This window comes from Haematobia irritans, chromosome 3 (assembly GCF_050003625.1).
Source record: "Haematobia irritans isolate KBUSLIRL chromosome 3, ASM5000362v1, whole genome shotgun sequence".
NCBI lineage: Eukaryota > Metazoa > Arthropoda > Insecta > Diptera > Muscidae > Haematobia > Haematobia irritans.
Window position 1 is genome coordinate 146,724,695 of NC_134399.1, and position 72,089 is coordinate 146,796,783.

General features: G+C 36.4%; 2 protein-coding genes across 2 annotated transcripts; both read right to left on the minus strand.

Annotated features, from left to right (window-relative positions):
- Positions 1 to 27,594: 27,594 nt before the first annotated feature.
- On the minus strand, positions 27,595 to 41,578 carry LOC142231237 (uncharacterized). Its single transcript, XM_075301855.1, has 2 exons — positions 41,408 to 41,578; positions 27,595 to 28,998 (listed from the first exon to the last, which is right to left on the minus strand). Exons 1-2 carry the CDS (start codon positions 41,576 to 41,578, stop codon positions 27,595 to 27,597), a joined length of 1,575 nt encoding a protein of 524 aa, XP_075157970.1.
- A 2,350-nt stretch (positions 41,579 to 43,928) lies between these two features.
- Positions 43,929 to 45,747, minus strand: LOC142229449 (uncharacterized). Its single transcript, XM_075300008.1, has 2 exons — positions 44,162 to 45,747; positions 43,929 to 44,106 (listed from the first exon to the last, which is right to left on the minus strand). Exons 1-2 carry the CDS (start codon positions 45,647 to 45,649, stop codon positions 44,095 to 44,097), a joined length of 1,500 nt encoding a protein of 499 aa, XP_075156123.1. The 5' UTR covers positions 45,650 to 45,747; the 3' UTR covers positions 43,929 to 44,094.
- Between the last annotated feature and the right edge of the window lie 26,342 nt (positions 45,748 to 72,089).

Below are 72,089 nucleotides of genomic sequence, written 5' to 3' on the forward strand. Positions count from 1 at the left end.
TACCTCTTAGTGGGAGAGTGAGATTTTGCAAAATCTATTAAAACATCAAGAATTGAAACAGCAAAAAAATCTACCATCTTTGGTAGAATTCTGCCAACTGTGGCAACCGTGATTGCGGTGCTTCTTTGCTGGGCATATTTTATCCAATCAGGTTAGTTGGTACGTGATTTCAATATATGACCACTAACCACCACGCAAGAAGTGGCCCATATCAGTCCGTAATTATATATATTCATATAGCTCCATACAAACTGATCCCCAGATTTGGATTGCCAAGTCTCTTTGATGCACGCAGAGAAGGAATATGATCACCTCAAACATGTTTCAATATTATTTTTGTATGGTGACCATGTAACATGTTTGTCACTAAGATGTTATTTTCTCGTCAAATATAACCTGCTTGCCGAAATCAGATACATGATTTCCGAGAAAATAACATGGTTGCGAAAACCATGTTACATGTTCACCACCCAAAAATAACATTTTGCTCTTAAAACATGTTTGAGGTGATCATATTCCTTCTCTGGGTGTGGTTAAAGCATTTATTTTATAACTTATATTTGTCCAGCGTCAACTTAAAGTTTATAGCCAATGTGGACCTTTCCTCACCTCAAACATTTTCTTGTGAATAAAGTATCATTGCAAATTAAAACATTATTAATAACATGTTCCTGTATATATTTAACATTCTTCTTCAGACGTTCGTAATATCAACTCAGACGGCTTTGATTCAGTTCCATTTAATTTACACAAATTATTACAAAACCTCACAAGGGAATCTCCAATACCTATCAACGTAATGGGATCAAAATATACGTACATAAAAAAACCACAAACCTATTTGGCCCACCACGAAACAGAAATGAACAACTTCCCAGAATTACAAGATATTAAAAAGAATCGCATAAAGAAATAACAATATTGTACAAATATAAAGTTTCGCTAAAATGTTAAATAACCTATGAAACATTTGCGAGATTAAAATACAAGATTATATATATGTACATAGAAATAAGAGATGAATATCAAGACGATATAGTTGTGTCCAACTGTTTTTATATTTTTCCAATATTCCGATAAAAAGGTATCATTCTGAAAAAGATCGATCGAGTTAGAATCACCTCAGAACCGATCTAAGCCTTGGTGTTCTTCCATTGCTCAATTGATCAGCCATCTACATTTATGAAAATTTAGTAATGGATATTTTTTTGAGCAGAACTTATACACATGGTATTAGGGATGAAATGTAGCAAGATCAAAAGACCATATGCTTGCTATAAATTAATGGTTCTTCGATTCGCATCTAATTGCTACTTCGGTCATATTGAAATATTTGTATAACCACCACTATAACATAGAATGGGGATTTGGCGTATAATAAGTTTGCAATAATGTTTGTAACAAATCTAAATATCCATTTCCGACTATATACATTATACATATTTACGTGAAATTTGAAATCTAAATGTAGTTTAGGTCCATAAATAATTGTGCCAAATATTGTGTATTTCGGTCAATGTTTCAGCATAGCCCCTATACAGACCGATCTGCTGATTTGATGTCATTGGCTTCTGGGCACCGCAATTTGTATCCGATATTTCTGAAATGTTGAAGTATCACAAATCGTTGTGCCAAATTTGGTTATAGGTCCATGTTTTGTATTTGCTATAATGGTATAATTTTCCTTTCTGAAGAACGGAACTTTAGACAGACGAAGTTTTCTTTTGACGCGAGAAAAATTTTTTGAAAACATATAAACAAGATTAGAGTCAATCGATGCATCAATTGTTACAAATTCGAGTTTGTTTGCTTTTACAGAAAACAACTTTATTAAAACAAATGAGTAAAGTAGAAAGTCGGGCGGGCCGACTATATCATAGCCTAAACCACCCTTACTGAATTAGTAATCATAAGCATTTGTGGGGTAACATTGATATAGGTCTGGGAGATAAGCCGCGGTTGCATATTTTGCATATAAAATTATGGGGTACATGTTTATGTGTGCTTTGTCTTAATCTGACTATAGCTCATAGTCAATGTTGCCAGGGAAAATGTTCGGTTTACCCTACAAGGATAAAAAAAGTTCCCTATTTAAATTTAAACAAATTTTACAAAACAAAATGATTCTAAGTATTTTATTATCTTAAAACATGAAAATGCAATGTATATAACCTAGAAAATAAATTTATATTACCACGACAGTTGCCACAGTTGGTAGAATTCTACCAAAAATAGTATTTTGTTGTTTTTTTTTTGTTAAATCACTATAGAAATAAAATTTTGGAAAAAGTTTCTATAAACAAATTTTTTTGAGAAATTTTTCTATAGAAATAAAATTTTGATAATAAATTCTATAGAAATAAAATTTTGAGAAAAAAATTCCATAAAAATAACATTTTGAAAAAATTTTTTATAGAAATAATATTTTGAAAAAAATTTCTATAGAAATACAATTTTGACAAAATTTTCTATAGAAATAAAATGTTGACAAAATTTTCTACAGGAATAAAGTTTTGAAAAAAATTTCTATAGAAATATTTGTTTGGTAGATTTGTGATAATTTGTGGTAATCTACAAATTTTGTTAATTTTTTTTTAGCACGAGTGGTAACTGTTTTTATCACACATTGTTAAAGATCAATCCTTGCCGGCTTCTAATTTCCTCCTCTAGAGCCACCAAAATGTAAAAATTATTACAAAATGTCCCTACATTGTGGCCCGTCCCTATAAAACGCTAAATATTAGAAAAACCATACATATAGGGAATTTCCCCTACTTCTAGCAACACTGGCTGTGTTGATATTGCACCTACGGAGTTAGTATGCCACTAATATTGAGCCCATTATTAAAAAAGAGAAAATCGTTAAATTAGTGTGGGTTATAAATACAAATTTGTAAAAATCGAGCAATATTCTTATGTAAGAGCTACAAGTACGTATAAGTCCGATCGGCTAGTACATCAAATTTTGAAATTTGAGTAACATTGGTTAATAAATAAGAGTACTATGGCCAAATTTGGGAAAATCGAGCGATGCATATATATGGAAGCTATATCTAAATCTGAACCAATTTGCATAAAATTTTGCGGGTTTGATTAATACCACAAAAGGTTACCTTGTGCAAGATTTGAGTAAGATCAGTCACGAAATGAGGCCTGTATGGTCAAACATAAGGTTATTAGGGGCGAATTTTCGGGTGATACATCTGAACCGATTTCGAAGAAATTTTGCACATATAGTTAGTACTATAGAGGACTGGATCTAGCCAACTTTGAGTAAGATCGAATAATAAATAAGGGTTCTATGGCTAAATTTGGGAAAATCGGGCTATACATATATATGGAAACTATATCTAAATTTGAACCGATTTCGACAATTTTTTGCACATATAGTAAGTGCTATAGAAGATTAAATTTAGCCAACTTTGAGTAAGATCGGTTGATAAATAAGGGTTTTATGGCCAAATTTAGAAAAATCGGGCGGTACATATATATGGGAGCTATAGATAAATCTGAAAAGATTTCGATGATTTTTTGCCCATATAGTAAGTGCTAGAATATTACATTTAGACAACTTTGAGTAAGATCGGTTGATAAATAAGTTGTTTGTGGCCAAATTTGGGAAAATCGGGCGATACATATATATGAGAGCTATATGTAAATCTGAACCGATTTAGATGAAATTTTGCAGATTTAAAGGTTGATGCCGAAGATTATTTTGAGCTAAATTTGACGACGATCGGTTAGTAAAAACGTGCAACGTGACCCCATTTGTCGAAATCGGGCGATACATATATATGTGAGCTATATATAAATTTGATCCGATTTCTTCCAAATTCAATAGCGTTCGTCCTTGTGCCCAAAAAAATCCCTGTGAACAACAAATACATGGACAGACGGACGGACGGACACCAAGCGCTAGATCGACTCAGGAGGTGATTCTGAGTCGATCGGTATATATTTTATGGGGTCTGAAGTCAATATTACAGGTAGGCATATTTTTTGCCAGATCAAACTTATTATACCCTGACCACTATGTGGTTTAAAGGGTGATACGGTCAAAATTTGGTCAATATAAACTTGACGTATTTCTTTCAATTTTGCATTTAAAAAACCTGAACCCCTCATTTTGAAGGTGTGTGTGTGCAGAATGTTGCTCCTATTTTGATTTTAGAATTCACTCTTCAGTTGTCACAATGCCGTCCAAGCAAGAAGAGCAGCGTATCAAAATTTTGCTCGCGCATCGCGAAAATCCGAGCTACTCGCACGCAAAGCTGGCAAAATCGCTAAACGTTGCCAAATCAACCGTTACAAATGTAACTAAAGTGTTTGGGGAACGTTTGTCGACAGCCAGGAAGTCTGGATCGGGGGGAAATCGAAAACCGGAAGCCGCTGAGACGACAAAGAGAGTTGCCGGTAATTTCAAGCGAAACCCTAACCTCTCTCTCCGAGATGCCTAAAATAAGCTGGGTGTATCGTCTACAACCGTGGATCGAGCCAAAAACGAGCCGGACTATCGACTTACAAGAAGGTAGTGACTCTAAATCGCAATGATAAACAAAATACGACGGCCAAAGCGCGATCCCGGAGGCTGTACACGACAATGCTGACGAAGTTTGACTGCGTGGTAATGGACGACGAAACCTACGTCAAAGCCGACTACAAGCAGCTTCCGGGACAGGAGTTTTATACGGCAAAAGGAAGGGTAAAGGTAGCAGACATTTTCAGGCACATAAAACTGTCAAAGTTCGCAAATAAATATCTGGTTTGGCAAGCCATATGTACCTGTGGCTTGAAAAGCAGCGTTTTCATAGCTTCCGGGACTGTCAACCAAGAAATTTACGTGAAAGAGCGTTTGAATAAACGTCTGCTGCCTTTCCTGAAGAAACACGGTTGTTCTGTACTGTTTTGGCCGGATTTGGCATCTTGCCATTACGGTGAAAAGGCCTTGGAGTGGTACGCCGTCAACAACGTGCAGGTGGTTCCCAAGGACAAGAACCCTCCCAACACGCCAGAGCTCCGCCCAATTGAGAAATACTGGGCTATTGTCAAGCGGAACCTAAAGAAGACCAAAAAACTGCTAAGGACGAGCAGCAGTTCAAGGCAAACTGGCTTTCTGCGGCGAAGAAGGTGGACAAGGTGGCTGTACAAAATCTGATGGCAGGTGTCAAGCGTGAGGCCCGGCAATTCGGATTTGGAAAAGCGAAAGCCTAACTGAATATTTTTCCTGAATTTTATACTAATTGAACTTGAAAAATAAATTTAATTTGATTTTTTAAATAAACTATTTCACCGATTTACACGCGTTTTTCCTTGACCAAATTTTGACCGTATCACCCTTTAGGGTATAAAAAGGGGAATTTCATTTGTCTAATAACCTAATTAAAGAGGTCTCGAATTGAGAAGTGACTTGAAGAAAAAGATTTCGTGATGTCATCTTTACTGTTTCTTGAAGAGGGACATTACAATTCATCTTTCTTCCCAAAAATACCGTTATCGCACATGTCTGCATGCACAAAACTAATTATTTCTTCCCAAATACAATTTTAGACAAAGATTTATCGTTTACCATTTACATTTCGCTGTAACGGAGTTTGTTTGGAAGAATACTATAGACTTTTTGTGATAAACGGTGACTCTATTATGGGCTATAAAAGAAAGTTAATAAAGACTAACTCAATTTTGTTTTTTAGTTTTTTTGGTTCATTGCATCATTCTTAATATATTTCCCAATTCCCTGTGGTTTATATACTCTCAGCATTTATTCTGTAATACAAATAATATAGAAGGAGGGAAGAATCGAACCACGTACCATAAAATTTGTAAAAATTACTGTCGTCAACAGACGATTATTGGTTTGGCACAAGCAACTCACAATGTTGGGCACACACAAGCCGTTGTAAAGGAACTTTGTTTATGGCAAACAAACCAATTTTCCTTTTTACAAATAATGTACCAAATACAACATTTGGAAATGGAAATATTGTAATTTTACATATGTTCCAAATTGTTTTGAAGATTTAGGAAGATCTTAAATAAGATACATTTAGAGTTTTAGTAATAAAAATAAGGTTCAAAATGCCGAATAAGGTACAATAAAGGGTGATACGGTCAAAATTTGGTCAAGGGAAAACGCGTGTAAATCGGTGAAATCGTTTATTTAAAAAATCAAATTAAATTTATTTTTCAAGTTCAATTAGTATAAAATTCAGGAAAAATATTCAGTTAGGCTTTCGCTTTTCCAAATCCGAATTGCCGGGCCTCACGCTTGACACCTGCCATCAGATTTTGTACAGCCACCTTGTCCACCTTCTTCGCCGCAGAAAGCCAGTTTGCCTTGAACTGCTGCTCGTCCTTAGCAGTTTTTTTGGTCTTCTTTAGGTTCCGCTTGACAATAGCCCAGTATTTCTCAATTGGGCGGAGCTCTGGCGTGTTGGGAGGGTTCTTGTCCTTGGGAACCACCTGCACGTTGTTGGCGGCGTTCCACTCCATGGCCTTTTTACCGTAATGGCAAGATGCCAAATCCGGCCAAAACAGTACGGAACAACCGTGTTTCTTCAGGAAAGGCAGGAGACGTTTACTCAAACACTCTTTCACGTAAATTTCTTGGTTGACAGTACCGGAAGCTATAAAAATGCTGCTTTTCAAGCCACAGGTACAGATGGCTTGCCAAACCAGATATTTCTTTGCGAACTTTGACAGTTTTATGTGCTTGAAAATATCTGCTACCTTTCCCCTTCCTTTTGCCAAATAAAACTCCTGTCCCGGAAGCTGCTTGTAGTCGGCTTTGACGTAGGTTTCGTCGTCCATTACCACGCAGTCAAACTTCGTCAGCATCGTCGTGTACAGCCTCCGGGATCGCGATTTGGCCGTCGTATTTTGTTTATCATCGCGATTTGGAGTCCCTACCTTCTTGTAAGTCGATAGTCCGGCTCGTTTTTTGGCTCGATGCACGGTTGTAGACGATACACCCAGCTTATTTGCGGCATCTCGGAGAGAGAGGTTAGGGTTTCGCTTGAAACTACCGGCAACTCTCTTTGTCGTCTCAGCGGCTTCCGATTTTCGATTTCCCCCCGATTCAGACTTCCTGGCTGTCGACAAACGTTCCCCACACACTTTAATTACATTTGTAACGGTTGATTTGGCAACTTTTAGCGATTTTGCCAGCTTTGCGTGCGAGTAACTCGGATTTTCGCGATGCGCGAGCAAAATTTTGATACGCTGCTCTTCTTGCTTGGACGGCATTTTGACAACTGAAGAGTGAATTCCAAAATCAAAATAGGAGCAACATTCTACACACACACAGCTTCAAAATGAGGGGTGTTCAGGTTTTTTAAATGCAAAATTGAAAGAAATACGTCAAGTTTATATTGACCAAATTTTGACCGTATCGCCATTTATTAAATTTTTACTCAAAATGTGTCTCATTTAAGACATAAAGGCAGAATAGAACGGTGTTTGATATAAACGATATGGAAAGTGATTTTGGTTGCAACAATAAAAATTTTATGACAAAAATTGTTTTTGTACATTTCGAAGAAATTTTGAAAAATCTGTTTTTCTTTGCATGTACGACACACCTTTCATATGAAGAGGATTAGGTCGAAAACCTTAGTTGGTAGTGCCTTCATTTTTTGTATTTATTTTCATAATTTATTATGATTTTAAATAAACTAATAATAATAATTTTACAGAATATTTACCGATTCTGTCATAAATTAAACTTTTGATATCAGATTCTGATTATCTCGACATCGAAATATCGATCTGTTTTTAATTACCAACAGTTCTCCTTTCAGCGTATTGTGGGTCTTAACAATTATCAAACTTTGCTCTTATTCCATATTGCATTTAACCTGCAAGTCAACATTTTTACGACAAGTCGCAACGCTCCTTTTTTTACCAGATATAGTCAAGGGGAAACCCCAATAAAAAATTACGTTAAAAAGTGACAGGCTTCCCTGGAGTCATGTTCCAATTGAACTGAAGTCTTTTTCTTAAGACATAACGCATCGATGCGAATTGCTGCCAAAGAAAATAACCACCCAAAAAGATGTCGCATACTTCACATCGAAATATGTTAAGCAACAGCCACAGCAACGTATTGTCAATAACAAACGACACTTGCTCAAAGACTTTTTTCTTGTACGGACAAAATTTACATATGCATGTATGTGCACTCCATTCACTTATGTTAATATTTGGGTGTATGTGTGTGTGTGCGAGTGCGCGTACACAAGGATGAGTATGAGAGACTTTGTTCATGCTGATGCTACTGCTTCTGTTGGATGTCATCAGAGTTTTGTGCACTGAAATTGAGGAAATTCCCCACGCTTAATTTGCATGTCATGTAAGGCATACGATACAGGATGAGAAACTCTCAAGGAACGTCTGCTGCCACTCATTGGTAATGTACGTGAACCATTCTTGCATTGCATTGGCTATGTGTTCATTTGAATTTGATCTGCCGGATATTAAGAGGATTCTCCAATTGCATAGGGCAATGTGGGTAAAACAGGGCTTGGATGCAATGACAATTTACACAATATTTGGTAATGAATTTTATCTAGAATTGGTTGATACAAGAGGGTTCTATACACACGCAAAAAAATAATTCTTTCCTCCCAAACGAAATTTTAGACAAACAAAGTTCGTTTCTCATTTGCTTTTCGTTGAAAGGAAGTGCATTTGGAAGAAAAGTATATACTTTTTGTGATAAACGTTTATTCTTTTCCAGGATGTAAAAACAATTTCATAAAGACTAACTCAAAAAAATTTTTTCTGGCTAATTGCATTTTCCCTCACATCTTTCTCACTTCCACGAAGTTTTTTAGTTCTTAGCACCTTTTTCTGTAATACCAACAATGTAGAAGAACTTATACGATTTTATAAATTTTTAAAATTTTTTTACCTTTCGCCTGGACGGAGAATCGAACCGCGGACCATGCACTTTGTAAGCCAACACACTAACCACTGAGCTATGTACCTGTTATGGTCATCAATAGATAAATATCCATATAAGTTATATTTATATAGCATAGCCTGCGGCGCCCACGAACCGAATAAACAAAGTTTATTTAACAGAAACAAACATTTAGTTTGGCACCGTGGAGCAGTGGTTGCTACGTCCGACTTGCATGCCAAGGGTCGTGGGTTCGATCCCCGCTTCGACCAAAGTTTTTTTTTTTTTGTTTTTTTTTTTACATATATTCCAGATATGTTCGGAAGATTCCGAAAAAATGTTCAACATTACATTGTAGTATATTAAATTTTGAACTGTAAACTGTGTCTTATTAAAGACTTAAAGTCGGAAAAGAACAGTGTTTGATATAAACGAAATGGACTGTGTTGTTGTTTCAAAAATAACTTTTTTTTATTGAAAAAATAAAAATTTTGTAACAAACGAATTTTTTTGGTGATAAAAGTTTAAAATTTTCGAAGCAATTCAAAGAACTCTAACAAAAGAAAAACGTTTTCGGTACACGTTTTCCAAACGTTTTTTTTTTCTTTGCGTGCAATTAAAGAACTCATCTCTTCAATTATATATATTGAAAAAAAAAACAAGTATTTTTAAAAATGTTGTTATTTATTGAGAAATGTGCTAGACTACAATAATGATAATTTTTTTTTTAGAGTAAAATAATTTTTGTTTTAATAAACCATTGAAAATTCTCGTAATTTGAAAAAAACTTCTCAAAAGAATTTTCCATGGAAGTGTAAAAGTCAACAGCTACATGTTCAAATCCCCGTGGGGGTGAAATTTTTATACTCTGCGCCACACTGTGTTAGGGCATATGTTTCCAACACCCAGAAGGAGACGAGATAGACATATGGTGTCTTTGGCAATATTGTTCAGGGTCGGCCCCTGAGTCGATCTAGCCATGTCCATCTGTCTGTGAACACATTTTTGTAATCAATGTCTAGGTCGCAATTTAAGTCCAATCGACTTCAAATTTGGCACAAGTATGTATTTTGGGTCAGAATAGAACCCTATTGATTTTGTAAGAAATTGGTAAATATAGCTCCCATATGTATCTTTCGCCCGATATCTACTAATGTGGCCCCAGAAGCCAGAATTTCAGCCTGTTCAGATTTAGATTAAGCTCCCATATATATCTTTCGCCCGATATACACTTACAAGGCCCCAAAAGCCAGAGTTTTGCTTTAAATTTTGCTAAGGGAGTAGAATTAATATTGTAGCTATGCATGCCAAATTTGTTTGAAATCGGTTGAGATTACGATATAGCTCCCATATAACGGTTGGCTGATAAGTCCCCGATCTAACAAAGAAAAACACATTTTTTTTGTCAAAATTCGTTTTTATTATTCAACATAATTCCCTTCAAGAGTGATACAACGATTATATCGACCTTCCATTTTTTGATACCATTTTGGTAGCACTCCTTGGGTTTTGCCTTTAAATAGGCCTCAGTTTCGGCGATCACCTCTTCATTGCAGCCAAATTTTTTTCCCTGCGAGCATCCTTTTGAGGTCTGAGAACAAGAAAAGGTCGCTGGAGGCCAGATCTGGAGAATACGGTGGATGGGGAAGCAATTCGAAGCCCAATTCATGAATTTTTGCCATCGTTCTCAATGACTTGTGGCACGGTGCGTTGTCTCGGTGGAACAACACTTTTTTCTTCTTCATATGGGGCCGTTTTGCCGCGATTTCGACCTTCAAATGCTCCAATAACGCCATATAATAGTCACTGATGATGGTTTTTCCCTTCTAAAGATAATCGATAAAAATTGTTCCATGCGCATCCCAACAAACAGAGGCCATTACTTTGCCAGCGGACTTTTGAGTCTTTCCACGCTTCGGAGACGGTTCACCGGTCGCTGTCCACTCAGCCGACTGTCGATTGGACTCAGGAGTGTAGTGATGGAGCCATGTTTCATCCATTGTCACATACCGATGGAAACTCGGGTGTATTACGAGTTAACAGCTGCAAACACCGCTCAGAATCATCAATCCGTTGTTGTTTGTTGGTCAAATGTGAGCTCGCGCGGCACCCATTTTGCACAGAGCTTCCGTATATCCAAATATTGATGAATGATATGACCTTTGATATCTTTAAGGCCTCTGCTATCTCGATCAACTTAATTTTACGGTCATTCAAAATCATTTTGTGGATTTTTTTTGATGTTTTCGTCGGTAACCACCTCTTTCGGGCGTTCTCTGCGTTCACCGTCCTCCGTGCTCATTTCACCACGCTTGAATTTTGATTTCCCTGGGGCAGAGTCTGGAAACTCATTACCAAGCCATGTTCTTGCTTCCACCGTACTTTTTCCTTTCAGAAAACAGCATTTTATCACAACACGAAATTCCTTTTTTTTCCATTTTTTGCACAATAACAAAAGTTGCTTCACAAAAGACGCTCTATCTCACAAACTAATTGACTTACAGACGTCAAATTTTGACACGAATCATTTGAAGGTTGGTACTATATAAAAATAATATGCATTTAATACTAGCAACGCCATCTATGTGTCAGACCGGGAACTTATCAGCCAACCTGTTATGTCTTTCGTCCGATATGAACTCCTATGGCCCCAGAAGCCAAAATTTTGCCCTAATTTGCTTTAAATTTGGCACAGGGAGTAGAATTAATATAGTAATTAATATGGCTGAAATCGGTTCAGATTTAGTTGTAGTTCCTATATATAACTTTCGCCCGATATGCACTTATATGGCCCCAGAAGCCAGAGTTTTGCCCTAATTTACTTTAAATTTTGCACAGGAAGTAGAATTAATATTGTAGCTATGTGTGCGAAATTTGGTTGAAATCGGGTCAGATTTTATATATATATATATATATATATATATATATATATATATATATATATATATATATATATATATATATATATATATATATATATATATATATATATATATATATATATATATCTATATCTTTCCTCGATTTTCACTCATATGACAAAAAATGACTCCAATTTTCCTATATGTCTAATACATATCTGTCGATCAATAAATCATAAATACACTTTTGCAAAGTTGCCTAAAAATTGCTTCAGATTTAAATGTTTTCCATATTTTTTATTAACATTTTATTCCACCCCAGGGCATTAGCCGACTTAAATTTTAAGTATACATAAGTTTAAAAAATTTTGTCCAGATCGAGTCAGATTTAAATATATGTATATGGGAACATAAAGTTTATATATAGCACCCAACACATTTCACGGATTTGATATGGTATCGAAAATGTGCATCTAGAAGTGGCGCAAGGTATAATATAGTCGGCCCAGCCCGACTTTAGACTTTCCTTGCTTGTTAATTTTATGTTTATTGTTTTCTTTTTACTTTTTCCATTTTCTTTCATTTTTTTGGGAAATTTAATTGTTCAAAATTTAAATTTTGATTTTAAACCGCCAATTAGGGTATTTTCTAAGACTGGTCCAAAATAACTTCATCGGAAGTGGAAAAACATTTATGGCGGTCACGGGATGCTTTTGAAACGAAATGGAAAAACTTTAATTTTTTTTTTGCTGGGTATCCCTTGAATTATGAACGTGTCGAAATTTTAAAATACGATTTCATGTTGGACCAAAGATGGACTTTGATAGTCTATGCCTGCACACAGATTTGTGGGTATAAGTATAATAGGAAAAGGGAGTATAAATGTTATTGAAATACCCCGGATATGTAATGAAAAAAAAATAACAAGGGGATGTTTCAATTTTCAGAATAAGTAGGTCGAAAACCTTAGTTGTTAGTACCTTTATTTGTATTAATTTTAATAATTTATTGTGATTTTAAATAAATTAGTAAATAAAAGTTGAGGGGAGCCACCGTAGTGGTTAGCATGCCCGCCTTGCATACACAAGGTCGTAGGTTCGATTCGAACCGAACAGCAAAAAGTTTTTCATCGGTGGATTATCCCACCTCAGTAATGCTGGTGACATTTCTGAGGGTTTCAAAGCTTATCTAAGTAGTTTCACTGCAATGTGGATCGCCGTTTGGACTCGGCTATAAAAAGGAGGTCCCTTGTCATTGAGCTTATACATGGAATCGGGCAGCACTCAGTGATAAGAGAGAAGTTCACCAATCATAATGGACTGAATAGTGTAAGTGAGTCTGATACATCGGGCTGCCACCTATCCTAACCTGAATAAAAGTTGAGATTAAGGATCTTAAAGAATAGATAGCTTTGGCTACTAAATTGTTTAAATCTAATAATAATAATAGGCGTTATCGTTATCAATTCAGGAAATTTTTAGTAAATATTATTCCAAATAGCTTAAAATCCATAAATAATTCATTTTAAATTCTCAGACAACTCAAATTCATAAAATTTATCAAATATTCTGGGTCGAATATTAAATACCCACCACCATGGAACGCATACAAACATTTTCTTTGAAAACATATCCTCGTAATGGATTGTCATATATGTAACTATAGTAGATTTGGCATTGTAGCTATGCGTGCCAAATTTGGTTGAAATCGGTTCAGATTTAGATATAGCTCCCATATAGCTTTCGCCCAATTTACACTCATATGTACACAAAGGCCAATTTTTTTCTCCGATTTAGTTGAAATTTTGCACAGGGAGTATAATTAGCATTGTAGCTATGCGTGCCAAATTTGGTTGAAATCGGTTCAGATTTAGATATATCTCCCATATATAACTTTCGCCCGATTTAAACTCATATGACCACAGAGGCCAATTTTTAACTCCGATTTAGTTGAAATTTTGCTCAGGGTGTATAATTAGAATTGTAGCTATGCGTGCCAAATTTGGTTGAAATCGGTTCAGATTTTGATATATCTCCCATATATATGTTTTTCTGATTTCGACAAAAATGGCCAAAATACCAACATTTTCCTTGTAAAATCGCCACTGCTTAGTCGAAAAGTTGTAAAAATTACTCTAATTTTCCTAAACTTCTAACACATATATATCGAGCGATAAATCATAAATAAACTTTTGCGAAGTTTCCTTAAATATGCTTCAGATTTATATTTTTCCCATATTTTTTTACTAACATTATGTTCCACCCTAGTGCATTAGCCGACTTAAATTTTGGGTCTATAGATTTTGTAGAAGTCTATCAAATTCTGTCGAGATCGAGTGATATTTAAATGTATGTATTTGGGACAAACCTTTATATATAGCCCCCAACACATTTGACGGATGTGATATGGTATCGAAAATTTAGATCCACAAAGTGGTGCAGGGTATAATATAGTCGGCCCCGCCCGACTTTAGACTTTCCTTACTTGTTTTAATCAAGCGTTCTGCAGTGTTGAGTGTTGAGTGTTTAATTTTTTAGTTTAAGTATCAACTTGAATACTCTATAGCTAAACCAAATAATGTTCAACAAAGTCAGAGATATATTTTGAAAAAAAAAAAAAAAAAAACATCTTATGTACAGTTTATTTTGACGTTCACTGTATATCAACATGGGTTTTGCTACAGATGAAAAATGGTGTAAATTCGGTTAGTATTGAGGCTGTAGTAAATTGTAGGAACTTAGGAACTTTGTTGTGGACACTTAGGCCATACATTAATATCCTCTTTATATATAACATTTTGTTCTTGAAACATGTTTGAGGTGATCATATTCCTTCTCTGCGTGTAGCCGAACTTCTTCGAACTTTACCTGCTGCAGACAATAGACGAGTTTGAGAAAATTTCAGCAAAATAGATGAATGATTGTAGGCTGTAGCGTGATTATAAGACCGATTTCGTTGTATCGAATTGTTTTAGAATTTCTTCCTAATCAAGAAAATATATATACTTAATATTATCGGAAATAGATATTCGATGTGTAATAAGCGGAAATGCAAAGTTTTTATGGGTATAAAAAAAGTACAGAATCTATGCTTCACACGCGACAAAATTAGTATACAAAATTTAAATTATTGTTCTGGTTCTTCTTATTGCAAACTGTCAACAAAATGTCATATGCGCTGTAGTTAGTTTACAAATCTCCTATGTAGTTTTTTTTTGCATTCTACATCCTTATATTCACTGATACATAAATTTTCTTTTTTTTTTCAGTAAACCATAGCCATTAAAGTCTCAGGTGAGTCTACACACTTAAATTGTTTTTACTTCCCTAAAAGCGATTCTTTGAACGCCTTAAATAGCCACAATCAATTGACTATCAACTCGCTCACAGATAAGAGAAGGTGGTGTAGTGGACGCAAAAACTCAAATGATCCTGTAAAGGAAAAACAGCCAACTTTATATTGTATCATCTCAATTTTAAGCTTGTGCTAGCAATCCCATAGCAACGCATTTGCATTTACAGTGGGCTGCTAAACTAAATAAAGAAGTAAGATGTTGAGATTAGTGAAAAAAATATTATTATATATTACATTTAATATCAAAAGTACAACTTTGGAAATATGCTATGTAGTAGCAAACGTTGTTACTTTGAGGTGGAAATACTCAAAAACACACGCAGAGAAGGAAAATGATCATCTCAAACATGTTTCAAGAGCAAAATGTTATTTTTGTATGGTGACCAGAGATGGTCTGTATGAAACTTTTTTAGGTTTGCGACTGTCGCAAAGTTGTAAACGTTGTAAACGTCACATACGCGTCGAAAATGTAGAAAAAGTAGTAAACGTCGCAAACTCAAAATACTTCAGCCGCTTCAGCTAGGCAGCGAATAATATCTAAGATGATGAAGAAGCTTCAATTCTCAGGAATGTTCATAAAATTATTAATGAGATTAAAAAACTTGAGAATAGAGTTATTTCTATTGGAGACTACTATGAACAACTCGATTGTGCAGTAACATGACGGTCGGTACTCGCTCATAATTAACCTTTCACAAATATCTTCAGAAACTGAAAGGAAGGAAAACTACTTAAGTCTTGCATAAGTGAATTTCTATTTAAAGAGAATTTTATAAAATTATTTTAGGCTCATTGGCATGGTTGCGAAAACCATGTTACATGGTCACCACCCAAAAATAACATTTTGCTCTTAAAACATGTTTAAGGTGATCATATTCCTTCTCTGGGTGCAAGTTGACTAGAATTCAAAGTTTTGTGACCTTGCTTTAAGGCTTTTGGAATTTATTCCTAGCCAAAGATATTACATTACTATTATGACACAGTTATCACATATGGAAGTTTCGCTCTCTATGGTCTCTATGCGATATACACTGAACAAAAGCACGTATTGCAAAAAAAAAAAATATTTGTTGGTTATTAAATTTAATTATTATATTCGAAATTTTCCACAGTCCAATGACATTTTTTTTGTTAAGTAACATATGTCTCAAACATTTTATGAACTAAATGTGGGTTCAATGAAAGTACAAATTAGTTCAATATGAACTAAAGCAAAATACAATTTTCGTAAGATTCCCACGATATTATGCGCTTTACAGACTATCAGTTATTCCGGACGGAATGTCGGTGTTTGTAAAGAATCTTACAGTGTGTTGGATCGATACGACTTGTCGGCGATGACTAAATAATCGGTAAATGTGTTATCGATCCCATAAACATGCAGCAGTATCTATTATGCCTTCGGACATAACTTATAATGTGCACAATATATGGGATATGTTCGACACGAGCACTGTCGTCCGGGATAACGGATAGTCTGTATAGCACATTAGTAAGAATGACGTACAGTATGGTTAAAATGGTCATGATTTGACGCCAATGATTTTTATACCCTCCACCATAGGATGGGGGTATATTAACTTTGTCATTCCGTTTGTAACACATCGAAATATTGCTCTAAGACCCCATAAAGTATATATATTCTGCGTCGTGCTGAAATTCTGAGTCGATCTAAGCATGTTCGTCCGTCCGTCCGTCTGTTGAAATCACGCTAACTTTCGAACGAAACAAGCTATCGACTTGAATCTTGGCACAAATGGCCATATCGGTGCACTTTTACGTATAGCCCCCAAATAAACCGAGACCCCGATTTGGCTTGCGGAGCCTCTAAGAGAGGCAAATTTCATCCGATCCGGCTGAAATTTGGTACATGGTGCTAGTATATAATCTGTAACAACCGTGCAAAAATTGGTCCACATCGGTCCATAATTATATATAGCCCCCATATAAACCGATCCCCCGATTTGGCTTTCGGAGCCTCTAAGAGAAGCAAATTTCATCCGATCCGGCTGAAATTTGGTACATGGTGTTGGTATATGTTCTCTAATGACCATGCATAAATTGGTCCACATCTGTCCATAATTATATATAGCCCCCATATAAACCGATCCCCAGATTTGGCCTCCGGAGCCTCTTAGAGGAGCAAAAGTCATCCGATCCGATTGAAATTTGGTACGTTGTGTTAGTATATTGTCTCTACAACCATTCCAAAATTGGTCCATATCGGTCCATAATAATATATAGCCCCCATATAAGCCGATACCCAGATTTGACCTCCGGAGCCTCTTAGAGGAGAAAAATTCATCCGATCCGGTTGAAATTTGGTACGTGGTGTTAGTATATGGTCTCTAACAACCCTGCAAGAATTGGTTCATATCGGTATATAGTTATATATAGCCGATCCCCAATCACTCAAAGATTGGTCCATATCGGTTCATAATCATGGTTGTCACTCGAGCCAAAAATAATCTACCAAAATTTTATTTTTATAGAAAACATTGTCAAAATGTTATTTCTATAGAAAATTTGGTCAACATTTTATTTCTATAGACAATTTTGTGAAAATTTTATTTCTATAGAAAAATTTTTCCAAATTTTATTTCTATAGAAAATTTTGTCAAAATTTTATTTCTATAGAAAATTTTTTCCAAATTTTATTTCTATAGAAAATTTTTTCCAAATTTTACTTCTATAGCAAATGTTGTCAAAATTTTATATTGTCAAAATTTTATTTCTATAGAAACTTTAAACTTAATTATATACGTATTTAATCGGCCTTTTTAGTTTAATATATACCACGTATGGACTATGTGGTATATATTACGGCGTTAGGAAGTTTTAAGATACCTTGCCATCGGCAAGTGTTACCGCAACCCAAGTAATTCGATTGTGGATGACAGTCTTCAGTAGAAGTTTCTACGCAATCCATGGTGGAGGGTACATAAGCTTCAGCCTGGCCGAACTTACGGCCGTATATACTTGTTTTCGTGTAATATATACCACGTATAGACTATCATACAATTTCGAAGACGATGTTTAGAAGTCTTAAGTTACTTTGTCAGCGGTAAGTATTACCACAACACAAGTAATTCGATTGTGGATGGCAGACTTTAGTAAAAGTTTCTACGCATCCACGGTGGAGGGTACATAAGATTCGGCCTGGCCGAACTTACGCCCGTATACACTTGTCTATTTTCATTTGTGTCAAAAACAGCTTCGTTGTTAACGTACAGTATTTTTTTTAAGTTTGATCGTCCTAAAAATTTGGCACAGAGTTTTATATTGGCTCAAAGACGATCCCTATCGAATATATATCTTTCGACCGATTTACACCCATATGACCACGGATGCCGAAATTATTCTCCCATTTACGTCTTTGCTGAGATAGCAGGATTATTATTCTAACTATGCATGTCAAATTTGGTCAAAATCGGTTCATATTTAGATATAGCTCCCATACATATGCCAGAGTAGGGGAAATATGGTAGAATGATTCATATTTTAGACCCATTTTCAATGGGAGTTTCCTCCAATTGACTCGATAGTTTCCACAGAGAATACATTTAATATGCTAAAGGGTGGTTAAAATTTTAAGGGCCGATGTTGATTTTGAATAAAACACAAACTATTTAGGAAATTATTGTAATTTTTTTTTATTATGATATATTGGTATTACTCAATTATGTATGGAACAAAATATCGGCCAAATGGGCGTCGCGACCTCGGTGGCACACCTTCATCCGATGGTCCAAATTTTCGATGACGCTGAGGCATAATGGAGGATCTATGCCGTTAATGTGCCGAATTATCTCATCTTTTAGCTCTTGAATTGTTGCTGGCTTATCGACGTACACCTTTTCTTTCAAATAACCCCAAAGAAAAAAGTCCAACGGTGTCAAATCACATGATCTTGGCGGCCAATTGACATCGCCATTACGTGAGATAACACGGCCATTGAATTTGTTGCGCAAAAGAGCCATTGTTTAGTTAGCTCTGTGGCAAGTGGCACCGCCCTGCTGAAACCACATATCGTCCACATCCATATCTTCCAATTTGGGCCATAAAAAGTTCTTTATCATCTCACGATAGCGAACATCATTCACAGTAACTGCCTGACCGGCCTCATTTTGGAAAAAATACGGCCCGATGAGGCCGCGAGCCCATAAACCGCACCAAACAGTCACTCTTTGTGGGTGCATTGGTTTTTCGACAATCACTCTTGGATTCTCATTCGCCCAAATGCGGCAATTCTGTTTATTGACGAATCCACTGAGGTGAAAATGTGCCACATCACTGAAGATGATTTTCTTCGAAAATTGATCATTCATTGTTGCCATTTCTTGGAACCATTCTGCCCATTCACGACGTCCATGGTTCAAATTGAGTAAGTCTGAAATAGAGAAATGTCAAAATTCGGAAAAAAAACTTCGGCCCTTACAATTTAACCTCATACATATGCCTAAATCTGACTCAATCTGGACAAAATTTGTTAAATTTCAACCAAAATTTGTTAAATTTCAACCAAAATTTGTTAAATTTCTACCAAAATTGGCGCGTATATCGAGAACGAGAATCCTGTACAAAAATCTAAAGCACATCGTGGTAAAACTCTTGCTTATTGGGTCATATAAGTGTATATCGGGCGATTACACTAATATATATTTTTTCAATGTAATTATTTTATCTCTATTATACATTCTATTTTCCGGTTATTCCAAATTAAATAAACCCCTAATAACAAATATGACACGGTGCAAACAACTCCTTGCTACCACAAACATTTTCATCACGGGAAGTTCAGCTAGGAATGGTGCAGAAAAGGCCGTGCTACAAATGTTGCATATTAATACGTTTACGATTGCCACTATGGCTATAAAATCGCTTGCTTTGGGTTTGGTACAGAAACACCAACAACAATAGCAGACGAAACTGCATTGTAATCATATTTCATGCTACAATGCTGCAGTAGTCACAGATTCTTCCTCAAACATTTTTTAAGCTTTTCTTCAAATGGTTAGGTGCTATTTTAAATTCATTGTTGCATTCGTAACTACTTCAGACATAAAATTAAGAAATGTTCAGAAAATGTTTACAAAATATTTCCAAAGTTAGAAACTGGATTGTATGAAGACGAATAATTACTGATAGCAAATATTGAGAAGTTGATTCGTATTTTTATCAATAGATAAAAACACAAAAAGAAAATTGACAAGTGAAAATCCCATTTCTTCTATAGTATTTTCTTTACGAGTAAATAAATCACAATTTATGACAAACAATGAAAGAAATGTCTCTAATGTTTTTTTTATTACCCTCCACTCTGATAGTATAGTGGATTCTCCGATGTACTTTACTTAGAACGTGGCTGGAGGTTGTGAATTTAATATTATGTAGCTGATTTTTAGATATTTGGCCGAAAGGGTTGCAGAAAAGTTCCCGATTTGCAAAAGGAAATCAAATGTTCAGGATAGGTAGCGGGTGGTATGTACTTCTTCATTTTTCGATATTTGAAATATACTTCTTTGAAGGGTATATTAACTTTGTCATTCCGTTTGTAACATATGGAAATATAGCTCTAAGACCCCATAGAGTATATATATACGCTGGGTCGTGGTGAAATTCTGAGTCGATCTAAGCATGTCCGTCCGTCCGTTGAAATCACGCTAACTTCCGAACGAAACAAGCTATCGACTTGAAACTTGGCATAAGTAGTTGTTATTGATGTAGGTCAGATGGTATTGCAAATGGGCCATATCGGACCACTTTTACATATAGCCCCCATATAAACGGACCCAAAGTTTTGGCTTGCGATTGCTCTAAGAGAAGCAAATTACATCCGATCCGGCTGTCCACATCCGTTCATAATTATATATAGCTCCCATATAAACCGATCCCCAGATTTGAACTCCGGGCCTCTTGAAGGAGCAAAATTCATCCGATCCAGCTGAAATTTGGTATGTGTGTTATTATATTGTCTCTAACAACCAAGCAAAAATTGGTCCACATCGGTCCATAATTATATATAATAATTATATATAGCCCCCATATAAACCGATCCCCCGATTTGTCTTGCGGGGCCTCTAAGAAACGAACATTTCATCCGATCCGGCTGAAATTTGGTGCATAGTGTTGGTATATGGTCTCTAACAACCATGCAAAAATTGTTCCATATCGGTCCATAATTACATATAGCCCCCATATTAACCGATCCCCCGATTTGGCTTGCGGAGCCTCTAAGAGAACCAAATTTCATCCGATCAGGCTGAAATTTGGTACGTCTGTTATTATATTGTCTCTAACAACCACGCAAAAATTGGCTTATATCTGTCCATAATTATATATAGCCCCCATAGAAACCGATCCCCAGATTTGAACTCCAGGCCTCTTGAAGGAGCAAAATTCATCCGATCCAGCTTAAATTTGGTACGTGTGTTATTATATGGTCTCTAACAACCACGCAAAAATTGGCTCATATCTGTCCATAATTATATATAGCCCCCATATTAGAGGTGTGCACGTGAGTAATATTTTGCTCACGCTCACGCACACTCACGACGGAGAAATCTTATTCATGCACTCTCACGCACGATATTTTTTGGTAGGACTCACACTCACGCACGCTCACGAAAAGAATATTTGAACTCACGCACACTCACGCACGAATATCTTTTAAATGTCGTGACTCACGAAAAACCTCGTGACTCACGAATAATTTTATGAGTAATTTACCTATAGAACCTGATTGAAAACATGAATATGATTAAAATCGAGAGCGTTATAAAACTCTTTACACCTAGGGTGTCACTATAATTATAAACGAATTCAACTCGTAAGCATTTTATGTTCGTACGAGGAATTATTTTCGTGAGTGTGTTTTTCCGAAATTCGTTACTCACGCACACTCACGAAGATATTATTTTCGTGACTCACGCTCACGCACCACATTTGGTTGGTTAGTCACGCTCACGCACACTCACGCCTTTGCCGTCAGCGTGAATCACGACTCACGCGTGAGTCACGAAAATTTTCGTAAGTCACGACAATTTCGTGTCACGTGCACACCTCTACCCCATATAAACCGATCCCCAGATATGACCTCCGGAGCCTCTTAGAGGAGCAAAATTCATCCGATCTGGTTGAAATTTGGTACGTGGTGTTAGTATATGGTTTCTAACCACCATGCAAAAATTGGTCCATATCGGTCCATAATTATATATAACCCTCATATAAATCGATCCCCAGATTTGACCACCGAATCCTCTTGGAGGAGCAAAATTCATCCGATCCGGCCCTAGCATTGCGCTAGGGTATGGCCGCTAACAGTCATACCAAAATTGGTCCATATCGGTCTATAGTTATATATAGGCGATCCCCAAAAAATTTTGTCAAAATTTAATTTCTATAGAAAATTTTGTCAAAATTTTATTACTATACAAAATTTTGTCATGATTTAATTTCTATAGAAAATTTTGTCAAGATTTAATTTCTATAGAAAATTTTGTCAAGATTTTATTTCTATAGAAAATTTTGTCAGAATTTTATTTCTATAGAAAATTTTGTCAAAATTTTATTTCTATAGAAAAATTTGTCCAACTTAATTATATACGTATTTAATCGGATTTTTCTGTTTAATATATACCCCGTATGGACAATTGAGAAGTCGGTGTTAAGAAGTTTTAAGATACCTTGCCATCGGCAAGTGTTACCGCAACCCAAGTAATTAGATAGTGAATGACAGTCTTAAGGTGGGTATGAAGTTCGAGTTTAGCCGCTAATTTTCACTAAAGTGAAAACTAGAGCAGTAAAAACGTCAAAAAATTATACATATTTGTTGCAGATTTCATTATAACTTGATGGGGAATATCCCAAAGCAAGTTTTCACAAAGTTTATATTCATTAAAATTGATTATTAAAGAAAAGTAATCGTAAAAAAATGACGATTTTAGCGGTTAACTCGAACTTAATACCCACCTTTAAGTACAACTTTCTATACAATCCATGGTGGAGGGTACATAAGATTCGGCCATTTAGGTTCCGCATTGTATTCCAATTTATAGGAGGGTAAATGAAATTCACCATGACCTAACCTATGGATATTTTCACTTGCTTTACTTGGTTCTAGATGATGTTTTGTAACAGAAAACTTGTCGTCGCTGGTTGCACATGGTCGAAATGTTGTATACGAACCTCCTATTTGAAATTTTCCAACAAAAAAGAAAGTAGCAGACATGGCCATTTCCATAAAAAAGCGAAACTTGTTCCTTGTTGATGCGAAATACTAGTATTTCTTTGTTTTTGGAGGGATGAGAAAAAAATTTAATAAATTTCTTTTGTGTAGGCGTGGTCAAACAGGAAAACATTGTAATACACTGGTTAAAAATTGAATGCATAACAATCGTTCTGATCACCATAGACATGTTCTTACTCTAACCATCATGGATGCACAATTAACATTATCATCATCATCGCCATCATCATTGTCATAGTTCTAGTCCAGATGCAGATAAGATTTTTTGTGTCTGAAGCTTTGAAATTTAAATGCGGATGTTCGTTCTACATACCATATACGCTAGGTATGTTATCCAGTCAACTAGACAGAAAAACGTATATACGGGCCTTTAGAGATAGAGAGACATTCCCATGTTGGCCAAAGAGTACATTGCAATAACAATTATTAGAGCAATATTTTTTTGGTAGCTTTGCTAAAAGTTTTTTGTGTCTGTTGAAAGGGAACATTAAATGTGCTACATGTATGCACGTTTCTGTGAACATAAAGGATGTTGTAGTCTGTTGAAAACTAATGTTAAAATGTGCTAGCTTCTGATGATGACTTTTTTACTTCTATTCAAAATTACGTGTCTTCAGCAAAGGTAGCATGCAAACATGATTTGATACGAAAAACTACTTTAACATCCACAAGGAAAGACTAGAGACCCAAGCGAAGCTTGTTCTGGAAATTCTTTATTTCAATGTCGGTCTGTCCGTCCGTCTATACTTTAATTTGGTTTGAACAACTACTCATATAGGGACGATTCACCACTGATCGGTCATTTGCTTTGAATTAATCCATTGTTTCCAACATGAAGGTTCACACAAATAGTGGGGGCATATAAGTGGGAATGGCAGTTGAAGATGATCCCAAAAACCTTCGTGTAGTTTGATCTGATAATCAGACTGTTGAGTATGTCTTCTGTTCACATACCCAGCAAAAAAAAAATTGGAAGTTCTTCTTAAGGAACAACTTTAAAAGCACTTCCAAAAATGTCCTCCCAAAGATGTTCTTTATTTTAACTGCACAGGTAGTTGATTTGAGTCCATTTTTTAGAACTCGCTTTTTTCATATTTTTATTGGGAAATTTAAAATTTCATTATTTCAAATGGGTTAAAAACAGATTAAAAATTAATAAAATTGTGCAAATTATTTAAATTTTGCCGAAAAAAATGCTAAATCCTTTCTAGAAAAATTGCGAAATTTTGAAAATATTTGATGTCAAACGTTCCAGACAAGCGTTGTAAAGCATTAAAATTATAAAAAATTTTAAAAATTATTTATTCGTCAAAATATCACGAGATTTCTTTATTCACATCCAAATCACCTCCGGTGCCAATTGGAGAAGCAAAATTCATCCGATCCGGTTGAAATTTGGCACGTGGTGTTAGTATATGGTCTTTAACAACCATGCAAAAACTGGTTCATTATCATATATAGTCCCCATATAAATCGATCCCCAGATTTGGGTTTGGAGCCTCTTGGAGGAGCAAATTTCATCCGATTCATTTAAAATTTGTACATTGTGCTAGTATATGGCCGCTAACAACCATGCCTAACTAGGTCCATATCGGTCTTTAATTATATATAGCCCTCAGATAAACCGATCCCCAATCACACAAAAATTGGTCCATATTGTTGCATAATTATATACCTATATATACATTTTTTGTCAAATTATACCACTAAGGACTAACTTACAATGTAGAAGACGATTTTAAGAAGTTTTAAGATACCTTGCCATCGGTAAATATTACCCCAACCCAAATAATTCGATTGTGGATGGCAGTCTTTCATAGAAATTTCTACGCAATTCACGGTGGAGGGTACATAAGATTCGGCCTGGCCGAACTTACGCCGTATATGCAATGCTAAGAAAGCAGTACAATAACTACTAAATCCGATATGGCCCAATTGCAATACCATCTGACCTACACGAATAAATGTTCGGTTTACCCTACAAGGACAAAAAAAAGTTCCCTACTTTCCCATACATTCCCAAACAATTTTCCCTACAATATTTTTCGTTAAATTTAAACAAATTTTACAAAATGGTTCCAAGTACTTTATTATTTTAAAACATGAATATGCAACGTATATAACTTAGATTTGTATTTTGTATTTGTATTTGTATTTGTATTTGTATTTGTATAAATTTGTATTACCACCACTGTTGCCACAGTTGGTAGAATTCTACCATAAATAGTATTTTTATACCCTCCACCATAGGATGGGGGTATATTAACTTTGTCATTCCGTTTGTAACACATCGAAATATTGCTCTAAGACCCCATAAAGTATATATATTCTGGGTCATGGTGAAATTCTGAGTCGATCTGAGCATGTCCGTCCATCCGTCTGTCGGTCCGTCCGTCTGTCGAAATCACGCTAACTTCCGAACGAAACAAGCTATCGACTTGAAACTTTGCACAAGTAGTTGTTATTGATGTAGGTCGGATGGTATTGCAAATGGGCCATATCAGTCCACTTTTACGTATAGCCCCCATGTTTGTCTTTTAGTGTACTAAACCTGTTTAGCCTCCCAAATCTAATGGGACTTTTTATATCACCGGCGGAGCACTTCTGGAGCTATCCACAAAAAAAGAAAATTATGGCACAAGTTGAAAACACCATGCAGTGACACAATAAAATTCTTGTAAAGGTTTAGTTTGTTCTCTTATTTTAGTTTATTCAAGCATTTCTTCTTTAGTTCAGTTTTATTTGTGGTACAAATTTACGATTATATTCTTGCGATAATTACAATTTCAATCAAAATTTCAATATAATTTAAATTCGATGACTTCACGATGATTAAACCTTTTTTTGAACTAACACTCCTACACCAATTAATATAGTAATAGATAGATAGAGAATAAACTTAAGATTAAAGGATGGAAAAATATCCCAACTCCCACAAAGTGGCCATATTTCCATAATAACTCGATCTTAACATCCAATGAAAGTCCAGCCAATACAACTTCACAGATGGCGTTGACTTCTAACGTATCTCTAGTATCAACATCCCGGCCCCTTTGCAGTACTCTGCAAAAAAAAAATATGATAAAATAATTCAATTCCTTGTAAATGTTCTGGTACACCATCGATTCCAATATAACAAATTTTATAGATGAAAATTTCCCCCAAATGAAGATAAGGATAAAGTTAAGGCAAACAGGTTCCAGAGATGATATACCCAAAAATAGTAAATTGCGCGAGAGGTTTCCCGAACGTTCCACCAACGACTCCATTCCGTATAATTTTTGAATATAGATCACCCCCTAACGAAAGGTGTACCTCACCCGACATATAGAACTTGGGATCCGCCAGTTGCAGTCCTGGGTATTCGTCAATAATGCGACTATCCACTGATTTCTTTGGCGTCAATATTCTAAATCTTTTACGGACTTCCGCATATATCTGAATGGCATGGTTCATTCCGCTGCCTCCACGTAGTTCCAATGAGCACCTTACTCGGTTTCCAATTTTTACTAGCGGTTGGCCCAGTTTTCGGGCTAGAGACTCATCTATTATAGTCGTCTCCGCACTTTGATCTATTAAGGCTCGTTCATAAACATGGCGATCACAACAAACAATCTTCACAACCGCTGTCGGGCGGAGCATTATAGACTCGTGAATACTATACGAGTTAGAAGGGTTCATCAATTCCTTACGAGCAGGATTATCCCTAATCGTTTCTCGGGATGTATAGGAGACAACTTCTCTTGATTTGTTTGAGGACGAACTAGGTCCCACTTGACGCCTACTCTCGGACGAACTAGGTCCTTTTTGGCGTTTGGAGTCAGACGATCTAGGTCCTACTCCAATTTGAGATTTAGACGAACGAGGTCCTAGTCTCTTAACCACACTTTTCACAACCTTTCTGGACGAACATGGTCCTGGTTTATGAAGCAAAGTATGGTGCATATCACCACATTTCTTACATCGTCCCTCACTGCTACACGTGCGCCAGGTGTGATCGTGGGCCAAACAGCCGGCACAATGTTTGTATATTGAGACAATCCTCATTCGTTCTGAGTAGTCCATTGTCAGGAATTTTCTACAAAATCTAAGAGGATGATCTTGTAAGCATAGCCGACACACAATTTTCTGTTTGTCTCCTCGGTTCTCTGAATAATATTTCTTTGCCTTAACCATTGTACAAAATTAACTGAAAGGAAAACAAATAAAAAGAAAGGAAAGAAATTTTCTGGTTAATCCATAGGAAGAGGAACCAGTTTAACTATGGGACGTACAAGCGGACCCTTCGACGTTCGGATCTCAGCAACCCTGACCTTTCCATCCGCTCCTGGGAAAACCTCTGATATTCGGCCTAACCTCCATTCATTAGGTGGCAAATTGTCATCTCGAATGACAACCATATCTCCTACCTTTAGATTCGACTCAACAGTTTTCCATTTATTCCGCTTAACTATCTCCTTCAAGTATTCCTCTTTCCAACGCATACACAAATTTTGGTTAATTGCTTTTACCCTTTGCCAACGATTCATGATAGAAAGGGGAGCCTCATTGATCTGTGGCTCTGGGGGTGACAAAATTGGACCACCAACTAAAAAATGCCCAGGAGTAAGGGCGTCAACACATGAAACGTCCTCCGATAAAGGGCAGAGAGGCCTAGAGTTCAAACAAGATTCGATTCGGGCTAAAAGCGTGGAAAATTCTTCAAAAGTGTATCTCAAGTTGAACGTAATTCTTCTAAAATGATGTTTGAAGGATTTGACGCCTGCTTCCCACAGGCCACCCATATGTGGCGCTCCCGCTGGATTAAAATGCCAATTTAAACCATTATTAGAGTAACTTTGAACTATCTCTGAACTTGTATTTCGAAGGAAATTTCGAAAATCTGACCGCAATGCCCTTGACGCTCCTACGAAATTCGTCCCATTATCCGAAAACATTTCCTTGGGACAGCCACGGCGAGAAACAAACCTGGCAAATGCCGCTAAAAAGGTAGCTGTTGTTAAATCGCTAACAGCTTCCAAATGAATCGCTCTGGTTGCGAAGCAAACAAAAATCGACGCATAGCCCTTGGTAATCAGACAAGCTCTCCCTCTATAATTTTTGATATCAAAAGGGCCGGCAAAATCAACTCCCGTTCTCGTAAACGGCCTGTCAATAATTGTCCTAGCCACCGGTAAAGATGCCATAATCTGTTCCTTCGACCGTTTCGAACAAATCGCACAAATTCTGCACTTGGCTATGACAGATCTTATTAAATTTCTAGATCTTGGGATCCAGAACTCAGTTCTCAGAACTCTGAGCATTAACTGATTTCCTCCATGTAAAGTAATTTTGTGAATAAAGGTTATCAAGAGCCGTGAAAATTGGCTCTCGTATGGCAATATAATTGGATGTTTCTCATTAAATGACAAAGAGGTTGCATTAGCTAGACGTCCTCCTACTCGAATCAGTCCTTCCCCATCGATAAATGGATTTAAGTTAAGCAACTTGCTTGTAGTAGGCAGAGGACGGTCGTTTGATAACCTGAAATACTCGTCCGGAAAATAGACCTTCTGAGTGACAATAATTAGTTTTATTTTAACCAGTTGTGACTCACTAAACGAAGAGTGTTTTTCTGACACTTGTGACGACTTCCTCTTTACCAGTAAAACAAATCTGTAAACATATGACATTACTCGCAACGCTCTTGAGTATGATGAAAAGCGAAGAAGAATATCTTCAAAATCCTTAATATAAGTAAAATGTACATTTATGCTTCGACATTCTTCTTCAGTGTGAAATTCGTTCCCTAACTGAACGAAGGACCTTGTTTGTCTTTTAGTGTACTAAACCTGTTTAGCCTCCCAAATCTAATGGGACTTTTTATATCACCGGCGGAGCACTTCTGGAGCTATCCACAAAAAAAGAAAATTATGGCACAAGTTGAAAACACCATGCAGTGACACAATAAAATTCTTGTAAAGGTTTAGTTTGTTCTCTTATTTTAGTTTATTCAAGCATTTCTTCTTTAGTTCAGTTTTATTTGTGGTACAAATTTACGATTATATTCTTGCGATAATTACAATTTCAATCAAAATTTCAATATAATTTAAATTCGATGACTTCACGATGATTAAACCTTTTTTTGAACTAACACTCCTACACCAATTAATATAGTAATAGATAGATAGAGAATAAACTTAAGATTAAAGGATGGAAAAATATCCCAACTCCCACAAAGTGGCCATATTTCCATAATAACTCGATCTTAACATCCAATGAAAGTCCAGCCAATACAACTTCACAGATGGCGTTGACTTCTAACGTATCTCTAGTATCAACACCCCATATAAAGCAAATTTCATCCGATCCGGCTGAAATTTGGTACAAGGTATCAATATATGGTATCTAATAACCTTGCAAAAATTGGTCCATATCGGTCCACTTTTACGTATAGCCCCGATATAAATGGACCCCCAAATTTGGCTTGCGATTGCTCAAAGAGAAACAAATTTCATCCGATCCGGCTGAAATTTGGTACATGGTGTTAGTATATGGTATCTAATAACCTTGCAAAAACTGGTCCATATCGGTCCACTTTTACGTATAGCCCCCATATAAACGGACCCCCAAATTTGGTTTGCGATTGCTCTAAGAGAAGCAAATTTCATCCGATCCGGCTGAAATTTGATACATGGTGCTGGTATATGTTCTCTAATGACCATGAAAAAATTGGTCCACATCGGCCCATAATTATATATAGCCCCCATATAAACCGATCCCCAGATTTGACCTCCGGAGCCTCTTAGAGGAGCAATAGTCATCCGATCCGATTGAAATTTGGAACGTGGTGTTAGTATATTGTCTATAACCACCATGCCAAAATTGGTCCACATCGGTCTATAATTATATATAGCCCCCATATAAGCCGATCCCCAGATTTGACCTCCGGAGCTTCTTAGAGGAGCCAAAGGCATCCGATCAGATTGAAATTTGGTACGTGGTGTTAGTATATTGTCCCTAACCACCATGCCAAAATTGGTCCATATCGGTCCATAATTATATATAGCCCCCATATAAGCCGATCCCCAGATTTGACCTCCGGAGCTTCTTAGAGGAGCAAATTTCATCCGATGCGGTTGAAATTTGGTACGTGGTGTTAGTATATGGTATCTAACAATCATGCAAGAATTGGTCCATATCGGTCCATAACTATATGTAGCCCCCATATAAATCGATCCCCAGATTTGATCTCCGGAGCTTCTTGGAGGAGCAAAATTCATCCGATCCGGTTGAAATTTGCAACGTGGTGTTAGTAAAAGGCCGCTAATAACCATGCCAAAATTGGTCCGTATCGGTATATAGTTATATAGCCGATCCCCACTCACACAAAAATTGGTCCATATCGGTTCATAATCATGGTTGCCACTCGAGCCAAAAATAATCTACCAAAATTTTTTCTATAGAAAATTTTATTTCTATAGAACATTTTTTCCAAATTTTATTTCTATAGAAAATTTTTTCCAAATTTTACTTCTATAGAAAATGTTGGCAAAATTTTATTTTGTTAAAATTTTATTTCTATACAATCTTTAAACTTAATTGTATACGTATTTAATCAGCCTTTTTAGTTTAATATATACCATGTATGGACTATGTGGTATATATTACGGTGTTAGGAAGTTTTAAGATACCTTGCCATCGGCAAGTGTTACCGCAACCCAACAAATTTTATTGTGGATGACAGTTTTCAGTAGAAGTTTCTACGCAATCCATGGTGGAGGGTACATAAGCTTCGGCCTGGCCGAACTTACGGCCGTATATACTTGTTTTTGTTAAATCTCTATAGAAATAAAATTTTGGGAAAAGCTTCTATAAACAAATTTTTTTTTGAGAGAAATTTTTCTATAGAAATAAAATTTTGACAAAAATTTCTATAGAAATATTTGTTTGGTAGATTTGTGGTAATTTGTGGTAATCTTCAAATTTTGTTAATTTTTTTATACCCACCACCATAGGATGGGGGGTATATTAACTTTGTCATTCCGTTTGTAACACATCGAAATATTGCTCTAAGACCCCATAAAGTATATATATTCTGGGTCGTGGTGAAATTCTGAGTCGATCTGAGCATGTCCGTCCGTCCGTCCGTCCGTCCGTCCGTCCGTCCGTCCGTCTGTTGAAATCACGCTAACTTCCGAACGAAACAAGCTATCGACTTGAAACTTGGCACAAGTAGTTGTTATTGATGTAGGTCGGATGGTATTGCAAATGGGCCATATCGGTCCACTTTTACGTATAGCCCCCATATAAACGGACACCAAAATTTGGCTTGCGAGGCCTCTAAGAGAAGCAAATTTCGTCCGATCCGGCTGAAATTTGGCACATGGTGTTAGTATATGGTCTCTAACAACCATGCAAAAATTTGTCCACATAGGTCTATAATTATATATAGCCCCCATATAAACCGATCCCCCGATTTGGCTTGCGAGGCCCCTAAGAGAAGCAAATTTTATCCGATCCGACTGAAATTTGGTACATGGTGTCAGTATATGGTCTCTAACAACCATGCAAAAATTTGTCCACATCGGTCCATAATTATATATAGACCCCATATAAACCGATCCCCCCGATTTGGTTTGCGAGGCCTCTAAGAGAAGCAAATTTCATCGGATCCGGCTGAAATTTGATACATGGTGTCAGTATATGGTCTCTAACAACCATGCAAAACTTGGTCCACATCGATCCATAATTATATATAGCCCCCATATAAACCGATCCCCCGATTTGGCTTGCGAGGCCTCTAAGAGAAGCAAATTTCATCCGATCCGGCTGAAATTTGGTACATGGTGTTAGTATATGGTCTCTAACAACCATGCAAAAATTGGTCGACATCGGTCCATAATTATATATAGCCCCCATATAAACCGATCTCCCGATTTGGCTTGCGAGGCCGCTAAGAGAAGCAAATTTCATCCGATCCGGCTGAAATTTTGTACGTGATGTTAGTATATGGTCTATAGCAACCATGCAAAAATTGGTCCACATCGGTTCATAATTATATATAGCCCCCATATAAACCGATCACCAGATTTGACCTCCGGAACCTCTTGGAAGACCAAAATTCATCTGATTCAGTTGAAATTTGGTATGTGGTGTTAATATATGGCATCAAACTCCCATGCAAAAATTGGTCGATATCGGTCCATAATTATATATAGGCCCCATATAAACCTATCCCCAGATTTGACCTCCAGAGCCCCTTGGAAGAGCAAAATTCTTGCCATTCGGTTGAAATGTGGTACGTGATGTTAGTATATGGTATCCAACAACCATGCAGGAATTGGTTCCTATCAGTCCATAATTATATATAACTCCCATATAAACCGATCCCCAGATTTGTCCTCCGGTGCCTTTTGGAGAAGCAAAATTCATCCGATCTGCTTTAAATTTGGTACGTGGTGGTAGTATATGATATTTAACAACCATGCCAAAAGTGGTCCATATCAGTCCATAATCGTACATAGCCCCATATAAACCGATCCCGAGATTTGGTTTTGGAACCTCTTGGAGGAGCAAATTTCATCCGAGTGAGTTGAAATTTGGTACATTGTGCTAGTATATGGTCGTTAACAACCATGCCTAACTAGGTCCATATCGGTCTATAGTTATATATAGCCCTCAGATAAATCGATCCCCAATCACACAAAAATTGGTCCATATCAAGTTCATAATTGTATATAGCCCCCTAACCTAACCTAATATCACAATGGACTGAATAGTCTAAGTGAGCCTGATACATCGGGCTGCCACCTAACCTATAGCCCCCATATAAGCGACCCCCATATTTCAATTCTGGCTCCCTACGTACAAAAAGTCCATATCAATTCGTAATTATTTGTAGACTTAACTATACATAACTTTTTTGTCTAATATATACCATGGACTAAATCACAGTCTTTCGTAGAAGTTTCTACGCAATCCATGGTGGTGGGTACATAAGATTCGGCCTGGCCGAACTTGCGGCCGTATGTACTTGTTTTTTTTGGCACGAGTGGTAACTGTTGTTAAAGATCAATCCTTGCCGGCTTCTAATTTCCTCCTCTAGAGCCACCAAAATTATTACAAAATGTCCCTACATTGTGGCCCTACGTCCCTACAAGACGCTAAATATTAGAAAAATAAACTACATATAGGGAATTTCCCCTACTTCTAGCAACACTGGCTGTAGTTGATATTGCACCTAAGGAGTTAGTATGCCACTATTATTGATCCCATTATTAAAAAGAGAAAATCGCTCAATTAGTGTGGGTTATAAATACAAATTTGTAAAACTCGAGCAATATTCTTATGAAGTAGCTACAAGTGCATATAAGTACGATCGGCTAGTACATCAAAATTTGAAATTTGAGTAACATTGGTTAATAAATAAGAGTATTATGGCCAAATTTGGGAAAATCGAGCGATGCATATATATGGAAGCTATATGTAAATCTGAACCAATTTGCATAATTTTGCGGGTTTGATTAATACCTTGTTACCTTGTGCAAAATTTGAATAATATCAGTTAAGAAATGAGGCATCTATGGTCAAACATAAAGTTAAAGGCAAATTTTTCAAAATCGGTCGATACATATATGGGAGCTATATCTACATCTGAACCGATTTCGATGAAATTTCGCACATACCGTTAGTACTATAGAGGGCTAGATCTAGCCAACTATGAGTAAAATCGGATAATAAATGAGGGTTCTATGGCCAAATTTGGGAAAATCGGGCTATACAAATATATGGGAGCTATATCTCAATTTGAACCGATTTCGACAATTTTTTGCACATATAGTTAGTGCTATAGAAGATTACATTTTGCCAACTTTGAGTAAGATCGGTTAATAAATAAGGGTTTTGTGGCCGAATTTGGGAAAATCGGGCGATACATATATATGGGAGCTATATCTCAATTTGAACCGATTTCGACAATTTTTTGCGCATATAGTTAGTGCTATAGAAGATTATATTTAGCCAATTTTGAATAAGATCGGTTGATAAGTAAGGGTTTTATGGCCAAATTTAGAAAATTCGGGCGGTACATATATATAGGAGCTATAGCTAAATCTGAATCAATTTCGATGATTTTTTGCACATTTAGTTAGTGCTATAGAAGATTACATTTAGCCAACTTTGAGTAAGATCGGTTGATAAATAAGGATTTTATGACCTAATTTGGCACAATCGGGCGATACCTATATATGGGAGCTATATCTAAATATGAACCGATTTGGATGAAATTTCGCAGACTTAAAGGGTGATGTAGAAGATTTTTTTGTGCTGAATTTGACGACGATCGGTTGGTAAAAAAGTGCAACGTGACCACATTTGTCGAAATCGGGCGATACATATATATGGGAGCTATATCTAAATTTGATCCGATTTCTTCCAAATTCAATAGCGTTCGTCCTTGTGCCCTAAAAACTCCCTATACCAATTTTCATCGAAATCGGTTAATATTGCGACCGGAATCCTGTAACAACAAATACATGGACAGACGGACGGACGGACGGACACCAAGCGCTAGATCGACTCAGGAGGTGATTCAGGTATATATTTTATGGGGTCTAAAATCAATATTTCAGGTAGGCACATTTTTTTGGCAGATCAAGCTTATTATACCCTGACCACTATGTGGGTATAAGTACTTGTGCCAAGTTTCATGTCGATAGTTTATTTCGTTTCGAAGTTAGGGTGATTTCAACAGATCGACTCAGAATTTCACCACGACCCAGACTTTATGGGGTCTTAGAGCAATATTTCGATGTGTTACAAACGGAATGGCAAAGTTATCCTATGGTGGAGGGTATAAAAAATGAAAGTGATAAGTGGGCATAATAGAATATTTCTCAACGCTTCCAAAAACTAACGGTTTCGGATAATCACTGCTTTATTTTCTGTTTTCTCTCTCTATGTTACAAATTAATGTTCAGATTTATGTATGTGTGCAACATCTGAAATAAATCTGATAAAGCACGTACGATATTTTTATCAATTGTTGGATTTGTTATCGACCAAATAAGTGATAAAATCAAACAATATCTTTATCAAAAGAATTATATTTTTATCAGAAATATTTACAATTGCACAATTAACAATTTTATTAATAAAGACCTCGTACATTGAGTCGTTGATATATGAACTTGTTTTTTGATCAGAAAGTATTTTCAAATATTAAATATTAATAAAATACTCGTACATATTGCCGTTGATATCCCAACTTTTTTTTTATCAAATACAAAATCTATAAAGAAATTATCAATGCAAAAATTTTGAATAATTTTTTTGATAAATATTTTTATCAAAGTTTAACAAGGCGTATTTTTTCTGTATGGTTGTATTTGCAGTTGCCACTGGCACAGAAAATATTATCTTAGAATGTATAACAACATGTTGAAGAATACAATAATAATAGATTTAAAATTAATTTATTTTTACCATTTCTTGAATTTGTTTAAAATAAACATTCAATTCATTTTATCAATCCCCAAAAACGAACGTTTACAATGCTTTCAAAGTTTCTCTATTTTTTATGGAAAGTTTAACACTTAACACCAATAAATAATACTCTTAAATCGAAGACAAGCGAAAGAAATATATAAGTTGACAAAAAACGTAAAACACAAACAAAGGCTAGTCCATACAAAATCATCGTTTAAAAAAAATCAGAGATATATTATTTTTTCGATTTTCTATATATTTGTTCTTCTTTGGTGGTAAAACTCCAGAGTCATGTTCAGTGAAATTTAATAGCGTTCTCTCTCTGGCTGTCTGTCTATCGTAAGGCAATAGTTGGAAACTTTTATATGCTGTGATTGCAAAATTGTTCTGCTGTTTAATAAATGAAAACAAGTACATACGGCCGCAAGTTCGGCCAGGCCGAATCTTATGTACCCACCACCATGGATTGCGTAGAAACTTCTACGAAAGACTGTGATTTAGTCCATGGTATATATTAGACAAAAAAGTTATGTATAGTTAAGTCTACAAATAATTACGAATTGATATGGACTTTTTGTACGTAGGGAGCCAGAATTGAAATATGGGGGTCGCTTATATGGGGGCTATAGGTTAGGTGGCAGCCCGATGTATCAGGCTCACTTAGACTATTCAGTCCATTGTGATATTAGGTTAGGTTAGGGGGCTATATACAATTATGAACTTGATATGGACCAATTTTTGTGTGATTGGGGATCGATTTATCTGAGGGCTATATATAACTATAGACCGATATGGACCTAGTTAGGCATGGTTGTTAACGACCATATACTAGCACAATGTACCAAATTTCAACTCACTCGGATGAAATTTGCTCCTCCAAGAGGTTCCAAAACCAAATCTCGGGATCGGTTTATATGGGGCTATGTACGATTATGGACTGATATGGACCACTTTTGGCATGGTTGTTAAATATCATATACTACCACCACGTACCAAATTTAAAGCAGATCGGATGAATTTTGCTTCTCCAAAAGGCACCGGAGGACAAATCTGGGGATCGGTTTATATGGGAGTTATATATAATTATGGACTGATAGGAACCAATTCCTGCATGGTTGTTGGATACCATATACTAACATCACGTACCACATTTCAACCGAATGGCAAGAATTTTGCTCTTCCAAGGGGCTCTGGAGGTCAAATCTGGGGATAGGTTTATATGGGGCCTATATATAATTATGGACCGATATCGACCAATTTTTGCATGGGAGTTTGATGCCATATATTAACACCACATACCAAATTTCAACTGAATCAGATGAATTTTGGTCTTCCAAGAGGTTCCGGAGGTCAAATCTGGTGATCGGTTTATATGGGGGCTATATATAATTATGAACCGATGTGGACCAATTTTTGCATGGTTGCTATAGACCGTATACTAACATCACGTACAAAATTTCAGCCGGATCGGATGAAATTTGCTTCTCTTAGCGGCCTCGCAAGCCAAATCGGGAGATCGGTTTATATGGGGGCTATATATAATTATGGACCGATGTCGACCAATTTTTGCATGGTTGTTAGAGACCATATACTAACACCATGTACCAAATTTCAGCCGGATCGGATGAAATTTGCTTCTCTTAGAGGCCTCGCAAGCCAAATCGGGGGATCGGTTTATATGGGGGCTATATATAATTATGGATCGATGTGGACCAAGTTTTGCATGGTTGTTAGAGACCATATACTGACACCATGTATCAAATTTCAGCCGGATCCGATGAAATTTGCTTCTCTTAGAGGCCTCGCAAACCAAATCGGGGGGATCGGTTTATATGGGGTCTATATATAATTATGGACCGATGTGGACAAATTTTTGCATGGTTGTTAGAGACCATATACTGACACCATGTACCAAATTTCAGTCGGATCGGATAAAATTTGCTTCTCTTAGGGGCCTCGCAAGCCAAATCGGGGGATCGGTTTATATGGGGGCTATATATAATTATAGACCTATGTGGACAAATTTTTGCATGGTTGTTAGAGACCATATACTAACACCATGTGCCAAATTTCAGCCGGATCGGACGAAATTTGCTTCTCTTAGAGGCCTCGCAAGCCAAATTTTGGTGTCCGTTTATATGGGGGCTATACGTAAAAGTGGACCGATATGGCCCATTTGCAATACCATCCGACCTACATCAATAACAACTACTTGTGCCAAGTTTCAAGTCGATAGCTTGTTTCGTTCGGAAGTTAGCGTGATTTCAACAGACGGACGGACGGACGGACGGACGGACGGACATGCTCAGATCGACTCAGAATTTCACCACGACCCAGAATATATATACTTTATGGGGTCTTAGAGCAATATTTCGATGTGTTACAAACGGAATGACAAAGTTAATATACCCCCCATCCTATGGTGGTGGGTATAACAAAATGTTTACTCACACTCAGATGAATCAGTTGCCAGACAGACGTGCAGATAGAAAGTTGCAGACACTTTGTAAGCATATAAGGATATGGATTCATAAGAGGTCCCTACGAATAGAATGGGAAAGGATTTGAATTGCATTTTAATTACAAGAGAGACCTAATAGGGGTTTTTTGTGCCTAGTTGGAGCTGGCCAGATAGTATTAGTAAAACAGACGAATATATGTATTAAAACAAGTATATACGTCATTAACTTCGGCCCAGCCGAATCTTAAATACCCAACTTGATGAATCATATAGAATAGAATTTCAGGTGGATTTGATGATAGATATTCTCCCTAGCAAATGATAATCTTCCTGAAGTTACATTTAGAGTTTCTGCATATGGAGGCTACATCAGATTCTGGATTTAAAAGAACCAGTTTTGTTTGAGTTTTGAAGGAATCATAAATACCTCGTCGAAATGTGCTCGAAAATCCAATAGAATAAATCGAAAAGTAGGTTTGAAATCTAAATCCTATAGATGTTTACGCTTATTACTCCAGTGAGCACGAGGAGTAAACTCGGGAAATTTTTACTTCTTGTTTCGTGCAATTAATATGACCAGTGCACCTTCTATCCCCTGGGGAGACCGGTCTATACTAGGTTTATATTGGTTTAAAAATTTAAAAATTGATTTCATGACAATCGGATAAGAACTCAAAATGGGAGATCAGTCTGTATGGGTGCCAAACCAAAATATAGACCGTGGTTAAGCTATATGGGGTGCTCAAGATCCACATACAGGGGAATCGTTTTATACGTGAGCTATATCAAAGCCACATTTCTTTGTGGATCTAATATAGGTCTAGATTTTGAATTTCAGGCAAATCGGATAAAAATTTCGGTGTTTAGAAGCCCAAGAAATAAAATCCGGATATCGGTCTATATAGGGGCTATACCAAAACGTAGACCGATACAAATCATATTCGCCACAACTCTTTGTGGACCTAAAATACCTTTATATTTTGAATTTCAGCCACATCGGACAAAAACTGGGGTCTATAGCCAATAAAGAAGTCAAATCGAGGGATTGCTCTATAAGGGGGTTATACCAAACAATTATATACGAAATGTAAGTTCGGCCAGGCACACAATAGATTGCGTAGAAACTTTTACGAAAGACTGTCATCCACAATAGAATTACTTGGGTTGGTATATATAGGTAAGTCAACAAATAATTAATAACGGATATGGACTTTTGCTTGGTAATTAGAGATACAGAACAGAAATATGGGGTTCGCTTTATATGGGGGCTTTATAAAATTATGAACCGATATGGACCAATTATCTGAGGGCTATATATATCTATAGAGCGATATGTACCTAGTTTCTTCTTCAACCTAACCTAACATATACTTTATAATTTGGATTTTTAAACTGGCATTTGTTTGTAAATAAAAAGCTTTACAAATATATCGTAAACAGAGAATGAACAAGTATATACGGCCGTAAGTTCGGCCAGGCCGAATCTTATGTACCCTCCACCATGGATTGCGTAGAATCATGTACGAAAGAATGTCATCCACAATCGAATTACTTGGGTTGTGGTAATACTTAAAAATTCTTAACATCGCCTTCTAAATTGTAAGTTAGTCCATACGTGGTATAAATTAGACAAAAAAGGTATGTATAGGTAAGTCTACAAATAATTACGAATCGATATGGACTTTTGCACAGTACGTAGAGAGCCAGAATTGAAATATGGGGGTCGCTTATGTGGGGGCTATATACAATTATGAACTTGATATGGAAAAATTTTTGTGTGATTGGGGATTGTTATATCTGAGAGCTATATATAACTATAGACCGATATGGACCTAGGTAGGCATGGTTGTAAACGGCCATATACTAGCACAATGTACCAAATTTCAACTGACTCGGATGAAATTTGCTCTTCCAAGAGGCTCCAAAACCAAATCTCGGGATCGGTTTATATGGGGGTTATATATGATTATGGACTGATATGGACCACTTTTGGCATGATTGTTAAATATCGTATACTACCACCATGTACCAAATTTCAACCAGATCGGATGAATTTTGCTTCTCCATGAGGCACCGGAGGTCAAATCTGGGGATCGGTTTATATGGCGGCTATATATAATTATGGACCGATGTGGACCAATTTTTGCATGGTCATTAGAGACCATATACTTACACTATGTACCAATTTTCAGCCGGATCGGATGAAATTTGCTTCACTTAGAGGCTCCGCAAGCCAAATCGGGGGATCGGTTTATAGGGGGGCTATATATAATTATGGACCGATGTGGACGAATTTTTGCATGGTTGTTAGAGACCATATACTAACACCATGTACCAAATTTCAGGCGGATCGGATGAAATTTGCTTCTCTTAGAGAAATCGCAAGCCAAATTTGGGGGTCCGTTTATATGGGGGCTACAATACCATCCGACCTACATCAATAACAACTACTTGTGCCAAGTTTCAAGTCGATAGATTGTTTCGTTCGGAAGTTAGCGTGATTTCAACAGACGGACGAACGGACGGACATGCTCAGATCGACTCAGAATTTCACTACGACCCAGAATATATATATACTTTATGGGGTCTTAGAGCAATATTTCGATGTGTTACAAACGGAATGACAAAGTTATATATATATATATATATATATATATATATATATATATATATATATATATATATATATATATATATATATATATATATATATATATATATATATATATATATATATATATATATATATATATATATATAATATATATATATATATATATATATATATATATATATATATATATATATATATATATATATATATATATATATATATATATATATATATATATATATATATATATATCACAGTGTAGCTCGGTTTGGTCTCTGGGGTCATAGATCGCCAAAATGGGAGCTTCTATCAACATATTTTTTAACTGTTCGAAACACCTAAGTTCCTTTGGGCCAAATGTAAATTTCGAGTTCTTTCGTGTTAAGTCATATAAGGGTGTGGCTATTATAGAAAAATTTTGTATAAATCTACGAAAATATGAACAGAGACCAATAAAACTTTGGACTTCGTGGACCTTGGTTGGTATTGGAAAGTTCCTTACCGCCTCTATGCCCCTATCATCCGCCTTTATTCCATTGCCCGTAATAGTATATCCCAAATATTTTACCTCATTCAACAAGAATTCACATTTGTCCTCTCTAAGTTCTAGCTTATTCTCCACTAACCGTTTAAAAATCTCTTCTAAAATTCGAAAATGTTCATCCATATCCATAGTCGCAACTAAAATGTCATCTAAATATATCGTAACGTTTCCAGACCTAATCATATCCATAAAAATGGTACTAATAAATCTTTGGAAAGTAGATGGGGCGTTTTTAAGGCCAAATGGCATACGCAAAAATTCATATTGTCCTAAAGGGGTGGTGAAAGACGTGTACTTAATTGAATCCTCGTGCATAAACACATGATAAAATCCATTTTTATACCCTCCATCATAGGATGGGGGTATATTAACTTTGTCATTCCGTTTGTAACACATCGAAATATTGCTCTAAGACCCCAAAAAGTATATATATTCTGGGTCGTGGTGAAATTCTGAGTCGATCTAAGCATGTCCGTCCGTCCGTCCGTCCGTCCGTCTGTTGAAATCACGCTAACTTCCGAACGAAACAAGCTATCGACTTGAAACTTTGCACAAGTAGTTGTTATCGATGTAGGTCGGATGGTGTTGAAAATGGGCCATATCGGTCCACTTTTACGTATAGCCCCCATATAAAGGGACCCTCAGATTTGGCTTGTGGAGCCTCTAACAGAAGCATATTTCATCCGATCCGGCTGAAATTTGGTACATGGTGTTGGTATATGGTATCCAACAACCATGCAAAAATTGGTCCACATCGGTCCATAATTATATATAGCCCCCATATAAACCGATCCCCAGATTTGGCTTGCGGAGCCTAAAAGAGAAGCAAATTTCATCCGATCCGGCTGAAATTTGATACATGGTGTTAGTATATGGTCTCTAACAACCATGCAAAAATTGGTCCACATCGGTCCATAATTATATATAGCCCCCATATAAACCGATCCCCAGATTTGGCTTGCAGAGCCTCAAAGAGAAGAAAATTTCATCCGATCGGGCTGAAATTTGGTACATGATGTTGGTATATGGTCTCTAACAGTCATGCAAAAATTGGTCCATATCGGTCCATAATTATATATAGCCCCCATATAAACCGATCCCCAGATTTGGCTTGTGGAGCCTCTAAGAGAAGCATATTTCATCCGATCCGGCTGAAATTTGGTACATGATGTTGGTATATGGTCTCTAACAATCATGCAAAAATTGGTCCACATCGGTCCATAATTATATATAGCCCCCATATAAACCGATCCCCAGATTTGGCTTGCGGAGCCTTAAAGAGAAGCAAATTTCATCCGATCCGGCTGAAATTCGGTACATGATGTTGGTATATGGTCTCTAACAACCATGCAAAAATTGGTCCACATCGGTCCATAATTATATATAGACCCCCATATAAACCGATCTCCAGATTTGGTTTGCGAAGCCTCAAAGAGAAGCAAATTTCATCCAATCCGGTTTTAATTTGGAACATGGTGTTAGTATATAATCTTTAACAAGCGTGCCAGAATTGGTCCATATCGGTCCATAATTATATATAGCCCCCATATAAAACGTTCTCCAGATTTGACCTCCGGAGCCTCTTGGAGGAGCAAAATTCATCCGATCCGGTTCAAATTGGGAACGTGGTGTTAGTATATGGTCGCTAACAACCATACCAAAATTGGTCCAATCACACAAAAAGTTTCTACGCAATCCATGATGGAGGGTACATAAGCTTCGGCCTGGCCGAACTTACGGCCGTATATACTTGTTTAAGTCTAGTTTAGAAAAAATTTTCTTATTCACCAGCCTATCTAATAAATCGTCGATAAGCGGGATCGGAAAGTTATCTTTTGTGGTGACTTTGTTCAACTTGCGAAAGTCAACGCACATTCTTGTCTCGCCCGTCGTTTTCTTGACTAACACAATTGGAGAAACGAATTCAGAAATACTGCTGCGTAGTTAGCCCTTTTGCAAATACCCGTCTAATATTTCCTGCAATGTATTTCTTTCCACATAAGAAAGCCTCCTAGGTGGACAGTTAAATGGTTTAGTGTCGTTCAAATTGAGAACCATTTCGCATCTCGTTTTCGGTTCAACTGGTCTCCGAGGAGAAACATAACAATCGTGAAATATCCGCATGAGATGATCTCTGATTCTAAAATCTACATTCTCTGCGATAATGAAATCATTCCCAATGTTAACATCGTATTCTATCATTAAAACCTGGCTTTCAAAATCTCCATCTTCTTTTGAAACATTTTTCACATTATTTCCATCTTCGAATATATGTTTTCTACTTAATGGTATACTACTTAAAATATCATAAGATTGAAGATTTTTAGTCGATGGAATCAATTCTAGTTTATCACCAATTACATTGCTTACACTTTGTGTACTAGAGTTAGTTAAAACTAGTTTAGCATCGCTTGCCTTTAAAAAATCTCTACCCAGAACAACAGGAAAGCCCATAGAATTATTTGAAACAATGTGTAGCTCAATATTTATATTTTTTTCATTTATTAAAATGTAACCAAAAATCTTTCCAAGAATGTTAAGTTTGCTGTGATTTACACCAAAATAAAAATTATCAAATATTTCACATCTAACCGCACTTGAAGGAATATATGAATCTTTAATTAGACTTATGGGGCTTCCTGAGTCTAAGAGACATTCTGCGAAAAAACTTATATTAGCATTAGAATTTAAAGTAATACATAAAAATCTTACATATTCATTAGTCTGGGGTTTATTCAAAACACTTTTCTTATATTGACTGCAATCTTTGGTCATATGTCCAAATTGTCCACAAGCATAACAGGATCCAGTCTCACGTCGTGGTTTGCGGCACTCTGCTGCTATATGACCCGAACAGTTGCAATTGAAACATTTCATAGGAGTACTGCCTTTACTAGTACCAGTAGTATTTTCTGCTTGGGAACGCGACAAACTCTGTCTAGGTTGCTGTTCAATATTTTTAAATGTTTGAAAAAAATCTTCCTTAGATTTGTAATTTTGCAATTTGGCTTGAGTACGTAATTGGAGACTGGAAATTCCTTCTACCAGATATTCCAAGAGCTCATCGTCTTGCATTCGCAGAGGGTTTGACAAAATTACTTTCGCATTAAAGTAATCGACAAACTTTTCATTGTATTTCCATTTTCTATCTTCGAAATTTCGACGAGCAATTATTCGGTTTTCTTTAACGTCAAACATGTCTTTCATTTGTTGCATAAGGTCATCTACAGATAAATCAAGGTAGTGCGGTTTCGAGTAAAGCCAGTCCTTAGCATTGCCTTCTAACTTAAAGCAAATTAACGCACGAAGATTTTTTTCTGAAACATCATATGTGTTTCTAATGCTGTTTAATTGTGCAAACCATGTTTTAAATTCTGGACCACCACTACATTGAGGTAAAAGTTCTTTTAGGGTGGTAAGGGGAATATCGACTTCATTTCTCCCCATTATTGGAGATCTAGTTTTGTTTAGCAACACATTTTCTCGAATCAACAAATCACGTTCCTTCTTTAAAATATTCAACTCTCTTAGCAGCAATTGTTTCTCTTTGTCATCTGTCAATCCAAGATTGATGTCGTTTCCAACCGCTTCGTTTAGTCTTTGCATTGTTTCATTTCCATCATTGTTCTGTTCGTTGTACACTCTTTCATTTACATTGTTTACATTTCCATTGTGCATAATATTTCCGTTGCTCTCTTCTAAATTCATATTCTTTTCTCTTAAATTTGCATCACTTTTAAGTTCTGTTCTGTCCCCTTTTTCGGTTTGAGACTTCAATTCGTTATCGTCGTTGTTGTAGGCAACTTTGTCTCTGATTTCTTTGCTACTCTTTTCGTCATCGGTATCCACCTGTTGTTGCGTGCTGCTTTTTTTGTTGTTGCGTACTGCTTTATTTTCGTACTCTGCAACTAAAGTAACGGTATCGAGATCAATCAAAGTTTGTTGGTTTTTCGTTGCTTCATTATTAGCGTCAATACATGTTTGCAATTCTTCGACGACTAAAGTAACGGATTTAGGATCAACCACACCTTTTTGGGTTTTTGTTGTTTCATTAATAGCGTCAATGCATATTTGCAGCTCTCCGGACGGTATATTATTTAATCTCGAAACTAATGTTGCCTTTGTTCCATTTGATGGTAGGTTTAATTTTTCACAATAAAGTTTTAATTGTTGCAAAGTATGTTCCTCGGCCACAATCATATTTTAATTTGTTTTCACTAAAACAGGCGTGACCAACCACTTCTGAAATTGTAACGACTCGTTGTATGCTTGATACAAGACTGACTCTCCTTTATTCATCTTTTCTCTTCTTAAGTCTAACATTTGTCATCTTATATGTAAAGTAGCCGGTACTTTTCGATAAAATATTCAAGCATACCTTGAATGTTTTATCGATTTTATATATGTATTATCGGTGTCTACGCATTCGTTACAAAATAATTACAGTATAGCAGGAATTTAGTAATAGATTATCTTTACAATAAAAACCATTTTACAATATATATATATATATATATATATATATATATATATATATATATATATATATATATATATATATATATATATATATATATATATATATATATATATATATATATATATATATATATATATATATATATATATATATATATATATATATATATATATATATATATATATATATATATATATATATATATATATATATATATATACCTTACAGCGTCTGAGACCAATATTTCGATGTGTTACAAACGGCTCTCAAGCAAAAGTTGTTCTTATAAATCCATAATCTGATGTAATCTCCATATAAATTATATCCATAAATTATACTTTTAATCCATGTTCGGATTCATAGTAAGATTTTTCGGTTCTTATTCAATTTATGTTTTAAAATTCACCTCAATTGTTTTACCATGCTTCGTAATATAAATATATGAACTAATGTCTCCGAATTCGTTGATTCATTCATATGAATTTACGTTGGAATGAATATTTGGTTATGATAAAAGATGCATTGCATATACAACAATTCATTCAATTTATGCATGACTTTGTAGACACCCACCATTTTTCATTTTTGTCTGTGTGTGTCGGTTGGATGGTTGACTGCTTTCACTACAGTCTTTGTTTTGGAATTTAAGCTTTTTGCTTGGTCCTTCTGTCGACGAGATTGCTGCCACATTCATTTACTATCTATGATTACTGAGCTGTTACTGTTGCATTGGATTGCGTTGCGTGGCATGTGTAGTGGTTTTGAATGAACCCCATATAGCTTCGCATTTAAATGAGTAAACATTGCCTTCCGCCAATGCCGAGTTTTGTCGCTTGTAATTTTGTTTATTTTATTCACTTCTCTATGAATTTTCTATAATAATGTAGGGATGCATGCGGACTATTGTTCGTTAGTTTTCACCAGTTCCATTGTGGAATTTTCGCCAATTTAAACTTAGTAGTTGGACTGTTTACATTTCGATGTGGTGGTTAAAACAATTGTTTCTCGTTTGTTTATGCGAAAATATGGAATTCTTTTGTTTATTTAAGTTAGTGTGGGGGGGTATGCTTGGAGAATTATTTTTGACCAACCGTTTGCAAAACAATAGCAATCTATTTATGACCACATACTCGTGCCACAATTGATATTTTCTTTGGTGAATATTAGCGGAAATGAAGGCTGCGTGATTATTTAAGGCCTTTTCGTAGATAACTACAGTCAGTGAGGAATTCCCATGTAATGTATGTGTATGTCCCATTTCATAAGACAAACTATGGAAGGAATGAACCATTTAATAGATCTTAAACTTTATTTATTTAACACAATTGTACACTCTTCTGATATTACACAAAATAGACACTTGTTTTACATTTGTTTAAGACAATTACTAAATAATGAAAATTTGAATTAATAGAAATTAATTGAATACCCTTTTAGTAAAGTTATTCGTGATAGTGTGATTGCTTTAAAGGGTGATAGGGTCAAAATTTGGTCAAGGGAAAACGCGTGTAAATCGGTGAAATCGTTTACTTAAAAAATCAAATTAAATTTTAAATTAAAGTCCAATTAGTATAAAATTCAGGAAAAATATTCAGTTAGGCTTTCGCTTTTTCAAGTCCGAATTGCCGGGCCTCACGCTTGACACCTGCAATCAGATTTTGTACAGCCACCTTGTCCACCTTCTTCGCCGCAGAAAGCCAGTTTGCCTTGAACTGCTGCTCGTCCTTAGCAGTTTTTTTTTGGTCTTCTTTAGGTTCCGCTTGACAATAGCTCAGTATTTCTCAATTGGGCGGAGCTCTGGCGTGTTTGGAGGGTTCTTGTCCTTGGGAACCACCTGCACGTTGTTGGCGGCGTACCACTCCATGGCCTTTTTACCGTAAAGGCAAGATGGCAAATCCGGCCTAAACAGTACGGAACAACCGTGTTTCTTCAGGAAAGGCAGCAGACGTTTATTCAAACACTCTTTCACGTAAATTTCTTGGTTGACAGTCCCGGAAGCTATGAAAATGCTACTTTTCAAGCCACAGGTACAGATGGCTTGCCAAACCAGATATTTCTTTGCGAACTTTGACAGTTTTATGTGCTTGAAAATATCTGTTACCTTTCCCCTTCCTTTTGCCGTATAAAACTCCTGTCCCGGAAGCTGCTTGTAGTCGGCTTTGACGTAGGTTTCGTCGTCCATTACCACGCAGTCAAACTTCGTCAGCATCGTCGTGTACAGCCTCCGGGATCGCGCTTTGGCCGTCGTATTTTGTTTATTATCGCGATTTGGAGTCACTACCTTCTTGTAAGTCGATAGTCCGGCTCGTTTTTTGGCTAGATGCACGGTTGTAGACGATACACCCAGCTTATTTGCGGCATCTCGGAGAGAGAGAGGGTTTCGCTTGAAACTACCGGCAACTCTCTTTGTCGTCTCAGCGGAGAGAGAGAGGGTTTCGCTTGAAACTACCGGCAACTCTCTTAGTCGTCTCAGCGGCTTCCGGTTTTCGATTTCCCCCCGATCCAGACTTCCTGGCTGTCGACAAACGTTCCCCAAACACTTTAATTACATTTGTAACGGTTGATTTGGCAACTTTTACCGATTTTGCCAGCTTTGCGTGCGAGTAGCTCGGATTTTCGCGATGCGCGAGCAAAATTTTGATACGCTGCTCTTCTTGCTTAGACGGCAGTGAAGAGTGAATTCCAAAATCAAAATAGGAGCAACATTCTACACACACACACACCTTCAAAATGAGGAGTGTTCAGGTTTTTTAAATGCAAAATTGAAAGAAATACGTTAAGTTTATATTGACCAAATTTTGACCGTATCACCCTTTATATTTGGATGGAAAATCACAAGAGGCTGTCGTTAGAGACCTTCACCATTTAAGTGTAAATAATTCTATTTTTCTCTTACAATTGCTCGTTACGAAAAAAGGCAACAGCACCATTTAAACTGGCATTTCATCCATCAATATTATGTGCTAGAGTGCTTAGATGACTGGATTCAAGATTTGTATACCCTAAACCACATAATGGACAGGGTATAATAACTTTGATCTGTCAAAAAATGTGCCCACTAGAAATATTGATTTTAGAGCCCATAAAATATATACCGATCGATCCAGGAGGTTACATCGATCTATCAAATTCAGATATAGCTCCCATGTTAACCGATTTCGATAAATGAGATCATATTGCGGTTATTTGCTAACCGATCCGCGTCAAGTTTAGCACAACGTAATATAATTCACCACCCTTCAATTATGCAAAGTTTCGTCAAAATCGGTTCAGATTCAAATATAGCTCCGATATATGTGTATACTCTTATATATTACCCAATGTTACACCAATTTCAAATTTGGATGTAGTAGCCGATCTAATTGAAACTAAAAGATAATAATTGAAACGTACTCGCAGATTCTTGGGTCCACATTCGAAATTAGATACGGAATTTTGTTTGCGGGTTCACGCAAACCTAAGCATCGGATTATAAGTCCAAAATGTAGGAAGTTTATGGAGAGCGGTAGAATTGATCTCGTGATTTTTCCGTGACATTGATGGTTGTTAATTAGACCCCTTGTTCTTGATTTGGGTATGAATTTGTTGATGCTTGATGCTGGTTTTCGTATTTATTGTTTGATAGAGATTGATTCGGTCTGGTGTAGGCAACATAGTATTCTTTATGCCGGGATTACCAATTTCCGTGTTCACTATTTAAATAACACGTTTTTATTCAAGTTTAAAAATCGAATGAAGAAAAATTCTGTATATAAAAAGTTGACATGAAAATAAGTATATACAGCACTAAGTTCGGCCGGACCGAATCTTAAATACCCACCACCATGAACCAAATATTAGGGTTTCCTTTGAAATTTCAGGAGGGCTTGAGGACTTGAGGACACTTCCCGAAGATAAATTTAAAGATTTCACCTATGAGGACAATATCAGAGTCTGGATTTATAAGAACCATTTTTGTTTGAGTTTTAGAGGAATCATTAACATCTCTTGTAAGTGTGCAAGAAAATTATAAAATAACGTCTTGATTTGAAATCTTTAATCTGTAGAAGTAAAATCTGGAAATTTTACATTGAGTTTCAAGCAATTTTCATGATCAGTGCGCCTTCTACACCCTCAAGATGTGAAGTCGGTCTATATGGAGGCATTACCAAATGGACCGATAAAAACTTAATCCGATACACGTTTTTGTGAGCCTAAAATACCAAAATATTTACAATTTCAGGCAAATCAGATAAAAACTACGGTTTCTAGAAACCCAAGGAGTTAAATCGGGAGATCGTTCTTATGGGGGCTATACTCAAATATGGACCGATACTCACCGTTTTCGGCACACCTCTTTATGACCCGAAAATACCTCTAGATTTCCAATTTCAGGCAAATAGGATAAAAACTTCAGTTTCTAGAAGCCCAAGAAGTAAAATCGGGAAATCGGTCTATATGGGGCTATACCAAAATATGGACCGATACTCACCATTTTCGGCACACCTCTTTATGGTCCTAAAATACCTCTAGATTTCCAATTTCAGACAAATTGGATAAAAAGTACGGTTTCTATAAGCCCAAGACCCCAAATCGGGAGATCGGTCTATATGGGGGCTATATCAAAACCTGGACCGATATAGCCCATCTTCGAACTTGACCAGCCTGCAGACAAAAGACGAGTTTGTGCAAAATTTCAGCACGATTGCTTCATTATTGAAGACTGTAGCGTGATTACAACAGACAGACGGACATCGTTATATCGTCTTAGAATTTCTCCCTGATCAACCATATAGTCGGAAATCGATATTTCGATGTGTTACAAACGGAATGACAAACTTATTATACCCCGTCACCATTCTATGGTGGATGGTATAAAAATCATAATTTTCAAAACAAACATACGTGATGAATTTTAATTTTAAATTGTACAGTACAAGTTCGTCGAGACAACTGAAAAGAGCCAATGAGTTTTCATTGCTTTCCCGGAAGTGACCAGTTACCGAATTTGGTTTTCTACGATGGAAAGCCATTCCAAATTTAGCCTAAGAGTTCAGAACTAGAGGTGTGCACGTGACACGAAATTGTCGTGACTCACAAAAATTTTCGTGACTCACGCGTGAGTCGTGAGTCACGCTGACAGCAACGGCGTGTGTGTGCGTGAGCGTGATTAACCAACCAAATGTCGTGCGTGATCGTGAGTCACGCAAATAATATCTTCGTGAGTGTGCATATGTAACGAATTTTGGAAAAACAAGCTCACGAAAATAATTCCGCTTACGAATATAAAATGCTTACGAGTTGAACTCATTTATAATTTTAGTGACATCCTAGATGATAAGAGCTTCATAACGTACTCAATTTTAACCATACTCATATTTTCAATCAGGTTCTATAGGTAAATCACTAGAGGTGTGCATGTGACACGAAATTGTAGTGACCCACAAAAATTTTCGTGATTCACGCGTGAGTCGAATATAGTATCACGTGTGAGTCGAATTTAGTATCTTTTTGAGTGTGCGTGAGTGACGAATTTCGGAAAAACACGCTCACGAAAATAATACCGCTTACGAACATAAAATGCTTACGAGTTCAATTCATATATAATTTTAGTGACATCCTAAGTGTTAAAAGTTTTATAACGCTCTAGATTTTAATCATACTCATATTTTCAGTCGGATTCTATAGGTAAATTACTCATAAAATTATTATATTATTATGTCGTTACTCATGACATTTTTCGTGAGTCACGACATTTAAAAGATTTTCGTGCGTGAGTACAAATTTTCTTTTCGTGAGCGTGAGTCCTACCAAACAATATCGTGCGTGAGTGTGCGTGAATAAGGTTTCTCCGTCGTGAGCGTGCGTGAGCGTGAGTAAAATATTACTCACGTGCACACCTCTGTAAATCATTCATAAAATTATTCGTGAGTCTCGAGGTTTTTCGTGAGTCACGACATTTTTCGTGAGTCACGGCATTAAAAAGATTTTCGTGCGTGGGTACAAATTTTCTTTTCGTGAGCGTGAATCCTACAAGAAAAAAAAAATAAAATATCGTGCGTGAGTGTGCGTGAATAAGATTTCTCTGTCGTGAGTGTGCGTGAGCGTGAGCAAAATATTACTCACGTGCACTCTTCTATTCAGAAATCGAGCGCCGTCAATGGCAATGGAGTGGACCGCCTTAATGGACGTTGATCACTCTTCCTTCATATTCATCGACCGAGAGGGTAAACATAAATATCGAATATTAAAGGAAATAAGCCCTAAAGACTGCATTGAAGCCCTAGGCAGACATTTTGGCAGCAGACAATGGACATTTCCACAAGTCTCAGCACCATCGAGTACGCCTCATCCATGATTAGTTAAAAAGGAGATTCCATGCTTCATTTTTACAGCGCAATGGCCACCAATATGAACTTAAATATCGAAGTGGCACTTTCGAGCAGCGTGCCATTTCCATTGACAATGGGTTCTTCTCAAGAAGATCTCCGGTTTGCAAGATTAAATAAAAGTATGTTCATAGGAATATGCGATTAAAATGTCTCGGAAAATTTAAGTCGGATGGAGGAAAGGGTTTTTCGAATAAATAGTCTGAAATAACTGACGGTCACTATACCTAACCTAAGGTTGGCTGATAAGTCCCCGGTCTGACACATAGATGGCGTCGCTAGTATTAAATGCATATTATTTTTATATAGTACCAATCTTCAATTGATTCGTGTCAAAATTTGACGTCTCTAAGTCAATTAGTTTGTGAGATAGAGCGTCTTTTGTGAAGCAACTTTTGTTATTGTGAAAAAAATAGAAAAAAAGGAATTTCGTGTTTTGATAAAATACTGTTTTCTGAAAGGGAAAAAATACGGTGGAAGCAAAAACTTGGCTTGATAATGAGTTTCCAGACTCTGTCCCAGGAAAATCAACAATAAATGATTGGTATGCAAAATTCAAGCATGGTGAAATGAGCACGGAGGACGGTGAACGCAATGGACGCCCGAAAGAGGTGGTTACCAACTAAAACATCAAAAAAATCCACAAAATGATTTTGAATGACCGTAAAATGAAGTTGATCGAGATAGCAGAGGCCTTAAAGATATCAAAGGAACGTGTTGGTCATAACATTCATCAATATTTGGATATGTGGAAGCTCTGTGCAAAATGGGTGCCGCGCGAGCTCACATTTGACCAAAAACAACAACGTGTTGATGATTCTGAGCGGTGTTTGTAGCTGTTAACTCGTAATACACCCGAGTTTTTCCATCGATATGTGAGAATGGATGAAACGTGGCTCCATCACTACACTTCTGAGTCCAATCGACAGTCGGTTGAGTGGACAGCGACCGGTGAACCGTCTCCGAAGCGTGGAAAGACTCAAAAGTCCGCTGGCAAAGTAATGGCCTCTGTTTTTTGGGATGCGCATGGAATAATTTTTATCGATTATCTTGAGAAGGGAAAAACCATCAACAGTGACTATTATAAGGCGTTATTGGAGCGTTTGAAGGTCGAAATCGCGGCAAAACGGCCCCATATGAAGAAGAAAAAAGTCTTGTTCCACCAAGACAACGCACCGTGCCACAAGTCATTGAGAACGATGGCAAAAATTCATGAATTGGGCTTCGAATTGCTTCCCCACCCACCGTATTCACCAGATCTGGCCCCCAGCGACTGTTTCTTGTTCTCAGACCTCAAAAGGATGCTCGCAGGGAAAAAATTTGCCTGCAATGAAGAGGTGATCGCCGAAACTGAAGCCTATTTTGAGGCAAAACCGAAGGAATACTACCAATATGGTATCAACAAATTGGAAGGTCGTTATAGTCATTATATCGCTCTTGAAGGGAACTATGTTGAATAATAAAAACGAATTTTGACAAAAAATGTGTTTTTCTTTGTAAGACCGGGGACTTATCAGCCAACCTAAATCAAGTAATTAATCCCTGAAAACATATACTGTTAGATCATCTACTGGTATTTCTATTAAGTACAAATAATTTTATTTATTCTGATGAAAAAAATACAATTGTGAGGTTGTTGACATAAAAAATTAACTTTCCAAAATGTCAATTTAGGCCTTGTTCTATGAACATCTCTTACCCAATTTTCAACCTATATGTAATTGCCATAAGGACTCATATTTATATGTATGTACTAAACCCTTTTGAGCTTATTAGAGTTCCTCTACATCATGTATCTGTTGTTGACTTTAACTTTTATTAGATTTTAGTGGAAAAGTGACAACAAAAAATTATCACAAATTTTGGGGAAAATTTTTAAAATCATAACTGCATTAAGCAACAACACATGCTTTTTCAATATAATTCTCTACATACACAACCATACATAGATGGTAATGGCAAAAAAAAAATATCTCAACATGTGTGTGTGTGTGTGCGAAAATATGTGTCCAATTATGTTGTATGTGCAACTTGTGGTCAAACTATCACCAAATTCTATGGACATGGTGTCCTGTTATTGATGTAACACAAATGTGGTTTACTGGTGCGAAGCAATCTAAACAAAGACCAAAAATTGGTTTCAACAATTTTTGAAGTTGTAATGTATGTCCGTATTTTCTAATGTATTTAGTGAAATACTTATTTTTGGATGGACAGATAGATAACATATATATGGAGAGACATTGGGGTGGATTCAATGGTGGTTCTTTTCATAAGATTTGCTAGATAAAATTAAACTATAAGCAGAATTATTGCCATAATAAATTTATAGTTATCCATCTGTCATCAGTCTTAATTTCGAACGAATTTTTGCATTGTACAACAAGTCATATGATAGCTACATTTGCAAATGGTCCATCCGTATGTGCAAATGCTGATATGCCACAATAATTTCATAAAAATATGTATGTTATTTGTAATTATTTTCCATTATATTTTATTTTTTTTTAATTATGCAGTGCAATATTTATATATGATTATATGTGTGTATTCATATTCACATTATGTGTGAGTGTAGTGGTAAGGGAATACATGAAAATGTTGAAATTCATTCAATAAACATATTGGTCTAAAACCAATTGGGATTTAATTGTTTTGCACCGATGACAAGAGAAAATTCCAAACCTGTAGATGGTCACAAAACATGGTGGGTATGGGTGATTTGGGACAGAGAAATTTAATTTTAATTGCAAAAGGATTAAAAATAATCAATTTAACACATAACTCACAAACTAAATAAAATATTAACAAACATTCTTAAATATCCTGGTATAATTGCAATATTTGACTGAAAGGAATGAAATTTGCAATTGCAATAGTTGAAATACACACATACCGCTTAGCATATGTCACTGAAGCTAAGTAGAAAAATGTTAAATTTATCGTAGGAAATTTTTGAAATGTTTGGAAAAGTAACGTTTTCCTCCTTGATGTTATAAAGGGTTTTCAAACTAGAGATATTATTTTGAAGCTTTTATTCTTTGTTAATTTTTTAATAAACAGAAACTGCTCCAGTAGTGAAATTTTGGTGTGCTACAAACGGAATGGCAAAGTTTTCACTTCCATGGAAGTTCTATTGAGACCAAAGATTTCATGTCCATGTCTTCAGTATAAAGTGTATTTCCTTGTCCAACCGTCGATGAATTTCCAATGAAGTCGATACACAGATGAATTTCCAATGAAGTCGATACACAGAAAAAAAGTCTGTTGTAAAACTGATGCTAAAATGAACTAATATTTATTGCAAAAATTTAATTTTTTCTGGTTTATTTTTTAAATTTTGTAAGAAATTTTCCCCAGCCCAACGAATTTTTCGTTATTATGTCTCAAAAATATGAAATAAATGGCAGTAAAATTTCATTGACATGTAAATTAGTTAAATTTTAACTAAAACAGAAAAAACAAATAAGGAAAGTCTAAAGTCGGACGGTGCCGACTATATTATACCCTGCACCACTTTGTAGATCTAAATTTTCGATACCATATCACATCCTATATATAAAGGTTTGTCCCAACTACATACATTTAAATATCACTCGATTTGGACAGAATTTGATAGACTTTTACAAAACCTGTAGACTCAAAATGTATGTTGGCTAATGCAATAGGGTGGAACACAATTTTAGTAAAAAAAAAATATGGGAAACATTTAAATCTGAAGCAATTTTAAGGAAACTTCGCAAAAGTTTGTTTATGATTTATCGCTCGATATATATGTATTAGAAGTTTAGGAAAATTAGAGTCATTTTTACAACTTTTCGACTAAGCAGTGGCGATTTATCAAGGAAAATGTTGGTATTTTGACCATTTTTGTCGAAATCAGAAAAACATATATATGGGAGCTATATCTAAATCTGAACCGATTTCAATAAAATTTGGCACACATGACTATATTACTAATTGTACTCCTAGTGCAAGATTTGAACCAAATTGGGCCAAAACTCTGGCTTCTGGGGCCATATAAGTCCATATCGGGCGAAAAATATATATGGGAGCTATATCTAAATCTGAACCGATTTTAATCAAATTTGGCACGCATAGCTACAATGCAAAATCTACTCTATGTGCAAAATTTCAACCAAATTGGGCAAAAACTCTGGTTTTTGGGACCATATTAGTCCATATCGGGCGAAAGATATATATGGGAGCTATATCTAAATCTGAACCGATTTCAATAAAATTTTGCACACTTGACTATACTACTAATTTTACTCCTAGTGCAAAATTTCAACCAAATTCGGCCAAAAATCTGGCTTCTGGGGCCATATAAGTCCATATCGGGCGAAAGATATATATGGGAGCTATATCTAAATCTGAACCGATTTGGCTGATATTTTGCAAGTTTTTCGAGACTCATAAAATATTCGGATATACTGAATTTGAAGAACATCGGTTGATAAACACGCTAACTATGACCACATCGGGGATAAATATATATGGCAGCTATATCTAAATATGAAAACCAATAGCGATTGCCTCTGTCCCAAGAAACGGCCCTATGCCAAATTTGAGGACGATCGGACTTAAACTGCGAGCTGTACTTTGTGCACAAAATTACATATACAGACAGACGGACGGACGGACAGACAGACAGACGGACATCGCTAAATCGACTCAGAATTTAATTCTAAGCCGATCGGTATACTAAAAGATGGGTCTATGACCACTATTACTTGGCGTTACATACAAATGCACAAACTTATTATACCCTGTACCACAGTAGTGATGAAGGGTATAAAAATTTCGTATACTTCTCAAAAATAGTAAGAATGAACTACAGTGTGGTTACAATGGGAATGATCTGGCACCTTTTTCTGTAATACAAATAATGTTGAAGAAATTATTCAATTTTATAATTTTTTTTAAATTTTACCTTTCGCCTGGACGGAGAATCGAACCGAGGACCATACAGTTTGTAAGCCAACACACTACCACTGAGCTACGTAGCTGTTATAGTCACCAGTAGACAATTATCGTTATAAGTTACATTTATATAGCATAGTTTGCAGCGCCCACGAGCCCATGCAAACATAACATTATTTAACAGAAGCATACATGTGTTGGCAACGTGGAGCAGTGGTTAGCATGTCTACCGTACATGCAAAGGGTCGTGGGTTCAATCCCTGCTCCGACCAAACACCAATTTTTTTTTTTAATTTACACATTTATATTTATACTATATTAAATTTTTATAATGAAACTTCGAAATGTGGGTTATTAAAGATTTACAGTCAGAAACAGTGCTTGATATAAACGAAATGGACTGAGCTTTTGGCTAAGATATTATTTTTTTATTGCAAAAATAACAATTTTGTAATAAAAAACTGGTTTTGGTATAAAAGTTTGAAATTTTGGAAGGAATTCAAAAATTCTAACAAAGGAAGAACGTGGGGTCGAGTATAAACATACATAAATAATTTTATAATATAGACAAATTAAATAATAATTAGGCTTAAATTAAATAATATTTAGACTTAAGCATATACAATTTTTGGCCTTATCATAAAGCAGTTTCCGAAACAACATATAAGCGGTTTCACAGAAATTTCTCTCTTTTGATTCTCTCGCTGTGTTAATTTGATATCTTTCGTCGACCCTCCCGGTTTTTATCTCTATTTCTTTCTCTATACTCTCTCTCTCTCTCTCTCTCTGTCGCTCTCTGAATAAAATATCACAACATATATATGTTTACTCAAAATTTGTAAATTTATATATGTTTACATTCACACATATAATTTGTATGAAACATGCATGCCCCAAACATAATATATTCTAACATATTAATATATGTGTTCCAAACATTTAGTGTTAGTTTGAGAACATTACATGTTTGCACTTAAATATCTTGTGTTTAAAAATTGTGCCCGAAACACATTTTGTTTATATCGAAACATATGAAAAACATATTTTTCTAACAGTGCATCCGTCCGTCTGTTGAAATCACGCTAACTTCCGAACGAAACAAGCTGTCGACTTGAAACTTGCCACAAGTAGTTGTTATTGATGTAGGTCGCATGGTATTGCGACTGGGCCATATCGGTCCACTTTTACGTATAGCCCCCATATAAACGGACCCCCAATTTTGGCTTGCGATTGCTCTAAGAGAAGCAAATTTCATCCGATCCTGCTGAAATTTGGTACATGGTGTTAGTATATGGTCTCTAACAACCGTGCAAAAATTGGTCCACATCGTCCATAATTACATATAGCCCCCATATAAACCGATCCCCCGATTTGGCTTGCGGAGCCTCTAAGAAAAGCAAATTTCATCCGATCCGGCTGAAATTTGGTATATGGTGTTAGTATATGGTCTCTAATAACCGTGCAAAAATTGGTCCATATCGGTACATAATTACATATAGCCCCCATATAAACCGATCCCCAGATTTGGCTTGCGGAGCCTCTAAGAGAAGCAAATTTCATTCGATCCGGTTGAAATTTGGTACATGGTGTTAGTATATAGTCTCTAACAACTATGCAAAAATTGGTTCCCATCGGTCAATAATTATATATAGCCCCCATATAAACCGATCCCCCGATTTGGCTTGCGGAGTCTCTAAGAGAAGCAAATTTCATCCGATCCGGTTGATATTTGGTACATGGTGTAAGTATATGGTCTCTAATAACTATGCAGAAATTGGTCCACATCGGTCCATAGTTATATATGTCCCCAATATAAACCGATCACCAGATTTGGCTTGCGGAGCCTCTAAGAGAAGCAAATTTCATTCGATCCGGTTGAAATTTGGTACATGGTGTTAGTATATAGTCTCTAACAACTATGCAAAAATTGGTTCACATCGGTCAATAATTATATATAGCCCCCATATAAACCGATCCCCCGATTTGGCTTGCGGAGCCTCTAAGAGAAGCAAATTTAATCCGATCCGGTTGAAATTTGGTACATGGTGTAAGTATATGGTCTCTAATAACTATGCAGAAATTGGTCCACATCGGTCCATAATTATATATATCCCCAATATAAACCGATCACCAGATTTGACCTCCGGAGCCTCTTGAAGGAGCAAAATTTATCCGATCCGGTTCAAATTTGGAACGTGGTGTTAGTATATGGCCGCTAAGAACCATACCAAAATTGTTCCATATCGGTCTATAGTTATATATAGCCGATCTCCAATCGCACATATCGGTTCATAATCATGGTTGCAACTAGAGCCAAAACTAATCTACCAAAATTTTATTTCTATAGAAAAATTTGTCAAAATTGTATTTCTATAGAACATTTTTTCAAAACTTTTTTTCTATAGAAAATTTTGTCAATTTTGTGAAAATTTTATTTGTAGAGAAAATTTTGTTAAAATTTTATTTGTATAGAAAATGTTGTCAAAATTTTATTTGTATATAAATTTTTGTCAAAATTTTATTTCAATAGAAAATTTTGTCAACATTTTATTACCATAGAAATTTTTGTTAAAATTTCTATAGAAAATTTTGTTAAAATTTCATTTCTATAGAAAATTTTGTCAAAACTTTATTTCTATAGAAAATTTTTTCAAAACTTTATTTCTATAGAAAATTGTGTCAAATTGTTATTTCTGGAGAAAATTTTGTGAAAATTTTATTTCTATATAAAATTTTGTTAAAATTTTATTTGTAGAGAAAATTTTGTTAAAATTTTATTTGTATAGAAAATGTTGTCAAAATTTTATTTGTATATAAATTTTTGTCAAAATTTTATTTCAATAGAAAATTTTGTCAACATTTTATTTCTATAGAAATTTTTGTTAAAATTTCTATAGAAAATTTTGTTAAAATTTCATTTCTATAGAAAATTTTGTCAAATCTTTATTTCTATAGACAATTTTGTCAAAATTTTGTTTCTATAGACAATTTTTTGAAAATTTTATTTCCATAGAAAATTTTGTAAAATTTTATTTCTATAGAAAATTTTGTCAAAATTTTATTTCTATAGGAAATTTTGTCAAACTGAATTATATACGTATTTAATCGATCTTTTTTTATTTAATATATACCACGTATGGACTTACATACAATTTAGAAGACGGTGTTAGGAGGTTTAAGATACCTTGCCATCGGCAAGCGTTACCACAACTTAAGTTATTCGATTGTGGATGGCAGTGTTTCGAAAAATCGAAAAAGTTTCTACGCAACCCATGGTAGAGGGTACATAAGCTTCGGCCTGGGCGAACTTACGGCCGTATATACCTGTTTTTAGTTAATTTTTTCTTTTCGAGAAAGATGCATTTCATAAATGGTAATTTAAAATCCAAAAGTGTCGAAAAATTTTCGTTAGTTTAATGAATCTCAAATACAATTTAGTTCAATTTCCGTACGAGATAGTTCATTTTTCCCATAATGTAGTTTACTTTTTTTCTGTGTTGTTAAGTTGAATGACAAGTGACCTCCTTTTTATAGCCGAGTCCGAACGGCGTTCCTCATTGCATTGAAACCACTTAGAGAAGTTTTGAAACACTCAGAAATATCGCCAGCATAACTGAGATGGGATAATTCATCATCATCCTTACCTTTTTTTTTGGTGTAGAATTTTATACCTTAGTTTTATGCTACATAACGTTGTATCTCGTTCAGATGTTTATCTTCATTACTCCAATGAGCTCGAGAAATTAAATTGGAAAATTTTACTTCTAGTCTCGAGTAATTTGGATGATCAGTACATCTACTATACAGTTACGCTGGTTAATCGGGAGACATAGCTCGTTAAGGACCCAACCTACTTCTAGATTTCGAATTACATACCTCAAGATGCCCAGGCATCCGGTAAATCGGATCGTGCCTCTAAGAAAGTTTGGCCCACTCCCACACTGAAAAAAACATGCCCCGTTCCAAAAACTGTGTCTTTACTCTAATGATTTTGGTATTGATTTCGATCCAAAGAAGCGGAGAATTCATGTAAAACAAATATAAGACACAATTCCCTTTTAATTTTGAGTTTTGCGTACATGATTCTAGGAAGCAAATTTTAATTTTTCGTTTTTTTTCGAGCCTTTTTCTTCATAGGCTATCAAAGTCCTTTACAAAGGTGTTAACGACTTCCAGTAGAAATTATGCTATGTTTCAAGTAAAAACATCTTTAAAATAAAGTGCTGAAAAACGTGTCCTATTTTTTGAACATTTTTTTGCTTTGTAGTCAAAATGCAAAAGGACAACCAGTTTAAAGACCATTTCATTAATTTAAAAAAAATTTTCTGAATTATTAAAGTCAAGTTGACTCTAGTCCAATAAATTTTTCTTTCATATTATGATACCCATAAAAACGACTTCATTGAAAAGTTTATCGACTTTTGGACAAGGAAAAAAACTTTATATCTGAGAAATGTGTCTTCTTTCCTAAGCAAAATTCGAATTCGTATTTTAAGGACGTGAAATCTTTGGTCTAACGACAATAGTTTTTTAGTGCACCGAAGCACCGTCTTGAGATGATCAAAACTTTGAATTTTTTAGTGCCAGCCTTACTCCGAAATGCCCCAGATGGAAAATTCTATTGAGATCCTGAGATTTTGTTGGCCATTGTGCGTTAGAAATGAAGCGAGGAAACCATCTTTTTGAGTTATTATTTGTTGACGCGTGCTAAGCGTGATAATGCTGAGTCCTGCTGGTATTTCAATGGTTTGCAACCAAGATGTTTGTCTTCCCAGGTCTTCAATACTGCTTTAGGACATTTTGTCGAAAATATTCAGAATTTATTTTCACCCGTCGAACGGAACGGACGTGTTTTTCAATAGCGGATAAACTCATCGTAATAGGTACCTACTACGAATTTCAAGTGTGGTGGGATATTAAGCCACCATGCAGCGAAATTCCAAGTCATCCACTGGGTTGCTAACTTCAGGGCCCAGTGGACGGGTATCGACTGGAGTTATAAATCTGGGCAATGACCAAGAGTTAGGCCCAATTAGTCGACCTGTAGACGGGTCGACAGGTGGCGACACTCTGACAAGTCGAACTTTTTCTAAGGTAACGACATCAAAAGGAGGTAATCCCTCACGAAAGAGATTCAAGGAACGCAGAAATGCTTTGTTTATCCTAAAGAAGTTAGGATCAGTCGACCCAAGCACGTTGTCGGCTAAACAAAGCGATTCCTTAAAATGGGCTCAAGGAATTCTTGAGACTGGAAAAAGGGAACGATCGCCGGATGAGCTGCCATCCTCCAAAAGAGATCAAAGATCGTTTGCCTCAGTTGCTAAAGATAGCCTTGTGATGGCTATCATTAATAAAGGAGCATTGGACGGTATGGTTCCAAAGCAAAAATGGGGGGAAATTGAGAATGCTCTGTCTGTCGTCTACTCACAGGTGCTGGAAAAGTTTCCCGGCCCAGATCCTCGACACCAAGAGGCTGGTTGGTATCAAGGACGATTTAAGCTAGTCGCATTTGAGGACCAGAGGTCTATAGAATGTTTTAAAGCTGCTCTGATACTAATTGGTGAAGTTTGGGAAGGAGCTGCTCTAGAGTTAGTCGAGAAGAAAGACATACCGGCTAGACCTAGAGCACATGCCTGGATACCTGCAAACCCTTCTGACCCTGAATCTATTTTAAATAGACTAAAACGATGCAATCCAGATCTTCCAACAGCTGATTGGAAGGTTGGCCGTTTGGATGAAGTGGATGGACCAAGACGGCATGCAGTGTTTATATTGAACACTCAGTCTTTGCCACATCTGGCAAAGTCCCAGGGCCGTGTATGTTATGGCTTTCATTATATCCAAATGAAGGTGTATAAAAACGATCAGCTAAAGGATTCAGAAATGGACAAGCCTCTGTCTGAATCAGAAGTAAGCGGATCCTCTTGCGAAGTCGAGGGAGATACCAAAGTTGAAGACATGGATAGATACCGTATGCGTGAGGAGGCTTCTTTTGCCTCGGAACTCACCAAAGTCGAACCTATGGTTATTGCGAGAGTCACCGATATCTCTGAAGAGGACATTCTTGATGACTCGATTGAAGCGGCTGATGTGACGGTTGTTGAAAATCTCGATGGTCCTACGGATCCACCAGATAAATCTTCATCATTGTAAGGCTGCATGTGCTGCCTTAAAAGTTCTCCTGATGAAAGGGGACATAGACATAGTTCTTATTCAAGAACCATATGTTTATAGAAACAAAATATGTGAATTGAGTACTCCGGGGTTCAAACTATTGCAGTATACTGGTAATGATGTAATTCGAGCCTGTATAATTGCTAAAAACGAGCTTAACTTGTTTCTGCTTCCTTCAATGTGCAATGCAGACACTGTCGTTGCCAATTTAGAAATAGCCAAATGCAAATATTGGGTATCTTCGGTCTATATGGGACATGACAGGGAGATGCCTCCATGTGCCGTTAAGACCTTAGTTGAGGAGTCACTGAAAACAAAGACGAAACTCATTATGGGATGCGATGCGAATGCGCATCATAGTATATGGGGAAGCAGTGATACTAATGCAAGGGGAGAGTCGCTAATAGAGTTTATTTTGCGTACTAATCTGGTAGTTTGCAACAAGGGAGATGCCCCAACCTTTGTCACTAAAAACAGGCAAGAGGTTTTGGACATCACCTTGGCCTCGCAAGAACTGAATGAAATGATATCTGAGTGGCATGTTTTAAGTGAACACAGCTTCTCAGATCATCGCTACATCAGTTTCAAATTTGATGTTCATATCACCAAGACCATATTTTCGCCAAATGTTAGGAAAGCTGACTGGAATAGGTATAGGGAATCGTTCAATATGATGATACCGGAAATAACAGAGACAAATATGAGAAATGTGCAAGATATCGAACACGCAGTGGAGCGGATTACTAAGGCCTTCAACATCTCACTGAAAGCTGCATGCCCTAGAGGAAAGCCAAGGGGGAAACATCGACCACCATGGTGGTCTACGGAATTAAGTAATATGAGGAAATCCTGCAGGAAGCTCTTTAACAAGGCAAAGTCCACCAGAGCCCCTGAGGACTGGGACGCTTACAAGAGGAATCTGAGAGGATACAAGCGAGAACTGAGAAAGGCTCAGCATAACTCTTGGAATGACTACTGCAGCAGTATTGAGAATACGTCCGAGGCTTCCAGACTACGGAAGGTTCTAGCATCCACCAACTCCGCTCCAGGTTTCATTAAAACATCGGAGGGAAATTGGACAACGTCCAGTGAGGAGACGCTGGAGGTGCTATTGGACACACATTTTCCTGGGAATCAGACGGTTGAACCATGTACTGGCGGTGCCACAGTTGCTCAGCGGTCGTTTCCTGTCGAGGAAATTGTATCGGAAACTAGAATAAGATGGGCGCTAAATAGCTTTGGACCATTCAAATCCCCCGGACCTGATGGAATTACTCCGGCGGAGTTACAAGCTGTAACTGACAAAATTATCCCCTGGTTGTCAGTGATATATAAAGGATGTATCAACTTATCATATATCCCAGGAAAGTGGAGGGAAACAAAAGTCGTTTTCATACCTAAAGCGGGAAAAGCCTCTCACTCGAGGGCGAAGGATTTCCGACCAATCAGCTTATCCTCATTCCTACTTAAGACTCTGGAGAGGATGATAGATATTTATCTTAGAACTAGAATCGATTCAAGGTTGTTCTCGAAAGGACAGCATGCATACTCGAAGGGCAGGTCTACTGAGACCGCACTACATGAACTAGTCAGCTTTATTGAAAGCTCACTATCTGTCAAAGAATACACAATCGTGGCGTTTCTAGACATCGAAGGGGCGTTCAATAATGTCCATCCGAGCTCGATATTAAATGGACTGACAACTCTGAATGTTGATCCATGTATACTCAGGCTGTTAGACGAACTGCTAATGAAGAGACGTATTTCAGCCACACTAGGACAAGCAAACATACAAAGGTATGTGAACAGAGGCACTCCCCAAGGAGGAGTTCTATCACCTCTTCTTTGGAATGTTGCTATAAATAGCCTTCTGGTTACTCTAGAAAAAGAAAGGATAAAAGTGGTGGCATACGCAGATGATGTGGCTCTGGCAGTCAGGGGAAAATTCCCATCCACAATCAGAGATATTATTCAGAGGGCCCTCCGGATGACTGAGAAATGGGCGAAAGACAATGGTCTTGGGGTAAATCCTGCAAAGACAGAATTAGTCATGTACTGCAACGATCGCAAAACTCCCACGGTTAGGCCTATTTCCTTAGGGGGTATTGAAATTCCCTTTGGTGAATGTGCAAAATACCTTGGCGTTATTTTGGACAGGAAGCTGAACTTTAAGCTTAATATTGAAGAAAGGGCGAGAAAGGCAACTGTAGCTTTGTACTCGTGCAAAAAGGCAATAGGAAAAAAGTGGGGACTGAAACCAAAAATTGTGCATTGGCTATACACGGCAGTGGTTAGACCTATAATGCTATATGGTGTTGTAGTCTGGTGGCCGGCACTTCAGAAACCGACTTGTTTAGATAAAGTTCAGCGTATGGCGTGTTTGTGTATTTCAGGCGCATTCAGCAAGACAGGAACAAATTCCTTTAATGTCGTGCTGCATCTATTGCCTTTAGACATTTTGGCCAAACATTCAGCTGCAACAACTGCTGTGCGGTTGCGCGAACTATCGCTGTGGTCGGAAAAAGGTTACGGTCACAGTTCTGTCCTCAAAATAATGCCAGATGTACCTAACGTAGTGGATTACACTTTGGCGAGTCCACTTTTCGACAAAAAGTTTGAGACTCTAATCCCCAACAGTGAGGCGTGGTGCACACAGACCCCGGGGAATAAAGAATATATAGATTTCTACACTGATGGCTCCAAATTGGATGGACAAGTGGGGTTCGGAGTATATTCTAATGATCTGGAACTTCGAATAGCGAAAAGATTACCTAATCACTGTAGTGTTTTTCAGGCTGAAATATTAGCAATAAGAGAGGTGGCGAATTGGCTGAGAAGTAATGTTCCAAAAAATGTGGGCATTAATATATACTCAGACAGTCAACCTGCAATAAAATCCTTGGACTCTGTGTTCCTCAACTCGAAAACGGTCATCGACTGCCGCAAATCTCTCAATGAGATGGCTGAGCAGTACAATATTCACCTAATATGGGTGCCTGGCCATAGGAACATACCGGGGAACTGCGAAGCGGATGAATTGGCAAGGCTAGGGACTACCTTACATATTCCAGGGGAACTAGAATTTGTTGGTATGCCCCTAGCTACATGCATGCTCATGCTGCGTGAGAAGGCTGTTATGATGGCAAATGTTCGATGGGAGAATTGCAAGGGTTGTAACAAATATGGCCCCATTTCAACTTAAACCGCACACTAGATATGCTAATGTTCTCGAGACGTCAGATATCACTCCTGATATCTGCTATAACGGGTCGCTGCCTGATAGGCGATTTTGCAAAAACTATTGGCGCGAAGTATAATGACTATTGTATGAGCTGTCATGATGCGGAGGAAAAAGAATCAACTAAACACCTCTTGTGTGAGTGTCCTGCATTTTGTGTAAAGCGCAAGCAACTTTTAGGAGCATATAGCTTCAGATTACTGGCGGATCTGGAAAACGTTAACTTAAGCAGTCTGCTACTGTTTTTGGAACAATCTGGTTGGTTCAACAAAGAAAAATAATCAAGAAGGTTCAGCGGTTAAAACTAGAAGTGCCCATATGTAATAGGTACTTTTAGTTAATGTGGTATCACAATGGAATGAATAGTCTAAGTGAGTCTGAATCTTAATCGGGCTGCCACCTTAACCTAACCTTAACCTAACCTTCACCCGTTGAGCAGGAGGATACTATCGGCCGTTACGAGGACACATCATTATCATCAACGGTGCTTGAGTTTTCGTGGCCAATCGAATGTGTACATTTTACACTGACTTGCCGGTAATTTGCCACTTTCTTGCAAGCGAAGCAACCTCTTGGCTTCTTGGTGTAATGGTTAGCATTCCCGCTTTGCATAGAACAAGTCATTGGTTCAATCAAACGCCAAAGTTTTTTGGCGGTGGATTATTCCCTCTCAGAAATGCTGGTGAAATTTTGAGTGTTTCAATCCTCTGCCATTGAGCCTAATATAGAATCGGGCAGCACTCCGTGATAGGAGAGAAGTTCGCTGCTGTGCTATCATAACGGACTGAATAGTGTAACAGGTTAGCTGATAAGTCCCCGGTCTGACATGGAGTCGCTAGTATTATATGCATATTATTTTTATGTAGTACCAACCTTCAAATGATTCGTGTCAAAATTTGACGTTTGTAAGTCAATTAGTTTGTGAGATAGAGCGTCTTTTGTGAAGCAACTTTTGTTATTGTGAAAAAATGGAAAAAAGGGAATTTCGTGTTTTGATAAAATACTGCTTTCTGAAAGAAAAGAAATCATTATCAAGCCAAAAAAACTTGGCTTGATAATGAGTTTCCGGACTCTGGCCCAGGGAAATCAACAATAATTGATTGGTATGCAAAATTCAAGCGTGGTGAAATGAGCACGGAGGACCGACGAAAACATCAAAAAAATCCACAAAATTTGAATGACCATAAAATGAAGTTGATCGAGATAGCAAAGGCCTTAAAGATATCAAAGGAACGTGTTGGTCATATCATTCATCAATATTTGGATATGCGGAAGCTCTGTGCAAAATGGGTGCCGCGCGAGCTCACATTTGACCAAAAACAACAATGTGTTGATGATTCTGAGCGGTGTATGCAGCTGTTAACTCGTAATACACCCGAGTTTTTCCGTCGATATGTGACAATGGATGAAACATGGCTCCATCACTATACTCCTGAGTCCAATCGACAGTCGGCTGAGTGGACAGCGACCGTGAACCGTCTCCGAAGCGTGGAAAGACTCAAAAGTCCTCTGGCAAAGTAATGGCCTCTGTTTTTTGGGATGCGCATGGAATAATTTTTATCGATTATCTTGAGAAGGGAAAAGCCATCAACAGTGACTATTATATGGCGTTATTGGAGCGTTTGAAGGACGAAATCGCTCCAAAACGGCCCCATATGAAGAAGAAAAAAATGTTGTTCCACCAAGACAACGCACCGTGCCACAAGTCATTGAGAACGATGGCAAAAATTCTTGAATTGGGCTTCGAATTGCTTCCCCACACACCGTATTCTCCAGATCTGGCCCCCAGCGACTTTTTCTTGTTCTCAGACATCAAAAGGATGCTCGCAGGGAAAAAATTTGGCTGCTATGAAGAGGTGATCACCGAAACTGAGGCCTATTTTGAGGCAAAACCGAAGGAGTACTACCAAAATGGTATCAAAAAATTGGAAGGTCGTTACAATCGTTGTATCGCTCTTGAAGGGAACTATGTTGAATAATAAAAACGAATTTTGACAAAAAAAATGTGTTTTTCTTTGTTAGACCGGGGACTTATTAGCCAACCTGTTAAGTGAGCCTGAAATAGCGGGTTGTCACTACACTTATTCCAATTCCTTAGCTCTTACCCGCCTACCTGTGTTTTGTGCAAGTTTTCTACAACTGCGACATGGATTTTAATCGAGCTTGATCTTCACTTTTACGATCATTTCTGTTGTAGTTAGCGTTTTTTTTTGTCCACATTTGGACGTGTTGCAGTACTGGCACTATCACAGTAACATGAAATAGTACCAGAAACAAAACATTTATTCAAGTTTAAATGCTGGAGGGCTCTAGGGATAGCCACTTGTAAATTTCCAGGCAACTATAAAGCATTCATATTATCATGTTTGATTTGCATCACTCATTATTTCTAAATAAATAAAATTAACTGTCACTGGAGTTAATCTGGCTGTTAAGAATTAATATTTTATATCGAAACTGATCGACATAGCCCATTTTAGATCTTGGACTGCTTGCATAAAAAAAAATCGGAACCACAGCTTTATTAGTGAGAGCTGTACCGTGATTACAACAGACCGAAAAAAGGACATCGTAACATCATCTTAGAATTCCTACCTGAATATATTGCCAGAAATCGATATTTCGACAAATTACGCACTAAATGACAAATTTATTGTAGCCCCATATCCTATGGCGGTGGGTATAAAAATATTTTCACAAAAAAATGGTCGTTTGGATTTTCAAATTGGTCTTTACCTATTTCGGAGTAACATTTATTTGAATCCAAAAATATTTACTATATGACAAATTGTAACGTGCAATATAATTTTCAAAAGCCCATTATAGATAAATTCGGCTTTTCTAAAGAGTAGCATTCTAATGATATCACATTCAGTAAAATATTTATAAAATCCATTAAGATTTAAATAAAAGGAATTTAAAAACAAAAATTCTACATTTGAATGACTCTATTTATATTTAATTTCTACAATATAAATATTTGAAGTTCCTCCATATGTTTGAAAAATTCCAAAATATTTCACCAAAACGAGTATAAAGCATTTTCAACAACATACCACAATTTCACTACAGATTTTCTAACTGCAACATGCTGGATGATATATAATTTTTCCTTCTCATGCAATTTCATTTTCGGTTTTGCGGATGTGAATGCAATTGTGCGAAACTATTTTCGCATTTCACCATGCAGATAGTATTTACATAAATAATTTGTTTAAATATACTCCAGTGACACAGTAACATCCTGACATCTGACAATGGCACATCACTGAAAGCTACAGCTTCAGTAGAACCACTACAACTACCGTCACCATCAGGATCAGCATCAAATGCCAAAGTGTGTGTATGTGTGTGTGTGTTTCAGGCCATATGCCGCAACTCAAACATCGAGTGCATGGATAGAATGGATATTTGGACAAACGTTATCTCCCACAACAAATACACATAAGCAAAGTAAAGCACTTTTGCAATATGACATGTAACAGTTGCCATATTTAATGCATATAGCTCTCTATTATTTCTTGTGATGCTTATAATTTTGTCATACAAAAAAAATCGCTTCTGCAACATATACCCCAAACAGATTCTGCTTCAAGCATATATATCAGGATTGGTCCAAACAAAATATTGTTTGTATTGCTCAAACATATTATGTTTCACTGGTAGAAAAAAAAAATCTTTGTGTATATTTCAAGGCGCCAATTGGTTACTTACACTTTTTTATTGCACCATACTCTCTATGTCTCTGTTTCTTAAAACATAAATGTTTATATGTGTCCCAAACATGTTATGCTAGTTTATTTACATTATATGCTAGCACTTAAAAATATTGTGTTAAAAAATTTGAGTTCCAAACATATAATTTTTACGCCCAAACATATGAGAAACAGTCTTTTTCGTCCGTGCGTACGGAAATAAAAAGAAATCATTTGGTGTCAAGTCACACTGTTAGAAAAATATGTTTTTCATATGTTCCGATATAAATAAAATGTGTTTCGGGCACAATTTTAAAACACAATATATTTAAGTGCAAACATGTAATGTTCCTAAATTAACACTAAATGTTTGGGACATCTATGTTAATATGTTAGAATATATTATGTTTGGGGCATGAATGTTTCATAAAAATCATATGTGTGAATGCAAACATGTTTAAATTTACAAATTTCGACTAAACATACATATGTTGTGATATTTTATTCAAAGCGACAGAGAGAGTATAGAGAAAGAAATAGAGATGGAAACCGGGAGAGTTGACAAAAGATATCAACATAACACAGCGAAAGAATCAAAAGAGAACAATTTCTATGAAACCGCTTGTATGTTGTTTCGGAAAACTTGTTTATGATAACGCCAAAAATTTGATATGCTTAAGTCTAAATATTATTTAATTTGAATAAAGAGAATATACATTCGGAACCAAGAGAATAGACATTAAAAAAAAACAGCATGTGTTTTCGCCGTGAGAGCAGCATTTTATGTATGTGTGGACATGTGTTTTGTTTATCATTTTGGCATTATGGGCACAATTTTTTTCTTGGTTCGTTAAAAGGAATCAGGGGTCTTCATAGAAATAACGAAAGGGCACTATACTCTTTTTACAGTTGGAACAGTAAAATGAACTAAGGAGGAAATAGTGAAAAATTACAGAGTAAAATGTATAAAAACAAAGTTTAGTTCCTCTTTATTAATAAGCAGCCCACGAGGAGTCGACGGACACCATCAAATATAAAAGCGGGTATTAAGTTCGAGTTTTACAGCTAAAACAATTTAAAAAGTTTATTTTCTTTAAAATTAATTATTAAAGAAAAATAAAAGGCATTTTAGAGCGATGGTGTTAAATGCTAGTAAAAAAACTGTTCACGCCTAAATAAATTTATGTTTATATTATAAAATTATTTATGTATGTTTATACTCGACTCCACGTTCTTCTTTTGTTAGAGTTTTTGAATTCATTCCAAATTTTAAAGTTTTGTACCAAACACAGTTTTTTGTTTCAAAATTGTTATTTTTGCAATAAAAAATAATATTTTATCCAAAAATCAGTCAATTTCGTTTATATCAAGCACTGTTACCGATTATAAATCTTTAATAACCCACATTTCGAAGTTTCATTATAAAAATTTAATATAGTATAAATATACATGTGTAAATAAAAAAATAAAAAAAGTTTTCGGTCGGAGCAGGGATTGAACCCACGACCCTTTGCATATAAGGCAGACATGCTAACCACTGCTCCACGTGGCAAACAAATGTATGTTTCTGTTAAATAATGTTATGTTTGCATGGGCTCGTGGGCGCTGCAAAACTATGCTATATAAATGTAACTTATAACGATAATTATCTGCTGGTGACCATAACAGCTACGTAGTCCAGTGGATAGTATGTTGGCTTACAAACTGTATGGTCCTCGGTTCGATTCTCCGTGCAGGCGAAAGGTAAAATTAAAAAAAATTT

What these genes read in the sequence shown, in the direction of transcription:
- LOC142231237 (XM_075301855.1), bottom strand. Translation starts at nt 41,578, where the DNA reads ATGGATATGGATGAACATTTTCGAATTTTAGAAGAGATTTTTAAACGG. An exon ending in ATGATAGGGGCATAGAGGCG is followed by an intron (nt 28,999 to 41,407) that starts GTAAGGAACTTT and finishes TTACTGGTAAAG; the next exon opens with AGGAAGTCGTCACAAGTGTC.
- LOC142229449 (XM_075300008.1), bottom strand. Translation starts at nt 45,649, where the DNA reads ATGATTGTGGCCGAGGAACATACTTTGCAACAATTAAAACTTTATTGT.